Consider the following 72089-nt stretch of genomic DNA (forward strand, 5'->3'; position numbering starts at 1 on the left):
TTCCACATAAGTTACAAACAATGGAAAAAATACCAATGAAATCTTTAATTCAGCAACTATCAGAAATTGAACCAATTGAAAGTAATCTTTGGGATTATAAACAGTATTTTATTCCTATTTTCACGTGTTTAGGCTTAGTTTTAGTATTTTTTAGTATATTTTGTGTATGGTTCAAATGTTTCTTGCGGAAAAAGACAAAAAGTCAATTTACGAAATCGAACGCCATTGACCAAAATGATCAAGACGGACACAAACCAAAATATTCCAGTCCAGCGGATGTATCAGAAATACAACTAACACAGCCGTTGATGCCACCCATGTATCCAGCAAAGCTCTATCCACGCCTACAAAACATACTTCCACCACCAAGAATTGAAGAAGAGCCAGTGTAGAAATATTCATCAAACATGTTGACATTTACATTTATTTTCGTTAAATTTCGTCGTTTTGTCCTCTCGTCAAAAGAGACACTATTTTCAACATCATCCTTATTTTACAAGTTTTTCTACTATGGAGAGTTTACCTTACGTGATATTCAACATGGAGTGACCATTGTTTTCTTAAACTCTACCATAATGTGTTTGAAACAGAGTTAGTGATGTGGTTTAACACACACAAAAATGTAATTCTCTGTATCTCATACGACACATCTAGTAGAACTCAACAATATTTCGACAGACAGGAATCATCCGATGCAGTCTAATGCCGGAAAGACAGAAGAAGTCTTCGTTTCCTGATCAGAATCGTATTTATTATTTTACCTCTAACGACGAACTTTGTATTGTTTTATCATTAACTCTTCATCGTTTGTCTCAACCTTTTTGTGCGAGATATCACGTCTAGACGGTAGTACGTCAACCAAGAACTTTTCGTCATTTTCATATTTACAAGACTCATCATGTGATGAACATTACTTTTATTTGGCCTCTTCGTCAAGACTTGTGATTTGGAACCTTCGCCGTGTGGAACTATCAACTTGTGGAGTGATTGAACTGTCTTATTAATATTTCGAACTGTACTATTCATATAATAACTGTAATATCAATTTATTATTGCCTTTCGTTCTCAGTTCTTTATAAGTACACAATACTTTTATGTTTATTCTATTGCAAATATTGTAAAATTGCATGTATTACATGTAAGTTTTTATATCTAAATATTATATTGACCTCGTACATTACCTATGTATGTTACATCTTAAGTAGTATTTTATATATTTATGTCTATTAATTATAAGGAACCATCCCTTAATCGGGTAATAACAATAATTAATCGTTATGATTTACAAAAGTTTTCAATTACTAGTTTTATCAGATCTCAATGATCTATTTTTTTTATTTTTTTGAAATGTTATCTTGAAATGTTACAAATTGTGCTGTTTTACATATCATTATCCTTAGAGAGTTCCAAATCAATTATGTTTTCAATATATTCACACAACTTTTATTCACATACTATTTGGAGAGTTTCGCCTACGTGATATTACACGAGGATTTAAATGTTTAAACTCTACCATTTTATGTCAGAGTCAAAGTCAGTGACGTGGTTGTACACGCACAATATTCATATGAAAGACTTTGTTACTCATAAGACATATTTACACAAATACATATTTCTATGCGGATGACACATTCCCGATACATTTAATATCAATAACTTAATGATAAGGAACTTTCTGATTTTATTTCATTTTCTCATCAATTGTACTAGTCATAGCCTTATTGTGAGCGTGACGTCATGACTTAGCATAACAGACGGTGGTACGTCGTAACTAAGTATATTTACATATTTTTTCATTCATTAATTGTAACACAGCACAATGAAAACATTTGTCGATAATTGAAATTTATCAAAGTCGAGCGAAAGCCTTACTATCCACTTGATTTTTTTTTCTTCTCTTCGTTTTTTATCAAAATGTACATCGTTAACAAGCAAGTTTCATGGTTATTCATGGTTTTATTACAAAGGGACGTAACGAACTATTAATATTTTCATAGATGATGTCAAAATTATAACTAATTTGAAATCAATTTTATACAAAGGGACGAATGAACTATTAAAAGTTAATATGTAAGTTAAATTAAACTATCCAAAACTGTATTCCACTAGACATAAGTCAGACGTGTTGTCCAGAAGCCAGAACATACTTTCTGTTAATAATCTATCACACATGTCCAGTATACATTCGCTCCCGGGTTAATTACATAAGCTTACCAATACCGTCTAGCAGGACAGGTCAGCAAAACCTTAGCTTGTCGTAAACCACCTAATCTACCACTATGTGTGTGCATTAGACCATGTAAATAACTCATGTGTTATCCACTTCTTGTTAGCAAATATGTAATATTAGATTATCAATGTCTACGACTTTTAGTATAAATACGACTAGGTTTCTAGCCAGTCGTCGATTCGGTTCCTGAAGGCATGCGAGTGTACCACCTCTCCATGTCTACACACAATAAATTTACATCAACCTAAACAGCGTTTGGATTTCTTCATCTCCACTCAACACTGCAACACTCTTCATTCTCAACAAAGAAGTTCACCCACTACACTTTATCGGACACCACATCACTTTAAAGGTAACACAAGCTTTAACTTCTGTCGATGATGGATGCCACACTTGAGATGAAGTATCTCACCCTTTGGATCAAATGGCCTGAAAACGTTCCCTATGTTGTAAAATCCTTCATTTTTGTGGGGGATTTATTTTTGCTAATTTTCGTGAATATTCTTAATCCACAAATTTATGTGCCCACAAACTGATATCAATTAGTATACGGTAATTATATTCATCTAGCTATATTTATCCACAAAATCAAGTGTCCTCAAAATATGATTTTTTTCGGAAAACCACAAAAATTAAGCCCCACAAAAATACACGGTTTTACAGTAATACAGGTGACTGTTACTTACCACACTCCCCTATAGAGGCCACTATGATAAGTTGTTGTAGACGACACGATTCCAACATGAGCTCACACTCGTTTCTGTAGGTTTTCCCGTCAGATCCACACAGTTTCACTACCTGATCCTGTAATATATTCTTGGTGTATCAATTTCAAACTGCTTTAAGAATAAAGAACCTTACACTGGAAATTGTTTGAAATTTTCATAAAAATATTTTGAGAAAATATTTTTTAACAAATTGTCAGTTGATGTGAAACCTACTTATGCCATCTTCAATGTCTCATGAAAAATAAACTACTAACAATGATATCGTCAAATTTGTAACATAATTACGTTATACTTAAAATGATGGCACTACCCTATTGTGAATAAGTGTCATTGTCCGAGCCAGCTATCATTGTCTACCCCGTGTGGGATAGAGGCATCCCATCCCTTACAAACTAATACAAGATCACCCTTTCAACTATAGAAGAAATAATCATTAATATCTATATCTTGTAATATATCATTAAATTACAACCAAAATATTACGTATATGTGATGAATCATCTATGTAGTAGTCAGTACCGTTCAGTGTAGCTTCAGTATATTATCCACACATACAGACTCGCTTGAACTACTGGGTGTGAGCTTGTACATGCATTTCTAATTATTAGGTGATATGGCAAAATCACAGAGACACTTTAATTGAGTAAGTGGCCTAAATGTACAACGAAAAATCATCACTGGAAATTTACATACCAATGTACATATTGTAATTTTGATGAACAGGTTGTAATTCCAATATATGTTGTAATTTTGATGTACCAGAAGAGGTACATGTTGTGATTTTGATGTACATGTTGTAATTTTGATGTACATGTTGTGATTTTGATGTACATGATGTAATTTTGATGTATATGTTGTGATTTTGATGTACATGATGTGATTTTGATGTACATGATGTGATTTCGATGTACATGTTGTGATTTTGATGTACATGTTGTAATTTTGATGTACATGTTGTGATTTTGATGTACATGTTGTGATTTTGATGTACATATTGTAATTTCAATGAACATTGTGTAATTCCAATATATATTGTAATGTTGATGTACATGTTGTGATTTTGATGTACATGTTGTAGTTTTGATGTACGTTTTAACTTTGATATAAGTTGTGATTTTGATGTACATGATGTGATTTCAATATGTTGTAATTTTGATGTACATGTTGTGATTTTGATGTACATGATGTGATTTTGATGTACATGTTTTATCTTTGATATAAGTTGTAATTTTGTTGTACACGATGTGATTTTGATGTACATGATGTGATTTTGATGTAAATGATGTGATTTCGATGTACATGTTGTGATTTTGATGTAGTGTACATGATGTGATTTTGATGTACATGTTGTGATTTTGATGTAGTGTACATGATGTGATTTTGATCAATAGCTGAGAATTGTATAATGATAAGGACTGGATAGATTTATTCACGAATGCTAACTTCTCTGACGATATACTTCTCGACATAGCTGAGGATTGTATAACGACACGGGCTGTAACGATAGAATCAAATGACTCAAAACTTACGACGAGAAATTAGGAAAAGAAACTGACAACTGATTATTTAATCTAACCGTTCACTCAGAAATGTCATTGGAAAATGAGCAAAAATGCATAGCAGTAAAATTATGATTTTTTTTAATTTCAAGAAAATCCATTGAAAACTGAGCAAATGCATAGTCAGACATTTTTTTTCACATAAAGGGTCATAACTCCCTTAAAAGGTGTTGAAATGCAAAATCATTTTAGAAGCCGCAGCTCTATAGTGTACTGGCATTTAACACAAAATGTCAAAAAATTATTAATGAAATAGCAAATAAATAGGTGGAAAACTAGTCAAGCAGACATATCCTTTGTTGCCTATATGTTTCACAAATCAATGTTCTAAGGGAAATTAATTCAATATAAAAGTATGTATAACAATACCAGAGAGAGTACCTACGAACTTTGACCTTTCAGTCCACTAAAGGCACATTCCAACTATGGCTTGTTGTAAGCTATCACATTTATTGTTACTGATCCAGGCACTCAGTCTAATTGTTTATGTTACAATTTTAGAAATCTGGGTCATTATTATGCTTTTTATGGCACCACAAGATTAAAATGGCAGTTTGACAAAAGAACATTGGTTTATTAGCAGTTTGACAAAAGAACATTGGTTTATTAACAAACAGTTTTGGGTGAAATAATGCATGCTTTTTAAAAGGAAATGGTTAACCAAAAGAGGGATTTTAGATAAGAAAATCCTGGGAGAGAGTGTTTCTTTTAATAAAATAAAGCAAATAAAACAAAGGTATTTGGCCGTTTCTGGCCTTACCTGTCGGCATGCCTTGGGACAAACACATGTGGGGTGGTCACTGGTCTTATCACAGATGGAGTAGAACTCACACTGGTCCTGCTCGCCACAGCCCCCTGTAACAGAGGACAGCGTTCCATCACATGCCACACACTGCTACATATCTACTCACACAATGTCTACATACATTACCTTTTCTGTCCACCCATCGCCGATGGACTACAATAGCAATTCATCACAATCAATAACAATCACTGATGCTTATAAACATAATAAATCATGATTATGATTGATTTACAAACAAGAAGAAAAACAATAATCACTGGTGTTTCTCACCAAATATTGTTAGAATCTGTACAACCTTTCTGGAGGAAAAGAATTTGATAAAAATCTGTCTCTGATGCAAGGATTTGTAAAAACTTGATATTCTTAGATAGAAATTTTTTGCCAGCTAAGGCTTCAGAATAAGTTTTGTTTAAATCCTTAAATTATTTAGCTGTAAGCCAATTTAGTTGTTCATTCAGCTGGTTTTTATAGTCAATGATAAACAAAGTAAAATCACACTTCAGGACATATCCTGACTCTTTGGGTTGTATAACCTGAAACTTAATATTTGAAGATCTCAGTTTTATTGGATGGTTACATCTCCGAATCAGCCTACTTACTACATCTGCCTTGGTGCCAAATATTTATGTGGGTGTGTTCATCGCAGTTTGTGAGGCGGAGTTTACACTCGTTTGGGTAAGTCCTCCCATCTGTGCCACAAACCTGGAAAAGCAGGAATTACGTGAAACACTCTTTGTAACAAATTTCAACACCAAATTCCTATAACCTTAACCACAGTTGATCTAACCAAGGACCACCTGACTTCTTTTAATTTTATGCTCAACCATGAGTTTGTCACTGCCCTGTATATAAGGTTTGTCACTTCCCTATATATCAGGTTTGTCACTTCCCTATATATCAGGTTTGTCACTGCCCTATATATCAGGTTTGTCACTGCCCTATATATCAGGTTTGTCACTGCCCTATATATCAGGTTTGTCACTGCCCTATATATCAGGTTTGTCACTGCCCTGTATATCAGGTTTGTCACTGCCCTATAAATCAGGTTTGTCATTTCCCTATATATCAGGTTTGTCACTGCCCTATATATCAGGTTTGTCACTGCCCTACATATCAGGTTTGTCACTTCCCTATATAGCAGATTTGTCATTTCCCTACATATCAGGTCTGTCACTTCCCTATATATCAGTTTTGTCACTTCCCTATATATCAGTTTTGTCACTTCCCTGTATATCAGTTTTGTCACTTCCCTGTATATGAGTTTGTCACTTCCCTATATATCAGTTTTGTCACTTCCCTATATATAAGGTTTGTCACTGCCCTGTATATCAGGTTTGTCACTTCCCTGTATATCAGGTTTGTCACTGCCCTATATATCAGGTTTGTCACTTCCCTATATATCAGGTTTGTCACTTCCCTATATATCAGGTTTGTCACTGCCCTGTATATCAGGTTTGTCACTGTCCTGTATATCAGGTTTGTCACTTCCCTGTATATCAGTTTTGTCACTTCCCTGTATATCAGTTTCGTCACTTCCCTATATATCAGGTTTGTCACAACCCTGTATATCAGTTTTGTCACTTCCCTGTATATCAGTTTTGTCACTTCCCTATATATCAGTTTTGTCACTTCCCTATATATCAGTTTTGTCACTTCCCTGTATATCAGGTTTGTCACTTCCCTATATATCAGGTTTGTCACTTCCCTATATATCAGGTTTGTCACTTCCCTATATATCAGGTTTGTCACTTCCCTATATATCAGTTTTGTCACTGCCCTGTATATCAGTTTTGTCACTTCCCTGTATATCAGTTTTGTCACTTCCCTATATATCAGGTTTGTCACTGCCCTATATATCAGGTTTGTCACTGCCCTATATATCAGGTTTGTCACTTCCCTATATATCAGGTTTGTCACTGCCCTGTATATAAGGTTTGTCACTTCCCTATATATCAGGTTTGTCACTTCCCTGTTTGTCACTTCCCTGTATATCAGTTTTGTCACTTCCCTATATATCAGTTTTGTCACTTCCCTGTATATCAGTTTTGTCACTTCCCTATATATAAGGTTTGTCACTGCCCTGTATATCAGGTTTGTCACTGTCCTGTATATCAGTTTCCTGTATATCAGTTTTGTCACTTCCCTATATATAAGGTTTGTCACTGCCCTGTATATCAGGTTTGTCACTGTCCTGTATATCAGATTTGTCATTTCCCTACATATCAGGTCTGTCACTGCCCTATATATCAGTTTTGTCACAACCCTGTATATCAGTTTTGTCACTTCCCTATATATAAGGTTTGTCACTGCCCTGTATATCAGGTTTGTCACTGCCCTGTATATCAGGTTTGTCACTGCCCTGTATATCAGGTTTGTCACTGTCCTGTATATCAGGTTTGTCACTTCCCTGTATATCAGTTTTGTCACTTCCCTATATATCAGTTTTGTCCCTATATATCAGGTTTGTCACTGCCCTATATATCAGGTTTGTCACTTCCCTATATATCAGGTTTGTCACTTCCCTATATATCAGGTTTGTCACTTCCCTGTATATCAGGTTTGTCACTTCCCTGTATATCAGGTTTGTCACTTCCCTATATATCAGGTTTGTCACTTCCCTATATATCAGGTTTGTCACTTCCCTATATATCAGGTTTGTCACTTCCCTATATATCAGGTTTGTCACTTCCCTATATATCAGTTTTGTCACTTCCCTATATATCAGGTTTGTCATTGCCCTATATATCAGGTTTGTCACTTCCCTATATATCAGGTTTGTCACTGCCCTGTATATAAGGTTTGTCACTTCCCTATATATCAGGTTTGTCACTGCCCTGTATATCAGTTTTGTCACTTCCCTATATATCAGGTTTGTCACTTCCCTATATATCAGGTTTGTCACTGCTCTACATATCAGTTTTGTCACTAACATTCAAGTTTTGATAGGTCAGATGAGCTTATGTTATAAAGTGATATAAGGGTAGGGATATAACTTGTGATAATTAAATAATCATTTTCCTTCATGGTATAAAGGTTAGGACTATCCCCTGTGGTTTTAAAAAAAAAAAAAGGTTAGGGCTATCCCCTGTGGTATAAATGTTAGGGCTATCCCCTGTGGTATTAAGGTCAGGACTATCCCCTGTGGTATTAAGGTCAGGGCTATCCCTGTGGTATTAAGGTCAGGACTATCCCCTGTGGTATTAAGGTCAGGACTATCCCCTGTGGTATTAAGGTCAGGACTATCCCCTGTGGTATTGAGGTCAGGGCTATCCCCTGTGGTATTGAGGTCAGGGCTATCCCCTGTGGTATTGAGGTTAGGGCTATCCCTGTGGTATTAAGGTCAGGGCTATCCCCTGTGGTATTAAGGTCAGGACTATCCCCTGTGGTATTGAGGTCAGGACTATCCCCTGTGGTATTGAGGTCAGGGCTATCCCCTGTGGTATTGAGGTCAGGGCTATCCCCTGTGGTATTGAGGTCAGGGCTATCCCCTGTGGTATTAAGGTCAGGGCTATCCCCTGTGGTGTTCCTAATCAGATTAAGACTTTTCCAATTTGAATGGCACGTACCGGTTGAAACTCCTCAGAACAGACTGGACATTCACAGATAGGGTATCCAGCCCTCATCTGACAAATAGCATCGTTTTCACATGTGTGACCCAGACAAGAAATCTCTCCCTTTCCTGTTGATGAAACCAGACATATATCTACTTAGAAAGGTGTCAAATGTGTCATTAAATTATCACTACACAATGGCTAATGTTGATGTAGTTGACACATGTGATAAAAAAATTATTTAATCAATGAAATTATTCACTCTTATTTATATCTGGGAATAACAAAATGGAACAATATTATTTCTTCAATATGGGATGAGATCCAACTTACCACAGATATAATGAATGACTTACCACAGGGATGAGGTACAATTTACCACAGATATATGGTGTGATGTACCACAGGAATAATGTACAATTCACCACAGATATATGGAGTGACTTACCACGGAAATGAGATACAACTTACCACAGATATATTGAGTGATTTACCACAGAAATAATGTACAACTTACCACAGATCTATGGTGTGACTTACCACAGGGCCCATGGTGTGATAGTATAACATTTTTTTTCTGAAGACATGATGTTCGTCTCAGGTCACATTCATTGTCGTATGTGTAGCCATCAGAGCCACAAACTTGGCGTAGAATAAATTCACAAGGCGACGGACACTGACATTTTGCGATGCCATTTTTGTTGATACTGCATTCCTCACCAAATTCACATGTTATTGTTCGACATGGGTTAGATCCTGAAATCCCACAAAGACAAATTACATTTGCTCTATTTTGATGTGTGTTTTTTAAGTATAAATATACCAACGACAATCTTCCTCTAAACATTAAAATACAATTTGTTAAATTTCAATATTCTCAGAAACTGATCCAATCAGGGTCTAGTTTTAAATTATTGACATTATAAAACTTTTCAAACATTTAGCATAAATAAAGGGAAAAAGTTATAACTCCCATGATTATGCCAGTCATACAAATTAGTCCATTTTACATGACTTTAAATTACTTCCTGTGTAATGAGACCAGATAATGTTTGTAAGCTTCTCATGTTTTAATTGAATCTTCCATTTTAAAAAACCAATTAAAATATAGATATTTACAATTTAATTGCTATTAACAAATAACTAAACATATCCAAAATATGATTAAATATATAACTATTTCTTTAGAAAAGAAGAATGCAGCAAAACCCTGACCAAAGAAAAGAAAAAAAACTAACTAAATATCATTTCCTTATAAGGAAATATTTTTACTTTACAGTACTAACTTTCTTCTGTGGTAAATTCTCATAAATTTTTTGTGTTCATTTTTTTTACCTTGCTTAAGAAAGTTTTTCCAAACAGCTAGTTCATCAAATAATTTTTATGCTTTAAACAATATTAATATCACAAAATAATACATGGCTTAATGGAGTGTTAGTTGTACCATGTCAGCAGGGGATTGTCCCTTTTCACACACATACTTTATAAACATGATGTATTCAGTCAGTTCATCTTATATTATCTGCAGTTTTTGAGAGTATTTTAAAAGTGTGTAAGAAAAATAATCAATCACCTCTGTGTAATTAAGACAGACAAATCCCAACCTGATAAGACAATTATAACGATAATCAAAATTTTGAAATTGGAACCCTACTGATTAGTTCTGAAATTTAAGCTTTGAGTTGAAACAGAATATCATACTAAGTGCAAAATGATACTGTATAACTGTACTTAAAATTTTTTGAAAAAAAAATGAATATTTCTCTCACCTATATATGGTCCTGAGAAGGCCCGAAAGGGCGAAACCGATAGACGAACAACATAATAAAGACTCAAGAACCACACACTTCGAGGCCGTTGTAATTGATATATTTAACTTAATTTCAAAAACGATATTTCAAAGTATTTAGAAATACTTTTATGACTGGTAAACAATTCCAACTTTGTTTTCATTAAGTTCAGAGGTCATCATATGCTTTTTATTGAGTTTCCTATCTAGGTAATATATTACTAAGAGAATTGTCCAAAGTTCTTCTGTTTATGGGTAATATTCTAAGCAATCTATCGGAAAATCATTGTTTATCTGGAGAGAATTTTCCCAAGACCATGCCATGTATGGTCAAAAATGAATGATTGGTTGGTATAAGCTGGATTATCTAAACAGAGTGTGGCAGGATGGTTTGGGATGCTTATTAATATGAATGTTTGTTGAGGGTCTTTTCAGCAGAGTAAAACGGCACGGGACTGTCCAAGAACAGGATGTCGTTAAGTGATGTCACATCTGCACAACATTTAGAAGGACATCGCGGTCCCAGTCTTCTTCATTGATGCCAGAAGCATTCCAAGTCTTAGATGAATCAGATCAAGAACTGTATGAAACTAATTACCGGAAGCCAACATCAGCCTGCAGTGTCTAACTATTCATCCAAATTTCCTTCAATGTTTCAGACTTACCACTTACCATGGTGCATGAGACACCAGCAATTCACTAACAAGGACTTTTCTAATGTGCTCACAGATGAGTTCTGATTTCACCTTGATAACACTGATGTTCAGGTGTTCAGTTGAACATTATAGCGAATTTCATTGTGTAGATGAGTAATTAAGCTTCACCATCATAATGGTGAAGGATGGTATCCCAAAAATCAAAAGGATTCCCTTCCTTAAGTGGAAGGCAACTTGACAAACTGTGCATGCTACAGCAACGAAATTATGTGTGTTTATATTCTTCTATATATCTGTAATAGCCACTATAACAGTATTTTGCAGCAGGACAATGCAGGACCTCACACTGCGCATGTTGTTGGGGCATGTCTACAACAGCAGCATCGTTCTAACATGGCAAGCTGTGTCATCGGATTTGTTTCAGATCAAGATTATCTAGGATAAAATTGCGGAATGTGTAGAATAGAAGCCTAACATTCCTGTGACAATGGATCTGTTACAACATACATTGTCATATGGCAGAATATTCCTAAGCATCTCAGTGTGATTTGATCAATTCCATGATTCCTAGAAGAGTAGCAGGCATCACATGCCAATGGTGGTTTCACACAGTATTAAACATGTGAAGCTGGATTTGAACTCCTGTTCCTCTCTGTGGCAATAGGGATTTTAATCCTAATTTAGAGATTGTATGATTCACTGTGTCATTATGAAGATAACCAATAAAAAGTGTAAAGAAAGATTTGGTACAAAATGTAACATAATTTTAGGTATGAATTCATAAATGAAACATGTAGAAGACAAAGTTTCTTTTTTCATTCTAATATATGATAATATAACATATGAATTTTATTGTATAAAGTTATTTCAATCTATATTAATCACTATTGTTGGCCTAGATGAGAAGCATATCTTAATGAGGGAAGAGATCACAGTACACAAATTTACAAAGAGATCTCAGAGGGATCTTGTCACCCACCATCATTTGATCTTTATTTGAACCTTTGAAGTTGGATTTTTTCTCTTTTTTTCTTGCCTTTTCTCTATTTTTGCTCTTAATTTTATCAAATTTGAAAAGTCTTTTTAAGAAATTGCTGTAACTAATCTTCAACAGTCATATCCAAGATGGCTGCCTGTCCACCATTTTGAATTTCTGACACCAAGCAGGTACAACCAAGGACCAAGGAGAATGGACATATGAAATTTTTGAAAGGTCCATCCTATCGTTCTTCTCAAGAAATAGTGATAACAAAATTTCATAGTAAAAATCCAAGATGGCCACCTTACAGCCATTTTGTTTTTTTTCCGATCAATGCAAAAAAATCAGAAAGGGGACAGCCTAAGGACCAAGGGAAACTTTTTGAAAGTTCTCTTCTCTTCTTTTGTCTTAATAATAAGAAATTTGAACATTCCTGGGATCAGCTCCAAACTCAAACAGGCACAACTAGAGACCAACAGGAACTTGAATGAAATTTAAGAACAATCCATGAAGTACTTTTCAAGAAATAACATTAACAAACTTCATTGAAAAATTAAGATGGCATCCTGTCAGAGGATAAGAAAGATCTCTCCAGCACTTCTCAAGAGAACACAAAAAAAAAAAATATTGTTTACAGATGGATGATAGACGGATGGCAATTTGAAAAGCTCACCATCCAATGATGGTGGGATAAAAAAGCTATGACAACCCTTTAAAATTCAGACTCCAAGATTGATGCCTGTAAGCCACTTTTTTTTCTGATAAGATCAAATATCAAACAGCACACTTAGGGACCAAGGGAAACCTACATCTTAAATTTGAGAAAAATCAATTTGATACTTCTCAAGAAATTGTGATATTAAATTGTCAAAGCCCAAGGAGGCCGCCTTTTAGCAATTTAGTTTTTTTCTGATTTTCTGTTAAGTCCCAAAATCAATTGGACACAATTGGAGGCAAATGAAAAATTTAAGAAAGATCCATTGAGTACTTTTCAAGAAATAGAGATTGATATTTTTAATATTATTGTCATAATCGACAGCCTCCTAGCTATCCTGCCTTTTTTCAAAAGTCTCAAAATCTTATAGACAAAACTAGAGCAAGCTAGAGGAATCTACATATGAAATCTATGACAGCTGCATCCAGTATTTCTAAAGAAAGGGATGGGCCACGGACAGAGGCACATAGACCATGGGCTTTGAATTAAATAGCCACCATCTAATGGCTGTCAGCTAAAAATATACATGGTTGAACTGGTGCATACCTTATAGCTGTTTCTTCAGGAAATTGCCCAGGTGAAAGGTGAGTATGTTTCTGCTATACTGTCCAACAACCCTTTCTTGATATATTTAAGTCTAGACTGCACATAGGTGAATGATTATCTTCCAAACATTTTTTTATGAATTCTTTCCTTTGAGATATTGCTATTCAGCTCAGTACTAATCAAAAACAGGGCAACAATTTGTACAATGTCACCATTTCCTTTATGGGGTGCTACTTTCATGCTTAATCAAGAAGTCAATAACCTGCCTCCCAACAGCTTGGAATTAGTAATCTATGGCAAGTTTTATAAAAGGCTTTCCATGTCTATTAAGTCTTTCTATACAGCTCTTACCAGGCTAATCGTACATAACAATGTCTGCATGCTCCACTCAGTTGTATACCGTTATAACAGGTATCGTTAACAATAAAAACGTCAAAAAATCAATGGCTTTGCCAACAACTCACGTCTTCTGGGAAAATACTTTACTTTTCATAACGTTTAGAGTATCTGACTTTGCCCAGAAAATTCTCTACAATTTCAAATGCTCACACAAACACTAATAAAAATACTTTTTTTTCATAACCTTTAGAGTATTTGACTTTTGCCAGAAAGTTCCCAACAATTTGAAATGTTCACAAAAACACCCAACATATGCATGCATCCTCCCCCTCCCCCCACCCACCCCAACTCTCACATGGTATATAATGTCTTTGTCTTGTTCTTACTGTTTCTTACTGCTAATTTAAACATACATACCAATATCATTATAAAAGAATTCCTGTATATAATGCATTTGTATCATTTTGCCTCAATAATGAATTAATTTGAATTACCAGATATCTATATTTAATAGTATAGTATACAGGCCTGATTTGGCTTCAGTCAATAAAAAAATATATCTCCCACATATTTGATAATAACAAAGAACTTACTTTTAATATTTAATTCTGACCCTCAAGTTTAAAACCTGATTTACTGGGTACATTATTGTATCAACCTACTATGATACTTTTAGTAGAAATTTTTAATCTTAAACTTCTGAAAAGACTTGAGTGAAAATAATTATTGAAACTGGTCCTATGGAAACAAATACATGTATACAGTTGTTCAATTTTTTTAAAAAGTCACAAAAAAATCATGAAGATATTTCACATTCAAATGTAATTAAAATTCATTGATTATGATAATAAATACATCGAACCACATCTACCAGACTACAAGCTCCATGAAGAAGGTTAGTCACATGCTTTTACAATAGGGCTGCCAACATTTCTCTACCGAGAAAACACATTCATAGACAGTCATGCTAAATAATAAGACAAAGAGCTAAAGTGCTAACATTACTACTCAGGTCACAATGGCGTGCAGCATGCAAGCAGACACATACAAGCTTCCAAGAAACAGAGAAGTCATATCAGCACCCAAAACAGGAAGCTGACTACAGGTGACCCGAGTTCAGTATTTAGTATATGACTTTGATGGGAGATATACAGGCACTTGGATGGAAGGTTTTGCTGTTTACATCTTACATTTTATACTATAGACTGACTTGGAGAAAATTCTATGATTTTGACACAATATATATCAACATGAATCTCCCCTAATCTAACTAATATATCTGCCTTACCCTCACATCTCTTAACTTATACATATTGCCTTACCCTCATCTCTCTTAACTTATACCTACTTTACCCTCACCTCTCTTAACTTATACCTGCTTTACCCTCACCTCTCTTAACTTATACCTGCCTTATCCTCACCTCTCTTAACTTATATCTACCTTACCCTCATCTCTCTTAACTTATACCTGCTTTACCCTCACCTCTCTCAACTTATACCTGCCTTAACCTCACCTCACTTAACTTATCCCTGCCTTACCTTCACCTCTCTTAACTTATACATCCTGCCTTACCCTCATCCCTCTTAACTTATACATGCCATACCCTCACCTCTCTTAACTTATACCTGCCTTACCCTCACCTTTCTTAACTTATATCTGACTTACCCTCAATTCTCTCAACTTATATCTACCTTACCCTCACCTCTCTGAACTTATACATGCCTTTCCCCACCTCTATAACTAATACCTACTTTACCCTCACCTCTCTTAACTTATACCTGCCTTAACCTCACCTCTCTTAACTTATACCTACCTTAACCTCAACCTCTCTAACTTATACTTGCCTTACCCTCACCTCTCTTAACTTATACCTGCCTTACTCTCACCTCTCTTAACTTATCCCTGCCTTACCCTCACCTCTCTTAACTTATATCTACCTTACCCTCACCTCTCTTAACTTATTCCTACCTTAACCTCAACCTCTCTTAACTTATACCTGCCTTACCCTCACCTCTCTTAACTTATCCCTGCCTTACCCTCACCTCTCTTAACTTATACATGCCATACTCTCACCTCTCTTAACTTATCCCTGCGTTACCCTCAATTCTCTCAACTCATATCTACCTCACCTCTCTTAACTTATATCTACCTTACCCTCACCTCTCTGAACTTATACATGCCTTTCCCCACCTCTCTTAACTTATACCTACTTTATCCTCACCTCTCTTAACTTATACCTACCTTAACCTCAACCTCTCTTAACTTATATCTACCTTACCCTCACCTCTCTGAACTTATACCTGCCTTACCCTCAACCTCTCTTAACTTATATCTACCTTACCCTCACCTCTCTGAACTTATACCTGCCTTACCCTCACCTCTCTTAACTTATACCTACCTCAACCTCAACCTCTCTTAACTTATACATGCCTTTCCCCACCTCTCTTAACTTATACCTACTTTATTCTCACCTTTCTTAACTTATATCTCCCTTACCAGTACCTTTTTTAATTTAAATCCTCTTCCCCGAACTCTCTTAACTTAATTCCCTAAACCCCAACCTTTCTTGATTTAAATCCTCTTTCCCAAACTCTCTTAACTAATATCCCCTTACCTCTAATCTCTCTTAACTTATATCCCCTTACCCCGTACTGTTAACTGACAGACCCTTACTTCTACCTCTCTCATTTTCTACTCCCTTACCTCCATGTTTCTTTACTGACTGATCACAAGGATCACCAGAGCTTAAAATTTTATGGAGGAAAGTGTGTGACAAAATTTTCCACTATGTCATCATGTTTACAACACTAAACAAAGGGAGGCAACTCAACAAGGTTAAGTAATAGATTTTACATTAATTTAGTAATAACCCATTTGATGAGGGTTTTAATTAACTAGAAATTAAGTCCTTTTTTATACTTAGAAATAGACGCATATCTACTGATACCAGCCATTATATCCTCGGGGTTTAATAGGTCATTTAAATAATTTTGTGACTCCAATAAAATCAATACTGTGTTTAAAAGTTGTAGATTTGTTTGCACATTAATTTAAAGTATTTTTTCATCTGTCTGCAGAGGATCACATATGGTCTAACATTAATATCTGGGGCCTTCATCATTTACATTATATAACCAATTTATACATCAACATGTAAAAATCATATTCTGATGTTCTGTGCAACAGGGAAACTAAAATATTGCAATGAAAAAAAATGTTTTCAAATATTCCAAATCAAAGTATTCTTTATCATGAATCTTAAAAGAATTAGGAATTAAATGATATTTGTTCAAAGATTAATATGATACAACTTTTAATTCTGTGTAAGACTAACCACCGATAGGGCTTCTCAATCTACCTGAGCAGTTTAGTGTTTTGAAAGAAAACATTCTCCTATGATTGGAAATAGCAACATCAATTCAAACATCTGACATAAATGACAATGCAACATTCGTGCTGAGTGGAGACTTAAGACCAAATGATATTTTTGTCTCTTGATAATAATTTCTGCCAAACTTGGACTAGCCCTTACTAACTCTGATAAGCCACAACTAACTCAGACTAGCACTGACTAACTCAAATTAGCTGTGATTAAGTCAGACTAGTCACGGGTGACTCAAAATTTCCCTGACTAACTCAAACTAGCCCTGACTAACTCAAATTACTTGAGATTAACTCACACTATTCATGGCTGACTCATACTAGCCATGATTAACTCAGTCTAGCTACAACTATCTCAGACTATCTCTTACTAATTTAGATTAGCCATGACCACATCAGACTAGCCATTAGTAAAATAGACTACCAACAACTAAGACTAGCCACATCTAACTTAGCCTACTTATGACTGACTCAGACAAGCCCTAACTAACTCAGACAAGCCTTGACTTACTTAGATTTGCCATGACTAACTTAAACTAGCCATTTGTAACTAAGACTAGCCATGGCTGACTCAGATAGCCATGACTACATCAGATCAGCTATGAAAGATATGGCCCACAGATCTGGTGGAATACAGTAATAATAAGGTAAGGTCTCTGAGATTTTTCAAAAATATTGCAAAAAAAAAATATATGTATTTTAAAAAATTTAAGGTAATTTTTCCAAGACATATCTTATAGACGATATTCTATTTACATGAAGAACCAATTTCCAACATAAAAATCATGAAATCATGCATTTTTATCAAAACTAAAAAAATCTCCTAAATCAGCAAAGAAGAAAAAAGTTTCATTTGAAAATAATTTGATTTTCTGGAGAAACTCCTATTTTTATTCATTTGAAGTAAAGATTGACTGAGTGTGCTATTTTTTTTTTTTTTTTTTTCTAAATTTCAAAACAAATTACACGTAATAACTACCAACACTGATAATATGGTTGTAATTGAAACACATCCAAGAGATTGCCAAGGAACTGGTTACATAGGTAGACTAGCTACTATCCATAGAAATTGAAATGGTTTCAACAATAGTGTTGACTGCAAGCATATCAATTACTTCTCATACAAAACAATCTGTAAAAATGTTCAACATCAAATCTAGGTTTTAATTATGCGACAAATTGTGATGAAAATAAAATTTTGAATATATATAATTATAAGTCATTGTAATATTATAATTTTGTAAGAAGGCAATATTTTAGTGTCAACTTTTTAGTATTGTTAGGGATACATTCAATCATGTGAAAGGGAGACATCAGGTAATCCTCCAAATATGTCAGTTTCTATTTATTAATTTTTATCTACCTGCAACAGAACGATTGTTTCAGCTGGACACAGAGCAGACTCTACTACAGTGCTGATACTACTCTCCCCGTAAGGTTACCAAGGCGACACTAAACACCAACTGATACTTTTTCTGGTATTGAAGACATTTAATTCCAAGTAAAAAAATCTCTATAATACTGAAATATCACATTATGTCCTTCCAATAAATAGTTCTACCAGGAAGCTTCTAATTTATTCAAATTAAAAACATTGGATAGAAACTGTATTTCATTTTTATCATATGCAAAATAAAAGATAATAAAATTATTTTTAACAAAAAACAAACATTGGTGTTTAGAAGAACAACACATGGATTTCTTCCCTCTATACAAGAGAGTTGTCTTCCCTCTATACAGAAGAGTTATCCCCCTTTACAGAAGAGAGTTATCTCCCTCTATATGAGAGTGTGATCTCCTCAGAAACCTTATGGGAAATGTTGTGCAGTGTCATTCCCAATGAAAATTGCTCCTCGTTGTTATCACTTTTGTACATCTGTAGCTTTTATTTTTTTCCAAATTCTGTTTCAGACTTTAAAAAAAATATACTGCTATGCGCACTAGTCATTTTTTGATACCTCAGAAAAAAAAACCTGGTGTTGAAGTGGAAGTATATATATTTAAAGAAGAAAGAAAATAAAGTCCTTGATATGATAAACATGATATAGATATTTCTGGATGTAAAATCATCTATTGTGAGACATCTGACTTAATTGCTTGATACTTCATATAAATGCTTTAAAATTTGTAGTATTGAAGTATATGCCTTGACCTAATTACTACAAAAACTTCTGTTTGTCATAAATAATCAAACAGTCAGATTTTTATTTGAGAATCACCGAGACCTAATTTGGGTGTAACAACAATATACTTTGAAATATCTAGTCTTTCAAATTATGCTGGCATGAACTTAATTCTTTCTTATAAACTACTACTGAATGAACAGTTGGAAGAAAATTGCTACAGAACAGATGACACCCATGTGAGATGTACATATACAGGGAGAATTCAATTAAAACGGGAAACCCACAAATGATGACTGACTGCGATAGAGGTCATTTCTACAGATGTACAAAACAATGAGGAATTCCCACAGAAACACAGATCCAACATATCTGCTTCTTTACAAGTTTCTGAAAGCATTATTGACTATTAACATGAAACAGAAAAGTTCTATAGATGGATGTTTCTGAGAACATTTGGGAAAAGAAATCAATTATCTTAAATTTCCATACAGAAAATTAGCCCAATCAGGAGGAAATTTGATAAAAAATCATCAAAAATGTGTTTCGTTAGAAAGCGTTGACCAGACAAGAAACAGAGATGTAGATTGGTTGCCATGGGAACTGGACATGGCTGTACTGAACATTTTTTTTACCCTTATATTCTTCTACTGCGTCGTGAACAACAACGTTTACAATTGGCGTTGTTACTGCTGAAAATACACATACGAGACACAACCGATCAGACAATACTCAACAGGTTTAGATCATGTCTGGGTTTCACTAGAACATCCTTTATCCTTATACATCAAATTGTCACGTAAACAAATTATACAGTGAAGAAAGAGTGAAATATTTCACGATTCAAGTGGTTAAATATCGAGTCCTTTTATAGGCTACTTCTACAGATGTAAAACATTGATAGTCTAGAGAATTGGAGAGGTTTTTTGATCTCAAGGTGAACCCAGACAGATCTTAACACAAGGATTAGTGACTATATAGGGTTAGTAGTCAGCCAAACGTCTGTATGATGAAAACTCCCACGACAGGCTGACGATGGTGTGATGCCGTACACACCATCTACTATTAAACTGTCCAGGGGCTGAGGTTGGAGTCAACAAAGACAAAATGTTCATTTTCAAACCATTTAACTGACTTTTTAAAACTTCTTAACACATATGATATAAACTTTTGGAAATACAATATTTAATGTGTTGATATATCAGATGTTTTTTTACTTAGAACTGTGTGTTAATCATTTTAAAAATGTAGCATGTTTGTAGGACATCAATTATTTATGAAAATATTTATATGGTTCCTAAAATTATTTTTAATGATTTTTAACACCTACAGCTTTTTGTGATATTATTAACTATCTACTTATCATTAATAATACAGAAAATTGGTAGCCATGGTAACCTATTTGTCAAGTCAAAAGTAAAGCAGCATGACAACAGTTGTCTCTCATTGCCAGCAAGTATTCATGTTGTATAAACAGGAAATAAAGATGATAACTATCAATACTTGGACAGAGCAGAAAATCCCTGGCTGGGCTTTTATAAAAATTCTGTTCCAATAACACCAATCAAACCTGACTTGTATACTAATGGTTCCAGGTATAGGGATCTCAGCTGTGCGTTCATGTTTTGTTCAGTATTGGGGACCCAATAGATATTTGTCTAACTTTAGGCCAATCTCAGGGTAGGATGCAATATAAAAGCATTACTGGACATCTTAACAGGTGGAACATAGCATTACCAGGACCTCATGCAGATTCCAGGTACAGGATTAAAAAGGGACTGACACAACATGAACAATGATCATCAGAACTTTGACCCCAAAAATGGAAACAAGATCAAAGCTCAGGATCTCCAGAGATTATGATGCCTGGGATGGAATCACCAGGGACTTGACCCCAGGTACAGGATCACCAGGGACATAGACCCCAGGAACAGGATCACCAGGGATATAGACCCCAGGAACAGGATCACCAGGGACGTAGACCCCAGGTACAAGATCACCAGGAACATAGACCCCACGTACACGATCACCAGGGACATAGACCCCAGACACAAGATCAACAGGGACACAGACCTCATACACAGGATCACCAGTGACATAGACCCCAGACACAGGATCACTAGGGACATAAACCCCAGACACAGGATCAACAGGGACATAGACCCCAGACACAGGATCACCAGGGACATAGACCCCAGACACAGGATCACCAGGGACATAGACCCCAGACACAGGATCACTAGGGACATAAACCCCAGACACAGGATCACCAGGGACATAGACCTCATACACAGGATCACCAGAGACATAGACCCAGGGACATAGACCTCATACACAGGATCACTAGGGACATAGACCCCAGACACAGGATCACTAGGGACATAGACCCCAGACACAAGATCATCAGGGACATAGACCTCATACACAGGATCACCAGAGACATAGACCCAGGGACATAGACCTCATACACAGGATCACCAGAGACCTAGACCCCAGACACAAGATCACTAGGGACATAAACCCCAGACACAGGATCAACAGGGACATAGACCCCCAGGTACAGGATCACCAGGGACATAGACCCCAGACACAGGATCACCAGGGACATAGACCCCAGACACAGGATCAACAGGGACATAGACCCCAGACACAGGATCACCAGGGACATAGACCCCCAGGTACAGGATCACCAGGGACATAGACCCCAGACACAGGATCACCAGGGACAAAAAAACCAGGTACAGGATCACCAGGGACATAGACCCCAGACACAGGATCACTAGGGACATAAACCCCAGACACAGGATCAACAGGGACATAGACCCCAGACACAGGATCACCAGGGACATAGATCCCCAGGTACAGGATCACCAGGGACATAGACCCCAGACACAGGAGAACCAGAGACATAGACCCCAAATACAGGATCACCAGGGACATAAACTCCTGGTACAGGATAACCAGGGACATAGATCCCAAATACAGGATCATCAGGTACATAGACCCCAGACACAGGATAACCAGGGACATAGATCCCAAATACTGGTTCACCAGGGACCTAGACCCTAGACACAGGATAAACAGGGACATAGACCCCAGACACAGGATCAACAGGGACATAGACCCCAGTCATAAGATCACTAGGGACATAGACCCCCGACACAGGATCAACAGGGACATAGACCCGAGACACAGGATCAACAGGGACATAGACCCCAGACACAGGATCACTAGGGACACAGACCCCCAGGTACAGGATCACCAGGGACATAGACCCCAGATACAGGATCACCAGGGACATAGACCCCAGACATAGGATCACCAGGGACATAGACCCCAGGTACAGGATCACCAGGAACATAGACCCCAGGTACACGATCACCAGGGACCTAGACCCCAGACACAGGATCACCAGGGACATAGACCCCAGACACAGGATCACCAGGGACCTAGACCCCAGACACAGGATCACCAGGGACCTAGACCCCAGGTACAGGATCACCAGGAACATAGACCCCAGGTACACGATCACCAGGGACCTAGACCCCAGACACAGGATCACCAGGGACCTAGACCCCAGACACAGGATCACCAGGGACATAGACCCCAGGTACAGGAACACTATGACTTAAGTTATGTGATCACTAGTACAGGTGACTTACCAGTGTTGATTCTTTGCTCTTAATTCATTTGATCATATGACTTCATGATTATATCTTAGTCCTTCATTACAATGAATTTACCCTACTTTAACTTATTAACCTTATTCTGTTGAGTTTTAAATTGGCAATCATTGAGAGTTGGCTGACATTGTTTAGAAAAACACCTATGTAGAATTGGTAGATGCCAAAGTACAAAACGGTGAGATAAAATCATGGTTAATTATACTTTCTTACTATTTCCAAGCTGATTTTGTTGTTTCAAATTAATTTTTAATACCACTTTCGTTAAAATGTGGTGTTTTGGGTCAGTAACAGGTACCGATACTCAGACTAAACCCTCACTGTAATCATTTTTTTGTTGTTGTCTTTTTAATTTTCTGTTTTAATAAAACAATTATTTATAATGAAACAAAGATTTAATTTAAATTTAGCACATTAACATCAAAGTTAAGTACAACCTGTTGTGCATTAACTGGAAGGGAAGTAAAGCAAGCCTGTGATTTTATTGTGAAAATAAGTGACATTTCAAAAACTTTAAAATAATGTATTGAATTGTCGGCTTTTTACCAAAGCAAATAAGCAGAAGCACCAGGAATACTTTCCTGAGATACAAAAACATTTTGATGTTTTACAAAATTATAAGCATCTAAAGCTCCACGGTAATTCAGCCTCTGGCACACTGACCTGATAAATATTGTGGGAGTATCAACAATCAAACAATTCAAGGATTTAAATTTGTAAGAGGATTGCAACTTTACTAAAGAGGTTTTATTTTAGGCCAATCAGCAGTTTGATGATATCATTTTTGACCAATCAGGACTCTGATGATTTTGTTTTGGACCAATCAGCAGTTTGATGATATCATTTTTGACCAATCAGCACTCTGATCATTTTTTTTGGACCAATCAATATTTTGATATATATCTCCATGTTTACAATACTCAGATAATGAAGAATTTCCTTATAGTTCTGAAGTTATGACAGCTGTGTTAAACTTAAGGAATAGAAAATAAAATCATTAGTACATTTTCAAATTTCATTGAAATTAAAGCTGTGAGTTAAGGCTGCAGTCCTCGGTAATATCTCACGTGTATAATACGAGACCTAACTACACCACAGCCTGCAGGCCAACATCCAGGATTTTACCTCCAGAAAATTTTTTTTCTCTCATTTAACGTTATATCAATCAACTACAAGAAAATTGAATAATTGAAAAATTATGTAATTTCTCAGGGCTGGATTCCTGGAAGCTGTGATGTTAAAGCGACCTGTTCGGTGTTTGTCGCGGGAGTTGATTCAGTGAACTGTGACAGGGATGTAGCCGTTGATGCATGAATAAATTAAACATCTCTGTTAGGGAATGTTTTTATCATTCAGTGTTAGTAAGATTTTATTAAAGAAAAATAATATAAATATATAGTATAACATATATTTATAAAATCCACAAATCAGACAAGCATATATATATACAGCACAGTATGGAGAATGATGGAGAATGAAGAATTCGGGGTATGATAAGATATTAGATATTTCCAAAAACATTGTAAAAGATGCAATAATTTCTTAGTTGTTGAAATAGTAAAGACAGCATTAAAAGATTCTAAGGATCATACCCTGGCACTCCCCCGAATGATGAAGTCGGATAATTCGCATCGTACGACATGCTTCCATCTCGAGTCGACACAAGTTGCTATAAGTGGCACCATCGTCTCCACAAACAAATTCTAATGTGTCAGGACATTTCTCGGCACAGCGACACACAGGTTTACGTTCAGCATTCAGCTGGCAAACTTTTGGAGGCTCACACACAAATCCTGCGCATGGTGCTGTGGACACAAATTCATATACATGTAGAGTTATAGAAAAAAAACCCATCAAGCTTCAATCAGTTCTCGATCACAAAGTATATGAGTTGTTTCCCTTGCTAATACCAATGAAGATTCTACCTGAATAGTACGGGTGCAATATTTACTTTCAATTTATTATTTTTTTTAAAAAGTAACAATTCGATCTGTGAATTCTGAGAAGAAATTTGTGACATTATCTGATAACAGAAAGGACCAGAGAGGCAGGGCTCTCGATCTGCCAGATTTGGGGCCGAATTCCCAATGCAAAACAGTATCTTTTTTCCCAATTAAGACCCCAAGTTTTCCCAATTCTAAGGAAAACACCGCTATTTTTCCCAATTCTAAGGGCCCCGGGCCCCAGTCCAAAAATGGGCAGTGAGAGCCCTGGAGAGGTGTCACTGCCTGATCATTCATAACTTTATAACATTAATTTCTAGAAGATATATCTGTACCTAGATATCTATACATATACTAACTCAATACTCCTGAAACACAATATCTATTCTCAACAGGAAATTTATCATCATTCTTTTTAATACATTTTCTAATAAAAAGATAGCAAATCGTTGATCCACACATAAAAGAAATTTATAGATATACTGAGTATCCCCTAAGGCACTATATGTCCCCTACCTACGCCCACACTTTATTACATTGTGACAATTTATAGATGGTCTTGTTTGGTGTTATTTCGAAGAAAGAAATAAAAAAACAAGTAACTTATTTTAATGGAACAACACAGTAAATCAGTATGATAATCTGACAATACAGTTTCATTAGGTTTAACATTTAGGCCCACATCACCAATGACGAGTCCGAAAGGGACAAACCAGCTGTCTGATACAGTTTAATTCATTATTTGTCTCTACTCTACTCTACCTAACACTAAATTTGTATTAAATGGTGCTGTGAATTTGTGTCTTTTGTACAATCTTTCATCCTTGTGTAATAATGTTTTATAATATTGTGTGAGTTTGTGAAGTTACACGCTAAAAAGCTGTACGAAACAAAGTCACTTAAGCAATGACAACAAATTTTCTAAGAATAGTAATGGTGACCTTGACCCTGCTATGATATTTGAGTGCCTTACAAGTAATCTCTCAAGGAGTGAAACCACTAAAGCTCTGACAACAATTTTCTAAAAATAGTTTGTGACCTTGACCCATCAACCATGAAACTCAAATTTGCGAAAGATATTTAAAGTGTGAGAATCAAAGAAAATCCCTCCAGTAGTGAAACCCCTTGGGTGCTGACAACGATTTCCTAAAAATAGTAAGGTAAAGGGACCTTGACTAGACCAGACAATCCTGAAACTCGTCCAAGATTATGGTCATCTGTAAATGCAGTTCGATCAAAGATCTATAAGGAATGAAGCTGTTAGACTGATGACAAAGATTATCTAAAAACTGTAGTAGTGACCTTAACCCAACAATTCTAATATTCAAACTTGTTCCAGTTATTTTTATACTTAACAAGCGTTTGAAGTTTGATGAGAGTTCCTCAAGGATTGAAGTCACTAGAGATCTGACACACTTTTTCACATATTGCTCCTTATCCACAATCTTGTACACAAGCTTTATCATAATTTTCAAGGTGATCAAGGGAGGGGCAATCTTTGATGGTTAACCTTCAGTAAAGATCACCAAGACGTTATCAAGTATAGATGTTGTACACAAGATATCACAGACATAATCATGCACCGATGCACAAATTGATTACTATATACCCCTACAGTTACTTATGTGTGTGGAAAGTATCAAAAAAGTATTAATCTTTGATGAATCAATCATCTTGGGAAATCAATATTGTATACAGAGTGAGTTTCTGCCCCGGTATGGGAGGGGCAAGAGTGAGTCTCTGCCCCGGTATGGGAGGGGCAAGAGTGAGTCTCTGCCCCAGTATGGGAGTGGCAAGAGTGAGTCTCTGCCCCGGTATGGGAGGGGCAAGAGTGAGTCTCTGCCCTGGGATGGGAGTGGCAAGAGTGAGTCTCTGCCCTGGGATGGGAGGGGCAAGAGTGAGTCTCTGCCCTGGGATGGGAGTGGCAAGAGTGAGTCTCTGCCCTGGGATGGGAGGGGCAAGAGTGAGTCTCTGCCCCGGTATGGGAGGGGCAAGAGTGAGTCTCTGCCCTGGGATGGGAGGGGCAAGAGTGAGTCTCTGCCCCGGTATGGGAGGGGCAAGAGTGAGTCTCTGCCCCAGTATGGGAGTGGCAAGAGTGAGTCTCTGCCCCGGGAGGAGCAAGAGTGAGTCTCTGCCCTGGGATGGGAGTGGCAAGAGTGAGTCTCTGCCCTGGGATGGGAGGGGCAAGAGTGAGTCTCTGCCCTGGGATGGGAGTGGCAAGAGTGAGTCTCTGCCCTGGGATGGGAGGGGCAAGAGTGAGTCTCTGCCCCGGGATGGGAGGGGCAAGAGTGAGTCTCTGCCCTGGGATGGGAGTGGCAAGAGTGAGTCTCTGCCCTGGAATGGGAGAGGTACACTCAGATATGGTATGGAGAAAAAGTAAATTCTTTTAAATCCTTCTTCTGTTTTAAGGAATGACAGGACTCTGTCCCAATTTAGCCTGAAGCATTCTTGGGTGAAGGAGACTTTTGTATCAATGGTTTTGCATTCCCCTGTGGGAAGAGGGGTGGGGGCAAAGGGACAGGGGCAAAGGAATGGGGGCAGAGGGGTGGAGACAGAGGTATGGGGTAGAGGGGTGGAGACAGAGGTATGGGGGAGAGGGGTGGGGACAGAGGTATGGGGAAGAGGGGTGGGGACAGACATATGGGGGAGAGGGGTGGGGACAGAGGTATGGGGGTAGAGGGGTGGGGACAGAGGTATGGGGGAGAGGGGTGGGGACAGAGGTATGGGGAAGAGGGGTGGGGACAGAGGTATGGGGGAGAGGGGTGGGGACAGAGGTATGGGGGAGAGGGGTGGGGACAGAGGTATGGGGGTAGAGGGGTGGGGACAGAGGTATGGGGGAGAGGGGTGGGGACAGAGGTATGGGGAAGAGGGGTGGGGACAGAGGTATGGGGAAGAGGGGTGGGGGCAAAGGGACAGGGGCAAAGGAATGGGGGCAGAGGGGTGGGGTCAGAGGAAAGGGGGCAGAGGGGTGGGGACAGAGGAATGGGGGTAGAGGGGTGGAGACAGAGGCATGGGGGAGAGGGGTGGGGACAGAGGTATGGGGAAGAGGGGTGGGGACAGACGTATGGGGGAGAGGGGTGGGGACAGAGGTATGGGAGCCAAAGGAAAAATATAGATATAAACCCTTAAGATTCCAAACAAAGCCAGGTCAGCCATACAGACCTGAATCAGCCTGACTTTTATATTTCCCTGGCAACTCTAAAACAACACCACAGCCTAAAGCCTTTCGTCATTCTAGTGGTGTGGATAAGCTATAAGAAGTTATTTGAATTGAATTAACAGGCAGATAACCCTTATTTTACAAAGATGATTATAAATACCTGCAGGAAACTGCAGACCTTAATATAGATTTGGAGACATATATATTACCCTTATTTATTTGGCAGTAATCTCCCCATACATTTCGTCTTAAATTTCTAAACTCGATAGAGTGTCCCTTGGCTTACAACAGGTATATATTAGGGTAAAAGACACAAAATATTGCCAATGGAATCATCGGCCAGGAATCCACAGATAATTTTTATAGGTAAAATTTGTCATTCTACATTTTTTTTCCAGGTCCTAGTTTAGAATCTAAAATTTCTACTCAACGAATACATATATATGTCATTGCATGCAGTACTTTATAGCCAAAACATCAAAACTCATTAAAAAACATTTAGAATGGAATGAATTTTCATTTCTCAAAGGAAATTGTTTTGCCAAATATTATCAGACTTATCTCCAAACCAAATCTCCTGCTGTCAATCTCTGGAGTAAAGTGTGTTGTGGGTCTTGTTTGCCTTCCTATACAGCTGGTTTCTTATTGATTTTTACGATTTAATGGACAAATTAACCTCTGTGCTACGACTAATCAAATTCCATTTCCTGTTGGAATCCATTATTAGCCTTAAAATCATCTCCAGCTACCTTTAAAGGCATTTATCAAACTAGACAGTCAAAATCAATACTGTCATTACTACATACATTGCATGTATTTGTTATCAACTCTAACAGAATTTTTCAAACAATGCATCATTAATCAGATACGATTATGGTTTGGCACGGATGTACATTTGTATATCATAAAAACAACTCCTCATCATTAATTGATCATGGTTCAGGGATTCTCATCGTTAACTGATCATGGTCCAGTGATCTCCATCATTAATTGATCATGGTTCAGGGTCTAGCAGTATAAAATCCTAACATTTAAAAATATTTGTACTTTTCAGTTTTTGCCAACGACATTAAGAAAAGCCGACTGTGATTATAGCATATCACTGTAATGGGTGACATACATTTACAGATAATTCAGACTGACCAGTAATGGGGATAACTCTTAACACAGTGTAGACTGAACAGTAATGGGGATACCTCTACCACAGTGTAGACTGACCAGTAATGGGGATAACTCTTAACACAGTGTAGACTGACCAGTAATGGGGATAACTCTTAACACTGTAGACTGACCAGTAATGGGGATGACTCTTAACACAGTGTAGACTGACCAGTAATGGGGATAACTCTTAACACAGTGTAGACTGACCAGTAATGGAGATAACTCTTAACACAGTGTAGACTGACCAGTAATGGGGATAACTCTTAACACTGTGTAGACTGGCCAGTAATGGGGATAACTCTTAACAGAGTGTAGACTGACCAGTAATGGGGATAACTCTTAGAGTGTAGACTGACCAGTAATGGGAATAACTCTTAACACAGTGTAGACTGACCAGTAATGGGGATAACTCTTAACAGAGTGTAGACTGACCAGTAATGGGGATACCTCTACCACAGTGTAGACTGACCAGTAATGGGGATAACTCTTAACACTGTGTAGACTGACCAGTAATAGGGATAACTCTTAACACAGTGTAGACTAACCAGTAATGGGGATAACTCTTAACACAGTGTAGACTGACCAGTAATGGGGATAACTCTTAACACAGTGTAGACTGACCAGTAATGGGGATAACTCTTAACACAGTGTAGACTGACCAGTAATGGGGATAACTCTTAACAGTGTAGACTTGACCAGTAATGGGGACACCTCTAACACAGTGTAGACTGACCAGTAATGGGGACACCTCTAACACAGTGTAGACTGACCAGTAATGGGGAAACCTCTAACACAGTGTAGACTGACTAGTAATGGGGATAACTCTTAACACAGTGTAGACTGACCAGTAATGGGGTAACTCTTAACACAGTGTAGACTGACCAGTAATGGGCATGACTCTAAGACAGTGTAGACTGACCAGTAATGGGTATAGTCGCACCAATGGGGGATTTACCCCTAACAGACAGGGTGGACTGACCAACAGGTGTTATAAAGTCATGACAGACAGTATAGACTGACCAGTGGTGGAAGTACCCCTAACAGACAGGGTGGGCTGACCAACAGGTGTTATAAAGTATTAACAGACACTGTAGACTGACCAGTGGTGGAAGTACCCCAAACAGACAGTGTGGACTGACCAGTGGTGGACATACAACTAAAAGACAGTGTAGAATAATGGATTTATCCGTATTAGGTATGTGTAGGCAGACCAGTGGTGGGTGAATGCCAAACACACATTGTAAACTGGCCAGTAGTGGACAAATCTGTAACAGACTGTATAGACTGACCAATGGTGGATGAACACCTAACAGACTGTAATAGACTGACCATAGTGAATTAAGCCCTATCAGACACTTTACTACCGATGTTCTATAGATGCTCTTTACCTACAGTGCTACTGCACCTTCTGTAAGAACATAACTGCTATCAAATACTTCCTTTTTATATCTATCGTCAACCACATGAACAGACAACGAGAAATAGTGTTTCTAATGAGCCCAGAAACAACCACACAAGATTTATACTAAAATCAATATTCCACCAAGCTGCTCCATTTATATGGGAATGGCTGAGTCCTTTTTCTATTGCATTCAATACAAAACAGGAAGCTTAGCTTCAACCCTCGAACCGAAGAACATGGAAACTTGACAGACTAAGACTGACAATATTTACAGTACCCATGAGACCCAAGTTTCCAAGCAGTCTTTCTCGGTACAAGGTTGCCTTAAGTTTCAAATAATATGCTTGACTTGGCACAAAGCACAACAAGTATGCCCGGTAACACAAACTCCGACACTTTATTAAAATGATAGTCAATTCTGTGCCAAAACTTTTAGGCAGTGAAGTAACCTGCATGAAACACATTGGTAGTATCAAGTCTCCTTCACACTTAATAACACATTATTCATCTGATCATATTGAAAAATAGACATATACATGCAGGATAAATGTAAAATTCAACAAGCATGGAGAAAAGATGTCCAAAATTAAACAAGAGTAAGAACAGAACATGGGGGACTTGAATTCTTCAAGGTCGAAAATTTGTGTGTATAATGATATTCTTTAATTTGTGTTTAACTTGATATTCTATAATTTGTGTATATCTTGATATTCTATATTTTGTGTATAACTTGATATTCTATAATTTGTGTTTAACTTGATATTCTATAATTTGTGTATATCTTGATATTCTATAATTTGTGTATAACTTTATATTCTATAATTTGTGTATAACTTGATACTCTATAATTTGTGTTTAACTTGATATTCTATATATAATTTGTGTATAACTTGATATTCTAGAAATTGTGTATAACTTGATATTCTATATATAATTTGTGTATAACTTGATATTCTATAATTTGTGTATATCTTGATATATATATAATTTGTGTGTAACTTGATATTCTATAATTTGTGTATATCCTGAATTCTATAATTTGTGTATAACTTGATATTCTATAATTTGTTTATATCTTAATATTCTATAATTTGTGTATAACTTGATACTCTATAATTTGTGTATATCTTGATATTCTATAATTTGTGTTTAACTTGATATTCTATAATTTGTGTATATCTTGATATTCTATAATTTGTGTATAACTTTATATTCTATAATTTGTGTATAACTTGATATTCTATAATTTGTGTTTAACTTGATATTCTATATATAATTTGTGTATAACTTGATATTCTATAATTTGTGTTTAACTTGATATTCTATATATAATTTGTGTATAACTTGATATTCTATAATTTGTGTATATCTTGATATTCTATAATTTGTGTATAACTTAATATTCTATAATTTGTGTATAAGTTGATATTCTATAATTTGTATATATCTTGATATTCTATAATTTGTGTATATCTTGATATTCTATAATTTGTGTATATCTTGATATTCTATAATTTGTGTATATCTTGATATTCTATAATTTGTGTATATCTTGATATTCTATAATTTGTGCAATCTTGATACTTAATAACTTTAAAATAATTTCTGATTAAGATATGGTGGAGGTTTACACAGCTATTGGAAAAGACAGCGACACAGAAAGTAAAATGTGTGACAGAAAGGAGACTGTCCTGCTTGTCCCAGAGCTATCAGTGCTGTTTAGCGTTTAAATTTTTAATGAAGATAAAAGCCAATATCAGCCCATGAGGAGTAGATAATCACTGATGGCTAATAGTAACAAAAACAAACCTTTCCTGGTGGGATGGTTTTAAGTATGAACATTATGTAGCTGGCAGAGTTCCTGTCATCTACGAGTGGTGTAATATATCAGAAGTGTGACATAAAATTAGAGTGACATATGAACGAAATGACATATGAATATTCTGACATATGTGAAGACATGCAAAAGGCGTGGCAAGGATGGTGTAACGTGAGAATAATGTGGAATTTTAATGGTGATATATGAGGAGTTTGGTTAGCATGACACATGAGTTGTTATATGTGAGCTTTGTTAAAGCGGAGTTATTATGATATTGAGTTGTGTGATATGTGAAATGAGCATCATGTAAATTGTTTGACATGTGAGTTTTGTGAAAAGGATATGATGTATCTTATCTGGAGCATGATAAGCATATCATGACACATGACCTATGACCTGTGTAATATGAATGATGTGATATTGAAGTGGAATGACATGTCACAGGTACAACATATGATTGGTGTGACATGTGAGTGACTTGACATGTGATTAATGCAATATGAGATTGTGACATATGAGTGTTGTTATATATGAATGCTGTGGCATTTTAATGATGTGATATGTAAATAGCATGATATATAAGTGACTTGATGCATGAGTGATATACATGTGGTGTGATGCATGAGTGATGTGATACATGAGCGGTATATGAGTGGCATGATGCATGAGTGGTATATGAGTGGTATAATACATGAGTGGTATATGAGTGGCATGATACATGAGTGATATATGAGTGGCATGAGGCATGATTGATAGATATGTGGCATGATACATGAATGATATATAAGTAGTGTGATGCATGAGTGATATATGAGTGGTGTGATGCATGAGTGATATATGAGTGGCATGATACATGAGTGGTATATGAGTGGCATGATACATGAGTGATATATGAGTGGCATGAGGCATGATTGATAGATGAGTGGCAAGATGAATGAGTGATATATGAGTGACATGATGCATGAGTGATATATGAGTAGTGTGATGAATGAGTGGTGTAATGCATAGGTGATATATGAGTGGTGAGATGCATCAGTGGTATATGAGAGGCATAATTAATGAGTGATATATGAGTGGCATGATGCATGAGTAATATATGAGTGACAAGATGCATGAGTGATAAATGAGTGACATGATGCATGAGTGATATATGAGTGGTGTGATGCATGTGTGATATATGAGTGGCATGATGCAAGAGTGATATATGAGTGGCATGATGCATGAGTAATATATGAGTGACAAGATGCATGAGTGATAAATGAGTGACATGATGCATGAGTGATATATGAGTGGTGTGATGCATGTGTGATATATGAGTGGCATGATGCATGAGTGATATATGAGTGGCATGGCACATGAGTGATATATGAGTGACATGCTGCTTGAGTGATATATGAGTGGCATGATGCATGAGTAATATATGAGTGACAAGATGCATGAGTGATAAATGAGTGACATGATGCATGAGTGATATGAGTGGTGTAATGCATGTGTGATATATGAGTGGCATGATGCATGAGTGATATATGAGTGGCATGACACATGAGTGATATATGAGTGACATGATGCATGAGTGATATATGAGTGGTGTGATGCATGAGTGATATATGAGTGGCATGATGCATGTGTGTATGAGTGGTGTGATGCATGAGTGATATATGAGAAGTGTGATGCATTCATGAGTGATATATGAGAAGTGTGATACATGTGTGATATATGAGTGGCCTGATGCATGAGTGATATGTAAGTGGCACAATGCATGAGTGGTATATGAGTGGCATGATGCATGAGTGATATGAGTAGAGTGATGCATGAGTGATATATGAGTAGCGTGATGAATGAATGGTGTAATGCATGGGAGATATATGAGTGGCATGACGCATGAGTGGTATATGAGTGGCAAGATGCATGAGTGATATATGAGTAGTGTGATGCATGAGTGATATATGAGTAGTGTGATGAATGAGTGGTGTAACGCATGGGAGATATATGAGTAGTGTGATGTATGAGTGATACATGAGTGGCAAGATGCATGAGTGATATATGAGTAGTGTGATTCATGAGTGATATATGAGTGACATGATGAATGAGTGATATATGAGTGGCATGATACATGTGTGAAATATAAGTGATATATGAGTGGTGTGGTGCATGAGTGATATATGAGTGACATGATGAATGAGTGATATATGAGTGGCATAATACATATGTGATATATGAGCAGTGTGATTCATGAGTGATATATGAGTGGCATGATATATGTGTGAAATATGAGTTATATATGAGTGGTGTGGTGCATGAGTGATATATGAGTGACATGATGAATGAGTGATATATGAGTGGCATGATACATATGTGATATATGAGCAGTGTGATGTATGAGTGATATATGAGTGGCATGATATATGAGTGATGTATGAGTGGCACAATGCATGAGTAATATATGAGTGACATGATGCATGTGTGATATATGAGTGGCATGATACACGTGTGATATATGAGTGGCATAATGAATGAGTGATATATGAGAAGTGTAATTCATATGTGATATATGAATAGTGTGATGCATGAGTGATATATGAGTGGCATGATGCATGAGTGATATATGAGTGGCATGATGCATGAGTGATATATGAGTAGTGTGATTCATGAGTGATATATGAGTGGCATGATGGATGAGTGATATATGAGAAGTGTGATGCATGAGTGATATATGAGCAGTGTAATACATGTGTGATATATGAGCAGTGTGATACGTGTGTGATATATGAGCAGTGTGATGCATGTGTATATATGAGTGACATGATACATGAGTGATATATGAAAGCAGGATATAAGCGTTGTGGTATATGAATGTTGTGAAATGTGAATTCAAGCATGAAATGTGAGGGTTTTGACATGGGATGTCACCTGATCAGTGTGATATAATAGTAGTGTGACATATGGGTGGTGTGAATGGGTTGAATGACATATCAATGGTGAGACATATGGGAAGTGTGATATTGAATGGTTTGACATATGAATGATGTGACATATCTGTTGAGTAACATGAATAGTTTGACATGTATGTTGTGTGACATGAATAGTGTGGCATGTATGTAGTGTGACAAGAATGGTGTGACATATATGTTGTGTGACATGAATGGTGTGACATAAATGTTGTGTGACATGAATGGTGTGACATATATGTTATGTGACATGAATGATGTGACATATCTGTTGAGTAACATGAATAGTTTGACATGTATGTTGTGTGACATGAATAGTGTGACATGTATGTAGTGTGACATGAATGATGTGACATGTATGTTGTGTGACGTAAATATTTTGTTTGATCTCAATTATTTATCTCTGTTCTCTGTACCTTCACTGGAATGAAAATCCCTCCTCAACCCCCTCTCCCCTAGTAAGCCTATAACATTGAGACAGATCACCTTCTGATATGTACAGTCTACAGGACTGATCTCCAGCTGATACAAACATGAACCTACCACATTTTCCATAATATTTGATTTTGATTTCCTTCATGTCACCACAAGATGCTCGTCGAAGTTCACAGGTACTATTATAGTCCTTTCCATTGTCCCCACACACCGCCAAACTTCCCACGTTGTCCCCGTAATTGTCACAACGTTCGGGGCACATGCATCGATATTCTAGCCCATTTTGTGAAGGGACACAAACAGCCCCTAAACTACAGGTAATTCCTTCACATGGGTCCTTGCTGCCTGCTGGAAACATATAGCAGGCATGACAAAGACCTAGAAATGTTTGAAATATACCTGCACACACTATAATAATCCACATGCTTTTCAAGTTTTTCAAAGAATCTGATTTTATACACCAAGAGGGTTTAATTTTCATTGGCACTACCATTTTTGAGGATCAATACAATAGAACTGCTCACTGAGATGGAGCGGCCATTTTTCTGTGACTCTGTCAATATTCCACAACAGGCATATCTCCATCAATAGCATCCATAAACCCTACACAGTCACCACTTCCAATATTTAAACACAAACGAGCCACATTTCACGTTTGATGATTTTTTTTCCTCATGGTAACATAAGTTCAAAGGTCAGTTGATTGTGATTTGAAACAAAAAATATCTGTCTAAATTTCTAGTAAAACTGTTTAAACTCTCTTCCACGTTCAAATTTCAAACATTTCAGTGATCCAGATGCTGGTGCACGAAACAGAAGTCTACATGCGTGCACTACAGTGTTTATAGTGTGACAAATCTATCACTTTAAGCACTGGAGGCTAATACAGTTTTGTACACACGGCTTCCAAAGCTCCATCATTCCCATACATGGCATCTGTGTACATCATTCCCGCATGTTGGAAATTTCAGAAATTACATTTTTACCAGAGCTTGTGAATCTCCCTGAACCACATCAATCAAAATTCAGTACAACATTGATTAAGCTCTGTTCTGACTTGACATTCACAGTAGCAGAAACATTAGTATTATTGACTTCTCAGACATGTTTTTTATCATTGATCTCACAATTTGTTTTCAAATAAACTTATTTAGCCTTAGTGTCATTAGTAACTGGCGTCTCTCAAACAGGAATATGCAAAAATATACACACCGTTCTAAATGTCACACTTGACTTAGTGAAAATGCTTCTCTATGAATAACAACCCTGGCCTTCAGTATATATCTCGAGCTGCACAGCACATGTTATTACTAATTCATTCACAGTATTGTCTACATCACACAGTGTATACCATCCCTGATCAGTGCCTCTTTACTCATTATATATAAACGTAAAAAAAAAATCCCTAAACTATCTCATCGGAAATGACAGACGAACATGTGATCGAGGCACGTCAAGAACATCTGATCTGGAGACAGTAGAACTTGATCTAGAGACAGTCACAAGCATCTGATATGGAGACAGTAGCACTTGATCTGGAGACAGTCATAAGCATCTGATATGGAGACAGTAGCACTTGATCTGGAGACACTTATAAGCACCTGATCTGGAGACAGTAGCACTTGATCGGGAGACTCTTATAAGCACCTGATCTGGAGACAGTAGCACTTGATCAGGAGACAGTAGCGCTTCATCGGGAGACAGTCATAAGCATCTGATCTGGAGACAGTGGCACTTGATCAGTAGACAGTGGCACTTGATCGCGAGACAGAAGCACTTTATCAGGAGACAGTAGCACTTGATCAGGAGACAATCATAAGCATCTGATCTGGAGACAGAAGCTCTTGATCGAGACACAATTTAGCAATGAAAAGTCACATCATTTTCAGCAATGATTCTGAATATGAGTTTTTAGGCTTAGATCTCAGTCCTTCAGATGTTTGTTTCTTATCTGTTCTCAGTCCTTCAGATGTTTGTTTCTTATCTGCACCCTCAACCTGAACACTTTTAAAAATTAAACAAATCAGCTGTTGCCATAATATTGTTATTCCTCTATCATAACTGTTCTTAATAAGAGATGAAATGTTGAACTGACAAAGTCTCCATAGAAATATCACAGTCATATGCTTAATGGCATTCACGGTTTATATGTCAGTCAAATCATCAAATTAGAAACACAGTCAAATTTCTATATCTATCCATGCAAGGCAACTTCAATGTAAGATCATCCAAAATTCATTGGTGAGAGATCTGATAATGATCCAGTCTTAATCCATCAGAATTAGGTCCAGACTTTCTCTACAAAAACTGTATTGTGATTAGGCATTCATTCCTGTTCACACCCTGGAAATCTTCAAGAACAGTACCTGTAATCAGCTAAAGCTAACAGCTATTGTTTGTCTCATTAAGATACCACAACAGCACAGATTTTAAATCTACATAGCACTATCCTCACTTCACAGTCTCCCGTTCACATTTTCGGCCACAACTAAGAAGCTCCACAATGTCACCAGGTTGTGGGTCTCGTCAGTGGCGAGTTCCACACAGCAATTATAAACGTGATGGGTGAGACGGTCGCTGGTCCGCTATGAATGGCAGTTATCTGCTGATGATATTGATTTCAGCAGAAACAATAAGTGTATCCTCACAAAACATTTATCCAACATTCCTGCCCGACTCTTGATGACAAAAAGTAGGATCTAAACCCATTCCTATATCCTATCACAGCGTTATCAAAACATCCAGGAAAAATTCCTGCTAGATGTAAGAATACTCAAAGTCTCCAGCAGTAGAGAGAATGAAGCTTCGATCAGCATTCTATTCCACAGACACAAAACATACAAGTAGAGTCGACGATTTCAAAAAAAAAAATCAATTTCTTTCTGGTATTTTATATCCCTGGAATCATACAGGTCTACCGATCTTGAATGAGGGAGAAGTCAAAATTTGAATTAAAATCCCCATAAATTTTATAATATGGAGCAAAGTTTCTGTATACTGTGAATTCAGATATTTTCCTTCAACGCAATTTTTGTGGTTTTAAAAAAAGACCATTGCTTCTTTGACACTTCATTGCATGGATAAATATGGTACGATAAATCTTTTAATACTGATTTTTACAGTTGGTTGATGTATAAATTTTTGGATAAAGAGTACCCACAAAATCAACAGAAATACATCATCCACAGAAATTAAAAAATTTTACAGTATATGTTTTATATAGTAGTCTTTTTGAAGCTCCGCTGGGGTCGTCTCGGGGATCTCAGTTCCATTACTCTGTGTCACAGAAACACAATGACATACTAAGCAGAATCACTGGTTAAGTGGAAACGAATTTAGTCTCTGTTAACATATTTTTTTTGGTATAGACCTAAATTTCTATCAGGTTCTGTCTCCTTGAAAAATGTGCATTTCATTAAAGCCCCAATATTTGCAAATTTCAATAAAAAGAGACCCAAGGGGCCTGCATCGCTCAACTGGGAATTTAGCTTTTAAGCCATTTAGTAAATAATTTCAAATTTGACAAATAATTTCTGAAATATGTTCCTGACAAAATTCAGATTCCCCATTCATAAAAATTTCTTCATACCAAACTTGAACAATATTCTTGTATGGCGGAAGTATGAACTTTAATTTCCCCAATTGCACCCCACTCTTCCCGCACCAGGTGTTAGGATGCACTGTTTATACAGAACTGATTCATCTTCACCTAAGAATACTGCAGATCAATTCATTAATATAGGAGTAGGATTTCAAAGATCTTGCAAAATTTCCCCTTTTTGGCCCCCCTCCTTAGGTTCCTGGGGGCTGAGAACAAATATATATACAACCTTGATTACTCTTCACTCAAGGATTCTTCTGAAAAATCTGAACAAAATCCAACCATAAGGGCCATAACACATAGATTTAACACAACCAATGTCCATTCACCAATGAAGACCAAGTTCGGGCAATATCCATACTTTCCTTTACTTTATTTCCTGCCCCTCCCACCCCATGATGCAGAGGCTGAAGACCTGTCTCTGTCATGTCACAAGTCATGTCTCTGTCATGTTACATGCCCTTTCTCTGTCATGTTACAAGTCATGTCTCTGTCATGTTACAAGCCCTGTCTCTGTCATGTTACAAGTCATGTCTCTGTCATGTTACAAGTCATGTCTCTGTCATGTTACAAGCCCTGTCTCTGTCATGATACATGCCCTGTCTCTGTTGTGATACAAGCCCTGTCTCTGTCATGTTACAAGCCCTGTCTCTGTTATGATACAAGCCCTGTCTCTGTCATGTTACAAGCCCTGTCTCTATCATACAAGCCCTGTCTCTATCATACAAGCCCTGTCTCTATCATACAAGCCCTGTCTCTGTCGTGATACAAGTCCTGTCTATGTCATGTTACAAGCCATGTCTCTGTCATGATACAAGTCCTGTCTCTGTCATGTCACAAGCCCTGTCTCTGTCATGTCACAAGCCCTGTCTCTATCATACAAGCCCTGTCTCTATCATACAAGCCCTGTCTCTATCATACAAGTCCTGTCTCTGTCATGATACAAGTCCTGTCTCTGTCATGTCACAAGCCCTGTCTCTGTCATGTCACAAGTCATGTCTCTGTCATGTTACAAGCCATGTCTCTGTCATGATACAAGCCCTGTCTCTGTCATGTCACAAGCCCTGTCTCTGTCATGTCACAAGTCATGTCTCTGTCATGATACAGTCCTGTCTCTGTCATGTTACAAGCCCTGTCTCTGTCATGTTACATGCCCTGTTTCTGTTATGATACAAGCCCTGTCTCTGTCATGTCACAAGTCATGTCTCTGTCATGTTACATGCCCTGTCTCTGTCATGTTACTAGCCCTGTCTCTGTCAGGTTACAAGCCCTGTCTCTGTCATGTTACAAGTCATGTCTCTGTCATGTTACATGCCCTGTCTCTGTCATGTTACAAGCCCTGTCTCTGTCATGTTACATGCCCTGTCTCTGTTATGATACATGCCCTGTCTCTGTTATGATACAAGCCCTGTCTCTGTCATGTCACAAGTCATGTCTCTGTCATGTTACATGCCCTGTCTCTGTTGTGATACATGCCCTGTCTCTGTCATGTTATAAGCCCTGTCTCTGTCATGTTACAAGCCCTTTATCTGTCATGTTACAAGCCCTGTCTCTGTCATGTTATAAGCCCTGTCTCTGTCATGTTACAAGCCCTTTATCTGTCATGTTACAAGCCCTGTCTCTGTTGTGATACATGCCCCGTCTCTGCCATGTTACAAGCCCTTTATCTGTCATGTTACAAGCCCTGTCTCTGTCATGTTATAAGCCCTGTCTCTGTCATGTTACAAGCCCTTTATCTGTCATGTTACAAGCCCTGTCTCTGTCATACAAGCCCTGTCTCTGTCATGTTACAAGCCCTGTCTCTGTCATGTTACAAGCCCTGTCTCTGTCATGTTACATGCCCTGTCTCTGTTATGATACAAGCCCTGTCTCTGTCATACAAGCCCTGTCTCTATCATACAAGCCCTGTCTCTGTCATGTTACAAGCCCTGTCTCCGTCATGTTACAAGCCCTGTCTCTGTCATGTAACAAGCCCTGTCTCTGTCATGTAACAGTCCTGTCTCTGTTATGATACAAGCCCTGTCTCTGTCATGTTACATGCCCTGTCTCTGTTATGATACAAGCCCTGTCTCTGTCATACAAGCCCTGTATCTGTCATGTTATAAGCCCTGTCTGTCATGTTACAAATCCTGTCTCAGTCATGTTATATTAGTCTTTGTTTGTTGTGTACCTAATGAACTTTACATCATAGAATATTAACACTAATGTTTTATCATTCATGATAAACAAAAGACCTAGCCGCCTTGATGGTCACCTGAGATAAGCAATATTGATTATAAAAGTTAAAGGGTAAGAAGCTTTCAAGTATCATGAAAAAGGAAATTGTTACATTGATGATAGTAAGCTAGCGTCAATACATGCATACAAACAAAACTGTCATTCTATATTAATGATTCTTACAGAGTTACTTCCAGTGGGAAATCATCAACATTATGCTCAAGTAAATTTTCTGTAATAGTTACAGTAATTGAAAAGATTTTTGAAATCTGAGTCAATTTTACCCATTTTGGCCCCACCCATCGGCCCCTGGAGATAAGCCAGGATCAATATATGCATACCATCAAGCCGTCATCCTTCACTCATAATTCTACCTAAGTTTGAAATATTTCCAATGGAAATATCACAAATTATCCTCAAAAATCTATTTTGTCTAGATGAACTATCGTAAAATATATCTCCTTCCCCACGGGTAAATGTGAGACCCTGGTGCCGTGACATTCACAATTTGGTAAAAGCACCTTAAGATGCTTCCATCCATGAAGAGTATTTGATTCTGCCATATCTGGGTGTTGAGGAAAAGACTTTTGAAATCTGAGTCAATTTGACCCCATTTGGCCCTGCCCATCAGCTCCATGGAGACCAGATAGGATCAATGTGGGCATTCCATCAAGCTGTCATCCTTCGCTAATAATTCTTACAAAGTTTGAAATATTTCCAATGGAAATTAAACAAATTATGTTCAAAAATCTATTTTCCTATATACTCAATAGTTAACTATAATCCCTTCCCCATGGGGAAATATCAGACCCTAGGGCCATGAAATTCACAATTTTGGTAAACTACCTTCAGATGCTTCTATCCATGAACAGCATTTAATTCTAACATATCTGGGTGTGGAGAGGAAGATTTTTTGAAATTTGAGTCAATTTGACCCTTTTGGCCCCGCCCTTAAGACCTCTGTGGGGTGGGGGTTATAATTCATTATTTTGGTTCATCTTAGGCCAGGGAAGGTTTCTGCAAAATTTCATTGAAATCGGTTCAGATTTTTTTAAAAGTTGAAAATGTTAGACTTTGTCTCAAGTGACATAAAAACAATTCTTGTCTGAACCCATATTTAAACGCATTCTTTTAAAAAGGTTTTATAAACAGAATAATTGTTTTCTGAAGTTGAAAATATATTTGAATTATTGGGTGATGATAATTTAACACTGAAATCTCATTAAGGTGCTGCCACCAAGGTGTGAAACTAAATAGTGACAGTAGATTGTCTTTTAATGTCAGCCACGGAGTTATAAACCCTGTGGAACCACCATGCGAGAATTGGGCACTGACAAAGGACAATCTATCTGTGTTTCCTGAAGTAGTTTCCATTATTTCTTACTAAGACAGACTGCTGTTCCAATGTTCAGTCTAAAGACCTGGGATGGAAGTTTAGAGCTAACGCATGTTTGCACGTTTTCCGTTAATAGTAACAGGCCCGTGATTTCCAATTACTCCAAGGAAAGCGTCTGAGCTAAGGACACCCGCGTATCGTGTCTCTAACTCCCGGGCTACAACACTCTTTCCTAATCCTGCTTCACCATTATACAACACAACACATTAATCTAATACTCGGCTACCGAGGTGGATAATGGCTCACAGCGTCGATGTAGCGAGGTTGGCACAAATTCCATTTACACATATAATCATCATTGTCATAAAGTATTTTAGAGTGTGTACCGAGAAATCAACGTGTTTACACGCCTCTAAAATGCTTTTACATATACTAGAAACATTACGGAGACATTACACAATATGTATATATCAGGATAACTCAATACAGGATCCGCGTACCTCTTAACAGCAACGTTTGGGCAGTAATTTTCAAAGCAACAGACATATAAATCTCGGTTCATTGTCTTTACTGGTCACCCAAATGGGACCTAAATCTCCCACATCCATTTACACCCATCATGACACGAGTCATGGACAAAGATCACATACTAGATCGGGTTGATTTAAGATTTCATTAACAATTACACTGTTATAATAAAATCATTCCCCGCAAAATGTTAACGTCGTTTACAAAAATCTTTACAACCGCAAATAAATCTCTGTGGCCAGCAAATGACTAGAGTATGGCTTGGTAAATTTAGAAAGACCTTGAGGATTGACATACTAATTGAGCTGTTCATACCAGCCCCAGTAAGGCACAACTTCATCAATAACAGATTAGGACCTAATCAAAGTACGAGTCTAGATTTATCCGGCTAAGTCACACTAGCACATAAAACTTACATACGCATCTGATACAGTAGCAAGTAATATTCCTATATAGATCTCAAAAAAATACAGTCTACAAGTAGCGTCCAGTCCTCGTGGACCTCACAGTTTACAGAGACTGAAATCTACACCCCATAAGTAATTTCAGTCCCCATAGACCTCTAAGAAAATATTCTAGACGAAACAAGCAACATTCAGTCCCTTGAGAACTCTCAAATATAAAGTCACATCTACACCCCACACATTCAGTCTCCACACACCTCTCAAATATAAAGTCACATCTACACCCCACACATCCAGTCTCCACACACCTCTCAAATATATAGTCCACATCTACACCCACACATCTAGTCTCCACACACCTCTCAAATATAAAGTCACATCTACACCCCACACATCCAGTCTCCACACACCTCTCAAATATATAGTCCACATCCACACCCCACACATTCAGTCTCCACACACCTCTCAAATATATAGTCTACCATCTACATCCCACACATTCAGTCTCCACACACCTCTCAAATATATAGTCTACCATCTACATCCCACACATTCAGTCTCCACACACCTCTCAAATATACCCCACACATAGTCTCCACACACCTCTCAAATATATAGTCTACCTACATCCCACACATTCAGTCTCCACACACCTCTCAAATATATAGTCTACCATCTACATCCCACACATTCAGTCCACACACCTCTCACACACCTCACACATTATCCACACATAGTCTACCATCTACATCCCACACATTCAGTCTCCACACACACACCTCACATCTACATCCCACACATAGTCTCCACAGACCTCTCAAATATATAGTCTACCATCTACATCCCACACATTCAGTCTCCACACACCTCTCAAATATATAGTCTACCATCTACATACCACACATTCAGTCTCCACACACCTCTCAAATATATAGTCTACCATCTACATCCCACACATTCAGTCTCCACACACCTCTCAAATATATAGTCTACCATCTACATCCCACACATTCAGTCTCCACACACCTCTCAAATATATAGTCTACCATCTACATCCCACACATTCAGTCTCCACACACCTCTCAAATATATAGTCTACCATCTACATCCCACACATTCAGTCTCCACACACCTCTCCATTATATAGTCTACCATCTACATCCCACACATTCAGTCTCCACAGACCTCTCCATTATATAGTCTACCATCTACATCCCACACATTCAGTCTCCACACACCTCTCAAATATATAGTCTACCATCTACATCCCACACATTCAGTCTCCACACACCTCTCAAATATATAGTCTACCATCTACATCCCACACATTCAGTCTCCACACACCTCTCAAATATATAGTCTACCATCTACATCCCACACATTCAGTCTCCACACACCTCTCAAATATATAGTCTACCATCTACATCCCACACATTCAGTCTCCACACACCTCTCAAATATATAGTCTACCATCTACATACCACACATTCAGTCTCCACACACCTCTCAAATATATAGTCTACCATCTACATCCTACACATTCAGTCTCCACACACCTCTCAAATATATAGTCTACCATCCACACCCCACAAGTGACATTAAGGCCTGATAAAGAAGGTTACACTAACTAGTCACTGATATAAAGGTTTACGGTTCTCTGTCTATGGTCATTTGATGTTTTCTACCTGATCAGCCCTGAACAATTATCAGGACTGACATACCCATGGCTGATCAATATTTTATTAAATATTTATGTCAAAAAGCAAATTAAATATTCAATTGACTCTTTCCATCCGATGTATTTTACCGTGTCCATCCAAGCGTATCATTAATGAAACCAGGATAAATTTGCATATGTGGTATGATTCATCAACATGGTTTATAAAAAAAAACACCTTTTATAATTCTGTTTGTTTTTCAACCCTTGGGAATTTTTCACATCAAATATTTTTTATTAGTTGGAAATTATTATCATGAATAGTTATTAGATTATATGACCGGTGAAGCATTCAATAGATTATGTTACAGGTGTAGCTGTCAATAGATTATGTTACAGGTGTAGTTGTCAATAGATTATGTTACAGGTGTAGTTGTCAATAGATTATATTACAGGTATAGTTGTCAATAGATTATGTTACAGGTGTAGTTGTCAATAGATTATATTACAGGTGTAGTTGTCAATAGATTATGTTACAGGTGTAGTTGTCAATAGATTATGTTACAGGTGTAGTTGTCAATAGATTATATTACAGGTATAGTTGTCAATAGATTATATTACAGGTGTAGTTGTCAATAGATTATATTACAGGTATAGTTGTCAATAGATTATGTTACAGGTGTAGCTGTCAATAGATTATATTACAGGTATAGCTGTCAATAGATTATGTTACAGGTGTAGTTGTCAATAGATTATATTACAGGTATAGTTGTCAATAGATTATATTACAGGTGTACCTGTCAATAGATTATATTACAGGTATAGCTGTCAATAGATTATGTTACAGGTATAGTTGTCAATAGATTATATTACAGGTGTACCTGTCAATAGATTATATTACAGGTGTAGCTGTCAATAGATTATGTTACAGGTGTAGCTGTCAATAGATTATGTTACAGGTGTAGCTGTCAATAGATTACGTTACATAACAGTATTCAAATACAATTTTGTTTTAATCAGCATTTCAATTTGTCCAGTTGTCTCCTACATCCATTCCTAACCTGTCTTTTGAAACTGTTACTACAATATAAATAAAATGGGTTTTCTGTGTCATTTTGATTTCAATTCCTCCCCCCCCCCATCATTATAGTCTAGAAATTGACTCAATTTGCAACTGATCTGCAACACTTGGTTTCATCAAAACTTATCATGCATTGAATTGTACTGTAAAATGGTATGAAAGTGACAAAGATGAACACTTTCACAGTGACACTTAGATAGGACAGTTAATTCTTGTTTCAGTTTTACCTTTTGATTAAAGTTTTTCATTCTGTTTTCTTCTTTCAATATAAAGGATATCACTTCCTAATCCCAAATTCTTGGTCGAATATCACAAAAATTTATTGACAATATTTAAATGTTGAAAGAATATAGAGACTATGTATATGTAGAAACCATTATTCCACTAAAGGCAATATATATATATATATGATGTGTTCTTGTAGCTTAATTACTGTTAAAGCCGTATCTGCTATTAACCAACGTTTCTTTCGATGCAATCAATTAACTTTTACAAATTTGCGATCGAAACGAAGTTGTGAAAATTAAGACATGAATAATTTATCAAGTTTATAGCAATGTATAAAACAGTAAATTACCGTGAATATATCACGTTGAAGAAATTGGGAAAGTGAACACTAGAAATCCTGAAGTTGATTACAGCTCCAAAATATATTTAGTGGTATACACAGCTGGTCTGATTTTATCAGTTTGTTGTCAATGTATTCGATGTTGTCATGATTGGAAAATAGATAAAAAAGAGACTTGATGTATCAATATCGATGTTGGTGCTGAATTTCAAATTAAAATTGAATCCCGGATGAAATATTAACCACTGTATTAATGAAAATCCATATTCACGTAACATACATGCGAACTAGTTTTTTTTTTTTTTTGATATTCTTGTTTTGTTTACACACATTTATGGCTCAAGCCCGCAGCGTATCACTGTAAGCCATGGTCAACATCTTATCCTTATCTAGAGAGCTGGAGAGCAGCCATTTTATATTGATCCAAACCCTTAATTCCTTCATGGATGCCACTCAGTGACAGATTCAGCTATACGATGGCGTCACATTAATTCTTCTGTTTTTCATTCAAAAGACATTTGGGTCCTGTGGTTGTATTTTAATTCAGTGAATGCTTAGAAATTTAAATAATATGTTTTTTTGTGATAGAAAGTAAAATGTGAAAACAACATTCAATTCCGTGAAAATAGAACCCAGCGATAAGACATTTTCCCAACATACATTAGTGTGATATTTCGCGTGGAACTTTTAAGTAAACACCAGATCAATATACCGAATCATGTGATATGAAATTTGAGACGAATCACTCCAATACATCTCATGAGAACGGAGAATTTTCGATGGCAATGCGTTGACAATCAGTCGCAGAATGAGATTTGTACAATTATATGAATCCATGATTATGAATATTGTGAAAGACTCTTGGTACTTTCTGAGAAACAGTGACAAAGTTTTAACAGTTGGAATCCAACATGCATGGTTTTCCGTTTGAGACATGTTCTCGTCACTTCAAATCAGTCTCCACATCGCAAAGTCATGTAAATGAACTTACAGGACCAAGACAGAATATGATCTACCCAGTTGATCTGAACTACATATATTTTATACAAAGGGGGAACTACATATATTTTATACAAGGTGGAACTACATATATTTTATACAATGGGGGAACTACAAATATTTTATACAATGGGGTAACTACATATATCTTATACAAGGTGGAACTACATATATTTTATACAATGGGGTAACTACATATATCTTATACAAGGTGGAACTACATATATTTTATACAATGGGGGAACTACATATATCTTATACAAGGTGGAACTACATATATTTTATACAATGGGGGAACTACAAATATTTTATACAAGGTGGAACTACATATATCTTATACAAGGTGGAACTACATATATTTTATACAATGGGGGAACTACATATATCTTATACAAGGTGGAACTATATATATTTTATACAATGGGGGAACTACATATATCTTATACAAGGTGGAACTACATATATTTTATACAATGGGGGAACTACATATATCTTATACAAGGTGGAACTACATATATTTTATACAATGGGGGAACTACATATATCTTATACAAGGTGGAACTACATATATTTTATACAATGGGGGAACTACAAATATTTTATACAAGGTGGAACTACATATATCTTATACAAGGTGCAACTACATATATTTTATACAATGGGGGAACTACATATATCTTATACAAGGTGGAACTACATATATTTTATACAATGGGGGAACTACAAATATTTTATACAAGGTGGAACTACATATATCTTATACAAGGTGGAACTACATATATTTTATACAATGGGGGAACTACATATATCTTATACAAGGTGGAACTACATATATTTTATACAATGGGGGAACTACATATATCTTATACAAGGTGGAACTACATATATTTTATACAATGGGGGAACTACATATATCTTATACAAGGTGGAACTACATATATTTTATACAATGGGGGAACTACATATATCTTATACAAGGTGGAACTACATATATTTTATACAATGGGGGAACTACAAATATTTTATACAAGGTGGAACTACATATATCTTATACAAGGTGGAACTACATATATTTTATACAATGGGGAAACTACATATATCTTATACAAGGTGGAACTACATAGATTTTATACAATGGGGGAACTACATATATCTTATACAAGGTGGAACTACATATATTTTATACAATGGGGGAACTACATATATCTTATACAAGGTGGAACTACATACATTTTATACAATGGGGGAACTACATATATTTTATACAATGGGGTAACTACATATATTTTATACAATAGGGTAACTACATATATCTTATACAAGGTGGAACTACATATATTTTATACAATGGGGGAACTACATATATCTTATACAAGGTGAAACTACATATATTTTATACGATGGGGAACTACAAATATTTTATACAAGGGGGAACTACATATATTTTATACAATGGGGGAACTACATATATCTTATACAAGGTGGAACTACATATATTTTATACAATGGGGGAACTACAAATATTTTATACAAGGTGGAACTACATATATCTTATACAAGGTGGAACTACATATATTTTATACAATGGGGGAACTACATATATCTTATACAAGGTGGAACTACATATATTTTATACAATGGGGGAACTACATATATCTTATACAAGGTGGAACTACATATATTTTATACAATGGGGGAACTACATATATCTTATACAAGGTGGAACTACATATATTTTATACAATGGGGGAACTACATATATCTTATACAAGGTGGAACTACATATATTTTATACAATGGGGGAACTACAAATATTTTATACAAGGTGGAACTACATATATCTTATACAAGGTGGAACTACATATATTTTATACAATGGGGAAACTACATATATCTTATACAAGGTGGAACTACATAGATTTTATACAATGGGGGAACTACATATATCTTATACAAGGTGGAACTACATATATTTTATACAATGGGGGAACTACAAATATTTTATACAAGGTGGAACTACATATATCTTATACAAGGTGGAACTACATATATTTTATACAATGGGGAAACTATATATATTTTTTATAATGGGGGAACTATATATATTTTTTACAATGGGGTAACTATAAATAGCAGATAGTGTTAATATAGCTACCCTGATACAAATTAACTTTGATCTATGTACAGAAAATAAAAAAACTAATAATATTTACATTTGATAACAACAGATGTTCATAAAAAGCAAATTAAAAAATAAATAAATAAAAACCAATAACCTCTAAATTAGGTCAGGTAGACCAGTGGTACATTAAATTTTTTTCTGGAGCTAATTACCGACACGTTTCAGCCTTGAAGCGTAGAAGGTGAACCTGAACACACATGAACTTAGCATGATGTTGGCTCTTGCAAAATTTCTCCAACTGGAGATTTTTCTAGGTGGATTTTAACAATGAGTATCCAAAGAACTGCTGAATGTTCCCCAAAAACCACTTAACTGGAGGCTTTTTCTGTCTGTGATGTTTGTATTTGGTCATACAAGATGTATAAATGACACATATCCGTACAAATGTTTAAAAATAAAGTTTGAAAGAGGAACGTATTAAGTTTTCACATGGTATATACATGTATCTATGTCTGACATATACTTGTGGTATGAAAGCACCAACATATTTCACTCATATTTCATTTATACCTCTGTGTCAGCAATATTAACTAACCATTACTAGTGAGTGTATTTATGAATATTTGATACTGTAAATTGTGTGAGAGATAATGAAGTGCTCAAAGATTATCAGCTCAGAAATGTTAAATGTACTTCCAAACGTAGTATAACAAGGTATGAGTTGAAATATAGATGAAATTTTGACAAAGGGCAATAACTCTGTAATTAAGGGGTTGCAAACACTGACTTTCATTTGTACACCACACATCATCTTTGTATGACAAATGTATACACTTAGGTTTATTATCCTAGTTTAAGTGCAAGCAATGTTAAGATCTGCACATGAAATTTCAACTAAAGGCAGTAACCCTGTACTTGAGAGATTGTAGTCCCTGATCAAGGTGCACTACACATCGTCTTTGTATGACAAATGTATACACCAAGTTTTATTATCTTAGTTTTAATGCATGCCAAGTTACGCTCTGAACAAGAAATGTTAACAAAGGGCAATAACTATGTAATTGTGGGGTTGCAGAACCTGACTTTCGTACATTGCACATCGTTTTATTATGATCAATGTATACACTAATTATGCAATCTATACACAGAGTCATCAACTGACGGACAAACTCATAACCGCGGTTTTCAAAAGATGCAAGTTGATGAAAATTATGGGAAGTTTTAAAGTCACTGTTGTGATCTCTTTGAGAAATATTCTATTTCTCTGTGTGATATGAAGCTGGATGTCTTAGATGCTTGCTAGTTTGCCTGTTGGCTCTGTTGTTTTACACCTTGTTCTCATTTGAGAACGTGATATTACTTACCTTGATTGACAAAGGTTTAAATGATGGACGTTGTCAATGAAGGAGAAAACGCTTACTCTTGTGGAACACCTGGTCTCATTCTCCTTGTATTTTTTAGGAGTCCCTGTGTAAATCTCTCTTGTGTTTGTATTCTGAGATTGGATTATGATCATCTTGCCATGTTAGTATTTTCTTGATTTTGGAAAGTACAACAAATTACCCTACATTGTTGGAAAAGTGGCAAATTTAACACTCATTTATACTAGAAGAAGTATAGGTGGTGACATTTGGGCATAAATGGTGACTAATGTCAACATTTATATGAAAATTCAACGATATAAGCATACATTGTGCATCTACAAATCATCATAAGTAATGCCAAAACTGAATATTCTTGCATGAGTCGAAACACTTGTATATTGGTAAATACACACATTCTTGTTGGCAAACTTGTTGGCAGACTAGACATTATGCAACACAACTGTAAATATTTCAATACTTAGGTCCTAGGTGTAAAAGTCCATACTAAGCAGTTCTGATGAAAAGGATTCAAGCCTTCAAAATGTTTTATGTCAGATATTTGTCAACATTCGGTTAAAAAAAAAAAGAAAACGAAAAAAAAAAAGGATAATGTTTGTAAGACTTAAATGACCCTGCTGCCAAGAGATACTAGTTTCAGTGTTGAATCAGTTGAAGATTTTCTATGTAAAGCTAGAGTGATCTTGACCTTGACCTTGGGCCCCTCAATCACAATCATGTCTGAAGTATACTCATAAATTATCTCTGCATAAAGTAATAATGATCAAAATCCATGACAGAATAAAGTCACTAAGTGTTTGAATTGAATTGGTTAATATTTTCTACATATAAAGCACTAAAGTAAGCTCATACTCGGAGTAAATTTTGTTTTCTATACATAAAGCAACACTAACCCTGGCCTTGACCTTGGACCCCTGAAACACAACAATGCCAAATGTATCCTCATACCTGATTGTTGCTTACAGTTTGACCAAATTCCATAAAAGAATGAAGTTGCTAAGTGTTTGAAATGAATCAGTTGATGAAGTTCCTATAGATAGGTTGACCTTGGCCTTGACCTTGGGCCCCTGAAACCCAGCAATGTCCAACGTAAGCTCATACTTGATGTAAATTTTGACCAAATTCCATGAAAAAATGAAGATGCTAAAAGTGTTTAAATTTAATCAGATAATTCTATATATAGAAAGGATATGACTTTGGCCTTGACCTCGTGCCCTTGAAACACAACAATATCAAAAGTTTCATTAAGATTGACCTAACTTGTAAGCCAGTTGCTTACATTGAATCGGGATTAGATAGGACAGGATGGGGAAGGATCGGAGAGGACGTAAAAGATGCAACGCGACGGGACAAAAATGGGCAGTACTAAATGCCCCCAATTTTATGCTGGGGGCATAAAAAATATTCAAACAATAAAATTTCGGTAACTTTTATAGTCCCTCCTACCTTAACGCCTTCCTTCAATATGATGGAAAGGAGCTTCAGCCGAAAAAAAACCTCACGCTTTACTGTGAGTGTGACCACTATAGAGCTGTGTTATTGATATCTTGATCATCTCTAATTGTATTTCCTCCATCGTCTCTAATTGTATTTTCTACGTGCCATGTTTCATATTAACGATACAGAGCGGTGCCAGATGGGCACATGAAATGTTGTACTAATTCAATTACAGGAGGTGCAGCGATTCACAGCTGTAACCATCCAAATGATATAAAATCTATTCCCAGTTACGTAGAATTTCCCAGTATAATTTAATGAAGTGCGACTCGGAACGAAAAACACATCACATAAAGAATAACTTCTCAATTCTAAACAAGATAATATAAATGTGGTTTCATGGCAAAACGAAAAAAATGAATTTTGAATCCCACAAACCATATATCATGGTCTGAAATGAAACATATTTAAATTTTCAAATGCATACATAAAGTCTTCAGGGCCTGTACCCCTCACAATAATTTTGTTACAGCTAATCATCACTCCAGGACATTAATAAGAATGGCTTCATCATCCAAAATTTTATACAACTCCTAAACAGTACAATAACTCGTGGTCAGTTAACACAGGTCCTTGTGATTTGACATATTTTACATTAAACACCTACTAACATTGATATCTGGACTGATAACAATGTAATTAGTAGTTACATAACACTGAGATATGGTTAGATAACACTGGGATATGGTTAGATAACACTGGGGTATGGTTAGATAACACTGGGATATGGTTAGATAACACAGGGATATGGTTAGATAACACTGGGGTATGGTTAGATAACACTGGGATATGGCTAGATAACACTGGGGTATGGTTAGATAACACTGGGATATGGTTAGATAACACTGGGGTATGGTTAGATAACACTGGGATATGGTTAGATAACACAGGGATATGGTTAGATAACACTGGGGTATGGTTAGATAACACTGGGATATGGCTAGATAACACTGGGGTATGGTTAGATAACACTGGGATATGGTTAGATAACACTGGGGTATGGTTAGATAACACTGGGATTGGTTAGATAACACTGGGATATGGTTAGATAACACTGAGATATGGTTAGATAACACTGGGATATGATAAGATAACACTTGAATATGGTTAGATAACACGGGAATATGGTTAGATAACACTGGTATATGGTTAGATAACACTAGGATATGATAAGATAACACTTGAATATGGTTAGATAACACTGAGATATGGTTAGATAACACTGGGATATGGTTAGATAACACTGGGATATGGTTAGATAACAAAGGGATATGGTTAGATAACACTGAGATGTGGTTAGATAACACTGGAATATTTCTAGATAACACTGGTATATGGTTAGATAACACTGGAATATGGTTAGATAACAGCAAGATATGGTTAGATAACACTGGAATATGGTTAGATAACACTGGGGTATGGTTAGATAACACTGGAATATAGTTAGATAACACTGGGATAAGGTTAGATAACACTGTTATATGTTAAGATAACACTGGAACATGGCCGCTCTCTTGTTCGTTCCACATACTTCCATCAAGTACAATTGTACAGAGGTTGACAGTTGTTCCATCACGATCATTTCTCATCTACTTTAGTGTGAAGACTTTCTTTACCAAATTTGATTATAAGCTATATGATGTCTGTGTATCAGATAGAAGGTGGTGAGGACATACAATGGAGGACAGTGTGATGCGCTCATGACTGATTTCTGGAACAGCTATAATCAAATAATACATGACCCGTTGACTTAGGAAATCTGAAAATAATGCCAGGTGATAATTGTCTCTGACTGCGGTCAATATTGAGATTCCAAACACCAGCATAATACAGTACATTCTAATTCATTTGAAATGTAACACGGCCATTTTGATTGGTCTATATTTGCAACAGTATAATTACATTTGCTAATTTCTGCAAGATGTACAAGAGACCTAATCTACTGCAAATAATACCATCTTCCAGCTGCTTCTGGCCATAGATTTTTTTATGAATTGTACAAAGTATGTCTGTTCAGGGACAAAACTAAAGTTACAGCTCATACCTCATTACCTTTGGAAATGAACCATCACATGTCCGATTCTAGTGCACAGCTATGCATGGTCACTGCACGTACAATGAGAATTTGTGTGCTGCATGAATATTATTAACTGGATATCAATACCCACTATGCTTATAAAAGATAGAAAGATAGAGAAGAAAGGGGAGGCAAGAATTTGAGGGACTCAAGTGATGGTAAGTATTACATCATGGAAATTGGTTTTTACAAGAAAAACCGAAATTTCATTTCAGTATTGAGATTCTCACATCCAAGTGCAAAATCCAATACAGGGCAATAAGAAGGGCTGAAATAACACTCTAGGGAGAAGCATACACACAGACTGTGTGACAACCAAAGGACCAAGAGAACAATGTTAATCAGACTCTGAAACCAATTATCTCAAATAAAGGGAAGTAAAAGTGGTCTGTCCTTGCCAGAAGGAAGCTGACATGACTTAAAAGGATGAGCTTAAGAGGAGAGCCCAAGATGTAGAAAGAGCTCTGATCTCATGATCCCAAACCTTGAACCTGCTGAAGAATAAGAAGAGACTAGTCAATCAGTAGAGGCAACAACTCCACAAACCATGGCTGCCTCAACCACAGGAGAACTACATGAGGAAGAGGGAATGACGCCCAGAACAATATTGAAACAAGTCCTTAGATGAGGTTCTCTCCTGAAGTCTAAATTTAGCAACGAATCAAACATTAAACAATAAAATATTAGTGTAACACCTTAGTCCCTTACATCATCAACAATAACATCCAGTGTCCTAGTTATCACCTTAGTCCCTTATATCATCAACAATAACATCCAGTGTCCTAGTTATCACCTTAGTCCCTTACATCATCAACAATAACATCCAGTGTCCTATTGTATCATTTTAGTCCCTTACAGCATCAACAATAACATCCAGTGTCCTATTGTATCACTTTAGTCCCTTACAGCATCAACAATAACATCCAGTGTCCTATTGTATCACTTTAGTCCTTTACATCATCAACAATAACATCCAGTGTCCTAGTGTATCACTTTAGTCCTTTACATCATCAACAATAACATCCAGTGTCCTATTGTATCACCTTAGTCCCTTACATCATCAACAATAACATCCAGTGTCCTATTGTATCACTTTAGTCCCTTACAGCATCAACAATAACATCCAGTGTCCTAGTGTATCACTTTAGTCCCTTACATCATCAACAATAACATCCAGTGTCCTATTGTATCACCTTAGTCCCTTACATCATCAACAATAACATCCAGTGTCCTAGTTATCACCTTAGTCCCCTACATCATCAAAAATAACACCCAGTGTCCTATTGTATCACCTTAGTCCCTTACATCATCAACAATATCATCCAGTGTCCTAGTTATCACCTTAGTCCCTTACATCACCAACAATAACACCCAGTGTCCTAGTTATCAACTTAGTAGCTTACATCATCAACAATAACATCCAGTGTCCTAGTGTATCACTTTAGTCCCTTACATCATCAACAGTAACATCCAGTGTCCTAGTTATCAACTTAGTCCCCTACATCATCAACAATAACATCCAGTGTCCTAGTTATCACCCTAGTCCCTTACATCACCAACAATAACATCCAGTGTCCTATTGTATCACCTTAGTCCCTTACATCACCAACAATAACATCCAGTGTCCTAGTTATATCCTTAGTCCCTTACATCATCAACAATAACACCCAGTGTCCTATTGTATCACCTTAGTCCCTTACATCATCAACAATATCATACAGTGTCCTAGTTATCACCTTAGTCCCTTACATCATCAACAGTAACATCCAGTGTCCTATTGTATCACTTTAGTCCCTTACATCATCAACAGTAACATCCAGTGTCCTATTGTATCACTTTAGTCCCTTACATCATCAACAATAACATCCAGTGTCCTAATGTATCACCTTAGTCCCTTACATCATCAACAATAACATCCAGTGTCCTAGTTATCACCTTAGTCCCTTACATCATCAACAATAACATCCAGTGTCCTATTTATCACTTTAGTCCCTTACATCACCAACAATAACATCCAGTGTCCTAATTATCACCTCAGTCCCTTACATCATCAACAATAACATCCAGTGTCCTAGTTATCATCTTAGTCCCTTACATCACCAACAATAACATCCAGTGTCCTAGTTATCACCCTAGTCCCTTACATCATCAACAATAACATCCAGTGTCCTAATTATCACCTCAGTCCCTTACATCATCAACAATAACATCCAGTGTCCTAGTTATCATCTTAGTCCCTTACATCACCAACAATAACATCCAGTGTCCTAGTTATCACCCTAGTCCCTTACATCACCAACAATAACATCCAGTGTCCTAATTATCACCTCAGTCCCTTACATCATCAACAATAACATCCAGTGTCCTAGTTATCATCTTATTCTCTTACATCATCAACAATAACATCCAGTGTCCTAATTATCACCTTAGTCCCTTACATCACCAACAATAACATCCAGTGTCCTAATTATCACCTTAGTCCCTTACATCACCAACAATAACATCCAGTGTCCTAATTATCACCTTAGTCCCTTACATCATCAACAATAACATCCAGTGTCCTAATTATCACCTCAGTCCCTTACATCATCAACAATAACATCCAGTGTCCTAATTATCACCTCAGTCCCTTACATCATCAACAATAACATCCAGTGTCCTAGTTATCATCTTATTCTCTTACATCATCAACAATAACATCCAGTGTCCTAATTATCACCTTAGTCCCTTACATCACCAACAATAACATCCAGTGTCCTAATTATCACCTTAGTCCCTTACATCACCAACAATAACATCCAGTGTCCTAATTATCACCTTAGTCCCTTACATCATCAACAATAACATCCAGTGTCCTAATGTATCGCCTTAGTCTCCTACATCATCAACAATAACATTCAGAGTCCTAGTGTATCACCTTAGTTTCCAGCATTCTATCATCAACGGAATCCAATTTTTTTCAATTTAAATCTTGTAATGATTGCCCCAGGACAGAACTAAATTGAAGCAGGAAATTACTCTGTGTTTCCTTGTATTTTAATTATTAAATATTCCTCAAGGAAGTCAGTAATTTACTCCTTCTTAATTGCTTCTTTTTTTTCTCACATTCACTTTATTGGTTTTTGCCACTCATTCATCTGACACTAGACAGTTGTTTGGCACACAGGACTGGTACCATTCTGAAGGAGATTGAAATATTTTCAAACAGAAAAATAATTAATACAAGAAAAAAACAACATTTAAAGTTTGGAAAAATTCCTATCATAAAACAAAGCTACGAGTTTCAAAATAGAATAACTTCATCGACATCAATTTCTAACAAGTGTAAAACAGCATGTTAAAGGAAATAAAAACATGATGTCAATATGGATTGTCAATAGGATTATATACTGTGTAAAAAGGATTATATACCCTGTCAATGGGATTATATACTGTTAATAGGATCATATACCTTGTCAATAGGATTGTATACTCTGTCCATAGGATTATATTCCCTGTCAATATTATTATAGACTTTATCAATAGGATTATATCTATAGGATTTTACACCCTGTTTATATTATTATATACCCTGTCAATATTATTATATACCCTGTCAATAGGATTATATACCCAGTCAATATTATTATATACCCTGTCAATAGGATTATATACCCAGTCAATATTATTATATACCCTGTCAATAGGATTATATACCCAGTCAATATTATTATATACCCTGTCAATAGGATTATATACCCTATCAATAGGATTACATATCCTGTTAATAGGATTATATATCCTGTCAATGGGATTAAATTCCCTGTCAATAGGATTACATATCCTGTCAATAGGATTATATATCCTGTCAATAGGATTATATACCCTGTCAATAGGATTATATACCTGGTCAATATGATTATATACCATGTCAATGGATTATATACCCTGTCAATAGGATTATATTCCCTTTCAATAGGATTATATACCATGTCAATATGATTATATACCCTGTCAATAGGATTATATACTCTGTCTATATGATTATATACCCTGTCAATAGGATTATATACTCTGTCTATAGGATTATATACCCTGTCAATGGGATTATATACCCTGTCAATAGGATTATATACTGTCAATAAGATTATATACCCAGTCAATAGATTATATACCCTGTCAATAGGATTATATACCCTGTCAATAGGATTACATATCCTGTTAATAGGATTATATATCCTGTCAATGGGATTATATTCCCTGTCAATAGGATTACATATCCTGTCAATAGGATTATATACCCTGTCGATAGGATTATATACCTGGTCAATAGGATTATATACCCTGTCAATAGGATTACATACCCTGTCAATAGGATTATATACCCTGTCTTTAGGATCAAATACTGTCAATATTATTTTATACCCTGTCAATGGGATTATATACCCAGTTAATATTATTATATACCCTGTCAATAGGATTATATACCCAGTCAATATTATTATATACCCTGTCAATAGGATTATATACCCAGTCAATAGGATTATATACCCTGTCAATAGGATTATATACCCAGTCAATAGGATTATATACCCTGTCAATAGGATTATATACCCTGTCAGTATGATTATATACCCAGTCAATAGGATTATACACCCCGTCAATGGAATCACATATCTTGCCAGTAACAGTATATACTCTTTACCATGTCAAAAAAATTCAGCACTTGCTTTCTTTGACCACTTGTAACCATCAAAATCCTAATATTCTACCACATATATACTCAAAACATTCTTGTTACTCCAGGAGTTAGGATCACTTTCACTCTTTATACCCCTGGAACATGTCATAGTCAAACTGAAGGCACACATAAGTAATTTGATTGGTTCCAGGGGAAAAAAATTGACCAATCACAGGCTGTTAAACTCCTTTTGAAGAAAAAAATGGAGCGATGCCAAAAGTTATTACAACATAGGGTTATGCCATGTTGAGATTCATTTGCTGTACATCAAACGATCAAACAAGTCTTTACATCTTGTCCACTAGGTGTCTCACATGCAACCTTCAATTCTGCTGTGACATGGTACAGGAGTGCAGAGAGTGAAAGTGACTGTAACTCCTTGAGTATCAAGGATGAGCTCAACATAAACAAGGTATAGCTGAATTCTTCTAATGAGAATTCTACCAGGAAAGGGATATGGAGTCCTTGCACATAATTATTTTCTTCACATGATGCAAAAAAACAAATGAGTTTGTAGGATGGAACTAAATATTCTGTAACTACATGTAGCTACCACTGAGCTCATAATTTTATTGTACAGACAGACTAAATCTTGGAATGAGTATTGTTTTCTACAAAATTCCATAAAATACATCAAAAGATTTTTCTGTTCTATTTTGGATCCTCTAGCTGTCATTTTATATACCCAAATATCGCTGACGTATAATGTGTGGTTGGGCAGGTGGTGCAGTGGTAACACACTAGATCCATTACACCTTAATATAAAGGGTTCAATTCCCTGAACAGACGTGAAAAGGCAAGAAGTCATCTGTCCAATCACATGGGTTTTCCAGGGTATTCTATTTTGATCCCATAGTAACAAGAGTAAGTTTTAATAACTTATTTTAAAGTTGTTTCAAAACAAATACAGTATATATCTTAACAATTGGTCACAACTCATTTATAGATCTGTGAGAGATAACTCTAGATTAAATGAAGTCAAAACTATTTCTACAACAGTAAATTATTATCTGGTCTTCAAAACTATTTCTACAACAGTAAATCATTATCAAAACTATTTCTACAACAGTAAATCATTATCTCTGGTCTTCAAAACTATTTCTACAACAGTGAATCATTATCTTGTCTTCAAAACTATTTCTACAATAGTGAATCATTATCTCTGGTCTTCAAAACTATTTCTACAACAGTAAATCATTATCTCTGGTCTTCAAATCTATTTCTACAACAGTAAATCATTATCTCTGGTCTTCAAAACTATTTCTACAACAGTGAATCATTATCTTGTCTTCAAAACTATTTCTACAATAGTGAATCATTATCTCTGGTCTTCAAATCTATTTCTACAATAGTGAATCATTATCTCTGGTCTTCAAAACTATTTCTACAATAGTGAATCATTATCTCTGGTCTTCAAAACTATTTCTACAACAGTAAATCATTATCTCTGGTCTTCAAAACTATTTCTACAACAGTAAATCATTATCTCTGGTCTTCAAAACTATTTCTACAACAGTAAATCATTATCTCTGGTCTTCAAAACTATTTCTACAACAGTGAATCATTATCTTGTCTTCAAAACTATTTCTACAATAGTGAATCATTATCTCTTGTCTTCAAAGCTATTTCTACAACAGTGAATCATTATCTTGTCTTCAAAACTATTTCTACAATAGTGAATCATTATCTCTTGTCTTCAAAGCTATTTCTACAACAGTGAATCATTATCTTGTCTTCAAAACTATTTCTACAATAGTGAATCATTATCTCTGGTCTTCAAAACTATTTCTACAACAGTGAATTATTATCTTGTCTTCAAAACTATTTCTACAACAGTGAATCATTATCTTGTCTTCAAAACTATTTCTACAATAGTGAATCATTATCTCTGGTCTTCAAAACTATTTCTACAACAGTAAATCATTATCTCTGGTCTTCAAATCTATTTCTACAACAGTAAATCATTATCTCTGGTCTTCAAAACTATTTCTACAACAGTGAATCATTATCTTGTCTTCAAAACTATTTCTACAATAGTGAATCATTATCTCTGGTCTTCAAATCTATTTCTACAATAGTGAATCATTATCTCTGGTCTTCAAAACTATTTCTACAATAGTGAATCATTATCTCTGGTCTTCAAAACTATTTCTACAACAGTAAATCATTATCTCTGGTCTTCAAAACTATTTCTACAACAGTAAATCATTATCTCTGGTCTTCAAAACTATTTCTACAACAGTAAATCATTATCTCTGGTCTTCAAAACTATTTCTACAACAGTGAATCATTATCTTGTCTTCAAAACTATTTCTACAATAGTGAATCATTATCTCTTGTCTTCAAAGCTATTTCTACAACAGTGAATCATTATCTTGTCTTCAAAACTATTTCTACAATAGTGAATCATTATCTCTTGTCTTCAAAGCTATTTCTACAACAGTGAATCATTATCTTGTCTTCAAAACTATTTCTACAACAATAAATCATTATCTCTTGTCTTCAAAACTATTTCTACAACAGTGAATTATTATCTTGTCTTCAAAACTATTTCTACAATAGTGAATCATTATCTTGTCTTCAAAACTATTTCTACAATAGTGAATCATTATCTTGTCTTCAAAACTATTTCTACAATAGTGAATCATTATCTTGTCTTCAAAACTATTTCTACAACAGTGAATCATTATCTTGTCTTCAAAACTATTTCTACAATAGTGAATCATTATCTCTTGTCTTCAAAACTATTTCTACAATAGTGAATCATTATCTCTTGTCTTCAAAACTATTTCTACAATAGTGAATCATTATCTCTTGTCTTCAAAACTATTTCTACAGCAGTGAATCATTATCTCTTGTCTTCAAAACTATTTCTACAACAGTGAATCATTATCTCTTGTCTTCAAAACTATTTCTACAATAGTGAATCATTATCTCTTGTCTTCAAAACTATTTCTACAATAGTGAATCATTATCTCTTGTCTTCAAAACTATTTCTACAACAGTGAATCATTATCTTGTCTTCAAAACTATTTCTACAACAGTGAATCATTATCTTGTCTTCAAAACTATTTCTACAACAGTGAATCATTATCTCTTGTCTTCAAAACTTCTAAAAGTAAATCATTATGTCTTCAAAACTATTTCTACAACAGTGAATCATTATCTCATAATCTTGTCTTCTTCAAAACTATTTCTACAACAGTGAATCATTATCTCTTGTCTTCAAAACTATTTCTACAACAGTGAATCATAATCTTGTCTTCAAAACTATTTCTACAACAGTGAATCATTATCTCTGGTCTTCAAAACTATTTCTACAATAGTGAATCATTATCTCTGGTCTTCAAAACTATTTCTACAATAGTGAATCATTATCTCTTGTCTTCAAAACTATTTCTGCAATAGTGAATCATTATCTCTTGTCTTCAAAACTATTTCTACAATCATTAGTCAAAAATCATTATCTCTTGTCTTCAAAACTATTTCTACAATAGTGAATCATTATCTCTTGTCTTCAAAACTATTTCTACAATAGTGAATCATTACAATAGTGAATCATTATCTCTTGTCTTCAAAACTATTTCTACAATAGAATCATTATCTCTTGTCTTCAAAACTGAATCATTATCTCTTGTCTTCAAAACTATTTCTACAATAGTGAATCATTATCTCTGGTCTTCAAAACTATTTCTACAATAGTGAATCATTATCTCAATAGTGAATCATTATCTCTTGTCTTCAAAACTATTTCTGCAATAGTGAATCATTATCTCTTGTCTTCAAAACTATTTCTACAATAGTGAATCATTATCTCTGGTCTTCAAAACTATTTCTACAATAGTGAATCATTATCTTGTCTTCAAAACTATTTCTACAATAGTGAATCATTATCTCTTGTCTTCTATTTTCAAAAACTATTTCTACAACAATAGTGAATCAGTCAAAGCTATTTCTAATCATTATCTCTGGTCTTCAAAACTATTTCTACAACAGTAAATCATTATCTCTTGTCTTCAAAACTATTTCTACAACAGTGAATCATTATCTTGTCTTCAAAACTATTTCTACAATAGTGAATCATTATCTCTGGTCTTCAAAACTATTTCTACAACAGTAAATCATTATCTTGTCTTCAAAACTATTTCTACAACAGTGAATCATTATCTCTTGTCTTCAAAACTATTTCTACAACAGTGAATCATTATCTTGTCTTCAAAACTATTTCTACAACAGTAAATCATTATCTCTTGTCTTCAAAACTATTTCTACAACAGTGAATCATTATCTCTTGTCTTCAAAACTATTTCTACAATAGTGAATCATTATCTCTTGTCTTCAAAACTATTTCTACAGCAGTGAATCATTATCTCTTGTCTTCAAAACTATTTCTACAACAGTAAATCTATTTCTACAGCAGTGAATCATTATCTCTGGTCTTCAAAACTATTTCTACAATAGTGAATCATTATCTCTGGTCTTCAAAACTATTTCTACAACAGTGAATCATTATCTCTTGTCTTCAAAACTATTTCTACAACAGTGAATCATTATATCTTGTCTTCAAAACTATTTCTACAATAGTGAATCATTATCTCTGGTCTTCAAAACTATTTCTACAATAGTGAATCATTATCTCTGGTCTTCAAAACTATTTCTACAATAGTGAATCATTATCTCTGGTCTTCAAAACTATTTCTACAATAGTGAACATTATCTCTTGTCTTCAAAACTATTTCTACAACAGTAAATCATTATCTCTTGTCTTCAAAACTATTTCTACAACAGTAAATCTCTTCAAAACTATTTCTACAACAGTAAATCATTATCTCTTGTCTTCAAAACTATTTCTACAACAGTGAATCAATCATTATCTCTTGTCTTCAAAACTATTTCTACAACAGTAAATCATTATCTCTTGTCTTCAAAACTATTTCTACAACAGTAAATCATTATCTCTGGTCTTCAAAACTATTTCTACAACAGTAAATCATTATCTCTTGTCTTCAAAACTATTTCTACAACCTTGTCTTCAAAACTATTTCTACAACAGTGAATCATTATCTCTTGTCTTCAAAACTATTTCTACAACAGTAAATCATTATCTCTGGTCTTCAAAACTATTTCTACAACAGTAAATCATTATCTCTTGTCTTCAAAACTATTTCTACAACAGTAAATTATTATCTGGTCTTCAAATCTATTTCTACAACAGTGAATCATTATCTCTTGTCTTCAAAACTATTTCTACAACAGTGAATCATTAGCTCTGGTCTTTCAAATCATGCCATTGGTTACCAAATTCTCGTTCCGATGTAAAAGAAAATAATTACAAGATGATCGACAGAGAGAAAATAGAAGTCAATTATCTTCAAAAAAGAAAAAATGTGTTTATTTATTCAGACATCAAAGAGAGGTCAAGGTCACCTGGTATGACCAGGAATATCACCTTCTACAGGAGTCAACGGCCGCTATGAGCATCCGACAAACACAACCCTGCTGGAGTAATATAGTGCCATGATTACCAAACCTGATCTGAGAGCTATAATCAGCAGTTTATGTTTGTCTTATAACTGGGTCCTCTAATTTCTATACATACTAAGCCTTATAAATAGTAGCTTTCAGCTGGTCTGTCTCCACACTCCTTTGAGCAGATCAATCCCTGAAGTGATGTATAAAGAGTCTTCACCAGTGATCAGGGTGAGAGTGCACCTATCATACAAGTATTGTTTATTTCAAACCTCAGATATGTTTATTTCAGAAAATGAGAAATGTTTATTTGAGAAATGAGAAATGTTTATTTCAGAAATGAGATATGTTTATTGCAGACCTGTTTATCCATAATTGAGAAATTCAAATCATTTTATCGAAGAGATTTAAATTATTTACTAAATAAACATCTAAAATAACTAAACTAATTAACCTAACTATGACAGTTAACTTATTTTCCAATATCAGAGACAATCAAATTATCAGACATCACTAAGATAGGTAACTAACTATTTTCTAATAACCAAGAAAGAACTTGTTCTAGGTCCTTCCATTCAGCCATAATTCTATAAAAACTATTTAGGTTTACTGAGATTTATAAGTAGTCTGATTGTCTCAACTCATTCAAGCTTACTGCAAAAATACCATTCCTATACATTCATAAATATTGATAAACAGATCTCCTGTAGGCCTGCTCTAGCCAATACTAACACAGCTATGAATATGAATGAGCAAGTTCATTTCAGATTCAAACACTCTATGGTTTCCTGTTTTACCTCCACCCATCGTCAGAAGATTTCATGACTGTGTGATAAAAATGCTTCCCGTTTATATCTTAGTCATGTCGATTATAGTGAAAGCTGACACTTCAAAGGGATTTTATTCACCCTAAACATGATCCACACTGGATGGTGTGATTGGTACAAAAATAGACCTGATCCACACCAGACAGTGTCATCAGTACAAAAATAAACCTGATCCACACCAGACAGTGTGATTGGTACAAAAATAAACCTGATCCACACCAGACAGTGTCATCAGTACAAAAATAAACCTGATCCACACCAGACAGTGTGATTGGTACAAAAATAAACCTGATCCACACCAGACAGTGTCATCAGTACAAAAATAAACCTGATCCACACCAGACAGTGTCATCAGTACAAAAATAGACCTGATCCACACCAGACAGTGTCATCAGTACAAAAATAGACCTGATCCACACCAGACAGTGTGATTGGTACAAAAATAAACCTGATCCACACCAGACAGTGTGATTGGTACAAAAATAAACCTGATCCACACCAGACAGTGTCATCAGTACAAAAATAGACCTGATCCAAACCAGACAGTGTCATCAGTAAAAATATAAACCTGATCCACACCAGACAGTGTCATCAGTACAAAAATAAACCTGATCCACACCAGACAGTGTGATTGGTACAAAAATAAACCTGATCCACACCAGACAGTGTCATCAGTACAAAAATAAACCTGATCCACACCAGACAGTGTCATCAGTACAAAAATAAACCTGATCCACACCAGACAGCGTCATCAGTACAAAAATAAACCTGATCCACACCAGACAGTGTCATCAGTACAAAAATAGACCTGATCTACACCAGACAGTGTGATTGGTACAAAAATAAACCTGATCCACATCAGACAGTGTGATTGGTACAAAAATAAACCTGATCCACACCAGACAGTGTCATCAGTACAAAAATAAACCTGATCCACACCAGACAGTGTCATCAGTAAAAAAATAAACCTGATCCACACCAGACAGTGTCATCAGTACAAAAGTAGACCTGATCCACACCAGACAGTGTCATCAGTACAAAAATAGACCTGATCCACACCAGACAGCGTCATCAGTACAAAAATAGACCTGATCCACACCAGACAGTGTGATTGGTACAAAAATAAACCTGATCCACATCAGACAGTGTGATTGGTACAAAAATAAACCTGATCCACACCAGACAGTGTCATCAGTACAAAAATAGACCTGATCCACACCAGACAGTGTCATCAGTACAAAAATAAACCTGATCCACACCAGACAGCGTCATCAGTACAAAAATAGACCTGATCCACACCAGACAGTGTGATTGGTACAAAAATAAACCTGATCCACACCAGACAGTGTGATTGGTACAAAAATAAACCTGATCCACACCAGACAGTGTCATCAGTACAAAAATAGACCTGATCCAAACCAGACAGTGTCATCAGTAAAAATATAAACCTGATCCACACCAGACAGTGTCATCAGTACAAAAATAAACCTGATCCACACCAGACAGTGTGATTGGTACAAAAATAAACCTGATCCACACCAGACAGTGTCATCAGTACAAAAATAGACCTGATCCACACCAGACAGCGTCATCAGTAAAAATATAAACCTGATCCACACCAGACAGTGTGATTGGTACAAAAATAAACCTGATCCACACCAGACAGTGTCATCAATACAAAAATAAACCTGATCCAAACCAGACAGTGTGATAATTACAAAAATAAACCTGATCCACACCAGACAGTGTCATCAGTACAAAAATAAACCTGATCCACACCAGACAGTGTGATTGGTACAAAAATAAACCTGATCCACATCAGACAGTGTCATCAGTACAAAAATAAACCTGATCCACACCAGACAGTGTCATCAATACAAAAATAGACCTGATCCACACCAGACAGTGTCATCAGTACAAAAATAGACCTGATCCACACCAGACAGTGTCATCAGTACAAAAATAGACCTGATCCACACCAGACAGTGTCATCAGTACAAAAATAGACCTGATCCACACCAGACAGTGTCATCAGTACAAAAATAAACCTGATCCACACCAGACAGTGTCATCAGTACAAAAATAAACCTGATCCACACCAGACAGTGTGATTGGTACAAAAATAAACCTGATCCACACCAGACAGTGTGATTGGTACAAAAATAAACCTGATCCACACCAGACAGTGTCATCAGTACAAAAATAAACCTGATCCACACCAGACAGTGTGATTGGTACAAAAATAAACCTGATCCACACCAGACAGTGTGATTGGTACAAAAATAAACCTGATCCACACCAGACAGTGTCATCAGTACAAAAATAAACCTGATCCACACCAGACAGTGTCATCAGTACAAAAATAGACCTGATCCACACCAGACAGTGTCATCAGTACAAAAATAGACCTGATCCACACCAGACAGTGTCATCAGTACAAAAATAGACCTGATCCACACCAGACAGTGTCATCAGTACAAAAATAAACCTGATCCACACCAGACAGTGTCATCAGTACAAAAATAAACCTGATCCACACCAGACAGTGTCATCAGTACAAAAATAGACCTGATCCACACCAGACAGTGTCATCAGTACAAAAATAGACCTGATCCACACCAGACAGTGTCATCAGTACAAAAATAGACCTGATCCACACCAGACAGTGTCATCAGTACAAAAGTAGACCTGATCCAAACCAGACAGTGTGATAATTACAAAAATAGACCTGATCCACACCAGACAGTGTGATTGGTACAAAAATAAACCTGATCCACACCAGACAGTGTCATCAGTACAAAAATAGACCTGATCCACACCAGACAGTGTCATCAGTACAAAAATAAACCTGATCCACACCAGACAGTGTCATCAGTACAAAAATAAACCTGATCCACACCAGACAGTGTGATTGGTACAAAAATAAACCTGATCCACACCAGACAGTGTGATTGGTACAAAAATAAACCTGATCCACACCAGACAGTGTCATCAGTACAAAAATAAACCTGATCCACACCAGACAGTGTGATTGGTACAAAAATAAACCTGATCCACACCAGACAGTGTGATTGGTACAAAAATAAACCTGATCCACACCAGACAGTGTCATCAGTACAAAAATAAACCTGATCCACACCAGACAGTGTCATCAGTACAAAAATAGACCTGATCCACACCAGACAGTGTCATCAGTACAAAAATAGACCTGATCCACACCAGACAGTGTCATCAGTACAAAAATAGACCTGATCCACACCAGACAGTGTCATCAGTACAAAAGTAGACCTGATCCAAACCAGACAGTGTGATAATTACAAAAATAAACCTGATCCACACCAGACAGTGTCATCAGTACAAAAATAGACCTGATCCAAACCAGACAGTGTGATAATTACAAAAATAAACCTGATCCACACCAGACAGTGTCATCAGTACAAAAATAGACCTGATCCACACCAGACAGTGTCATCAGTACAAAAATAGACCTGATCCACACCAGACAGTGTCATCAGTACAAAAATAGACCTGATCCACACCAGACAGTGTCATCAGTACAAAAATAGACCTGATCCACACCAGACAGCGTCATCAGTACAAAAATAAACCTGATCCACACCAGACAGTGTGATTGGTACAAAAATAAACCTGATCCACACCAGACAGTGTCATCAGTACAAAAATAAATCACCCTGTCATTCTCAGCATACACAACTGTAGCAGGGCTGCCTCAGAACTGAATCCCAGCCCCTAGCATTAGTCCCCCAGAACATTGTGATTACTATGCTGTCTGCGGACATGCTTACAGATTACCAGCTATATATAAAAGCCCCTTTGCTGGAGTCAAAAGTTTGGAAAATCATCCGTTCAATTTCTGCCCATCCTTGACGTTGTTCAATTTCAGTTCATAGACTAGACGCTTGCAGCTACAAAAGTTAGCTATTGGATTAAGTCAAAATGCCCATAACCAGGAACGTTTACAATGCTGCACAATAAGCATTGATAGGATTTTTTTTTTTTCAATTTTCATCAAGTAAGCTATACAAATCCACACGACACATTCTCACAAAAGTAGATTTTTTCATCCAGATGAAGCTAAATAAAACTGCAATCAATGCTTTTAATTAATTTAAGAAAAAAATTGACAGAAAATGTTGCAAAAGTTAAAAAGTGCCCAAAAAATGCAGCATTAAAAAAATGGATTTTTCCATGTGCAACTAGAACTGATGTCCAGGGGTCAACTCGTACTCCACGCCTTAGAAAAATATATTATAGAATAGTAAAATACAGTATTTATTTCAATAATGGGATATACCCCGGTGTATTCAATTAAAATAGAGCCTTGATGACAAATTTGAACTTGTTTGTACAAATATCCCGTGACGGAGAAGATCAAGAAAAGCTTTTACATTGAATACTGTAGTCATAAAGTTTAAACATACATCAATATGATTTAAAAGTCAACACACAGGTTTGGAGACTTTCCCAAACCGATCCTTCAGTTCTCAATACCAATAACCTCTTGAAACTGAATGAACTGGCAATGCACGGAATGACATCCTCTTTATCATAGTATAAAAGCTTACCCAATCCTGATCCCGATCCCGATCCTTCTCAATTCAGAGTATCAAACAGATTTTGTGTCCGAAATGATTGAAATATACTTAAAACACTTCTGAACACCGGTCTTACCTGAATGAACTTGTATTAGACCTCAAACAAGACAGTCCCTGAAATACAGTCCCCCAATGACTAACGCCAAGCCTTAATCCATTTGTAAATGGTATCAAAGTTAGTGCAAAGAAGTGCAGGAGATATAGCTCAGACAAAATGTTTCTTTGATCTGGGTCAGTTATCAAAATGTTGGTCAGAATGACCTACTTCTGTTACAAAACTCATCCTGTCGCCATGGTGAGGTAGCTCTGGTCATATAGGTCAAAGGTCAAAATGTACGAGGGATCTATATACTTCTGATATACCAAACACTGTCTCACCAAAGTGAACCTACACCATATTGTATAAAGGTCTAGTAACAATGTATTGTCAGAGATGGAGGTTGGGCAAACTTTTTTTTAATGTAGGTCAAAGGTCAAAATGCAGGTCTAGGTAATCTTACTTCTAATACACAACACATCATGTAACCAAGGTGAACCAATACCCCAAAAATGAAGTTCTAGTGAAAAGTAGTGCAGGAGATTATGAGTCTTGACAAAGTCTTTATTTGATGTAGGTCAGAGGCCAAAATATAGGTCAGAGTGACCTACTTTGATACATGACACACTGCTTCATCAATGTATGAAGTTCCAGTAGTGTAGGATATATCGTCTGAACAAGATAGCAGTAGGATGGATGTAAAGATGGATGTAAAGATGGATGAAAAGACGGACAGACACAATGCTCAACTATAGTCCCCCTCTTCACCAATGGGGGATGGAAGGACGGACAGACACAATGCTCAACTATAGTCCCCCCCCCCAATGGGGACTAATGATTTAATAAATTGATATACCATCTGTATATTCAGTATTTACAACTAATTTTACAGCTATTAGAAGACTATACATGTCTCTGTGGGCCTCCTAGGTAGCTCCGACAACATCACAATTTTTTTGTGTGTTGTGTTTTGTGTGTCCACATCGACAACGTCATAG

The 72089-nt window shown here is 36.1% G+C and overlaps 1 protein-coding gene across 1 annotated transcript; it reads right to left on the reverse strand.

Annotated features, from left to right (window-relative positions):
- Positions 1 to 2916: 2916 nt before the first annotated feature.
- On the reverse strand, positions 2917 to 26494 carry LOC132564637 (agrin-like; the record flags this gene model as incomplete). Its single annotated transcript, XM_060229276.1, has 6 exons — positions 26380 to 26494; positions 24678 to 24890; positions 9391 to 9629; positions 5922 to 6024; positions 5278 to 5372; positions 2917 to 3034 (listed from the first exon to the last, which is right to left on the reverse strand). Coding segments are annotated over exons 1-6 (883 nt in total), but the record flags the coding sequence as incomplete, so codon positions are not given.
- Positions 26495 to 72089: the final 45595 nt, after the last annotated feature.

Source organism: Ylistrum balloti, unplaced genomic scaffold (genome assembly GCF_031769215.1).
Source record: "Ylistrum balloti isolate Yb309-2 unplaced genomic scaffold, AGI_CSIRO_Ybal_v1 Utg372454, whole genome shotgun sequence".
NCBI lineage: Eukaryota > Metazoa > Mollusca > Bivalvia > Pectinida > Pectinidae > Ylistrum > Ylistrum balloti.